This window comes from Jatropha curcas, chromosome 3 (assembly GCF_041381405.1).
Source record: "Jatropha curcas cultivar XTBG-Jc1 chromosome 3, XTBG_Jcur_1.0, whole genome shotgun sequence".
Taxonomy (NCBI): Eukaryota; Viridiplantae; Streptophyta; class Magnoliopsida; order Malpighiales; family Euphorbiaceae; genus Jatropha; species Jatropha curcas.
In genome coordinates, this window is record NC_143153.1 from 6,737,791 (window position 1) to 6,807,501 (window position 69,711).

General features: G+C 32.9%; 7 protein-coding genes, 2 long non-coding RNA genes and 1 other non-coding gene across 14 annotated transcripts in view; 3 read left to right on the forward strand and 7 right to left on the reverse strand.

Annotated features, from left to right (window-relative positions):
* The first annotated feature begins 6,418 nt into the window (after positions 1-6,418).
* Positions 6,419-6,524, forward strand: LOC149497432 (small nucleolar RNA R71). Its single transcript, XR_016320276.1, has one exon. It is a non-coding gene; the product is annotated as a small nucleolar RNA R71 (small nucleolar RNA).
* A 6,374-nt stretch (positions 6,525-12,898) lies between these two features.
* Positions 12,899-15,381, reverse strand: LOC105640870 (triacylglycerol lipase 2). Its single transcript, XM_089718732.1, has 9 exons — positions 15,119-15,381; positions 14,924-15,034; positions 14,704-14,844; positions 14,515-14,625; positions 14,279-14,422; positions 14,162-14,202; positions 13,897-13,979; positions 13,707-13,802; positions 12,899-13,376 (listed from the first exon to the last, which is right to left on the reverse strand). Exons 1-9 carry the CDS (start codon positions 15,296-15,298, stop codon positions 13,057-13,059), a joined length of 1,227 nt encoding a protein of 408 aa, XP_089574858.1. The 5' UTR covers positions 15,299-15,381; the 3' UTR covers positions 12,899-13,056.
* A 978-nt stretch (positions 15,382-16,359) lies between these two features.
* On the reverse strand, positions 16,360-18,971 carry LOC105640868 (triacylglycerol lipase 2). Its single transcript, XM_089718905.1, has 10 exons — positions 18,966-18,971; positions 18,654-18,797; positions 18,456-18,566; positions 18,237-18,377; positions 18,038-18,148; positions 17,809-17,952; positions 17,650-17,690; positions 17,220-17,299; positions 17,036-17,131; positions 16,360-16,814 (listed from the first exon to the last, which is right to left on the reverse strand). Exons 1-10 carry the CDS (start codon positions 18,969-18,971, stop codon positions 16,495-16,497), a joined length of 1,194 nt encoding a protein of 397 aa, XP_089575031.1. The 3' UTR covers positions 16,360-16,494.
* A 2,379-nt stretch (positions 18,972-21,350) lies between these two features.
* Positions 21,351-23,764, reverse strand: LOC149497433 (triacylglycerol lipase 2-like). The gene is made up of 9 exons (XM_089719077.1): positions 23,563-23,764; positions 23,368-23,478; positions 23,148-23,288; positions 22,959-23,069; positions 22,723-22,866; positions 22,606-22,646; positions 22,345-22,424; positions 22,155-22,250; positions 21,351-21,824 (listed from the first exon to the last, which is right to left on the reverse strand). Exons 1-9 carry the CDS (start codon positions 23,740-23,742, stop codon positions 21,505-21,507), a joined length of 1,224 nt encoding a protein of 407 aa, XP_089575203.1. The 5' UTR covers positions 23,743-23,764; the 3' UTR covers positions 21,351-21,504.
* Positions 23,765-24,735: 971 nt separating this feature from the next.
* Positions 24,736-27,589, reverse strand: LOC149497434 (triacylglycerol lipase 2-like). Its single transcript, XM_089719078.1, has 9 exons — positions 27,036-27,589; positions 26,838-26,948; positions 26,619-26,759; positions 26,420-26,530; positions 26,191-26,334; positions 26,032-26,072; positions 25,602-25,681; positions 25,418-25,513; positions 24,736-25,196 (listed from the first exon to the last, which is right to left on the reverse strand). Exons 1-9 carry the CDS (start codon positions 27,210-27,212, stop codon positions 24,877-24,879), a joined length of 1,221 nt encoding a protein of 406 aa, XP_089575204.1. The 5' UTR covers positions 27,213-27,589; the 3' UTR covers positions 24,736-24,876.
* Positions 27,590-27,729: 140 nt separating this feature from the next.
* On the reverse strand, positions 27,730-33,345 carry LOC149497435 (triacylglycerol lipase-like protein). Of its 2 annotated transcripts, XM_089719079.1 has the most exons (6): positions 32,962-33,345; positions 32,612-32,684; positions 31,830-31,894; positions 31,040-31,149; positions 28,406-28,465; positions 27,730-28,216 (listed from the first exon to the last, which is right to left on the reverse strand). In XM_089719079.1, the coding sequence occupies exons 1-6, from the start codon at positions 33,076-33,078 to the stop codon at positions 27,958-27,960; spliced, it is 684 nt and encodes a 227-aa protein (XP_089575205.1). In that variant the 5' UTR covers positions 33,079-33,345; the 3' UTR covers positions 27,730-27,957. The 2 variants fall into 2 exon arrangements, with proteins under 2 accessions (XP_089575205.1, XP_089575206.1); XM_089719080.1 differs by lacking the exon at positions 28,406-28,465 and having other exon boundaries at positions 32,962-33,340.
* Positions 33,346-36,491: 3,146 nt separating this feature from the next.
* Positions 36,492-37,337, forward strand: LOC110010216 (uncharacterized). The gene is made up of 2 exons (XR_002285188.3): positions 36,492-36,880; positions 36,973-37,337. It is a non-coding gene; the product is annotated as an uncharacterized LOC110010216 (long non-coding RNA).
* A 142-nt stretch (positions 37,338-37,479) lies between these two features.
* On the reverse strand, positions 37,480-41,478 carry LOC149497436 (uncharacterized). The gene is made up of 2 exons (XR_016320026.1): positions 41,153-41,478; positions 37,480-37,994 (listed from the first exon to the last, which is right to left on the reverse strand). It is a non-coding gene; the product is annotated as an uncharacterized LOC149497436 (long non-coding RNA).
* Positions 41,479-42,716: 1,238 nt separating this feature from the next.
* Positions 42,717-51,278, reverse strand: AGO6 (Argonaute family protein). Of its 2 annotated transcripts, XM_089719021.1 has the most exons (24): positions 51,120-51,278; positions 49,777-49,997; positions 49,495-49,700; positions 49,189-49,407; positions 48,951-49,087; positions 48,689-48,786; positions 48,515-48,612; positions 48,244-48,415; positions 48,042-48,158; positions 47,854-47,961; positions 47,651-47,713; positions 47,392-47,505; positions 47,101-47,266; positions 46,881-46,993; positions 46,638-46,775; positions 46,408-46,538; positions 45,516-45,581; positions 44,505-44,568; positions 44,006-44,117; positions 43,854-43,927; positions 43,497-43,591; positions 43,377-43,408; positions 43,085-43,281; positions 42,717-43,010 (listed from the first exon to the last, which is right to left on the reverse strand). In XM_089719021.1, the coding sequence occupies exons 2-23, from the start codon at positions 49,966-49,968 to the stop codon at positions 43,106-43,108; spliced, it is 2,691 nt and encodes an 896-aa protein (XP_089575147.1). In that variant the 5' UTR covers positions 49,969-49,997; positions 51,120-51,278; the 3' UTR covers positions 42,717-43,010; positions 43,085-43,105. The 2 variants fall into 2 exon arrangements, with proteins under 2 accessions (XP_089575147.1, XP_012080654.1); XM_012225264.4 differs by having other exon boundaries at positions 42,717-43,281.
* Positions 51,279-60,374: 9,096 nt separating this feature from the next.
* The window catches only part of COP1 (Transducin/WD40 repeat-like superfamily protein), a 10,121-nt gene continuing 784 nt past the window's right edge, over positions 60,375-69,711 (forward strand). The window contains exons 1-11 of one of the 3 annotated variants that reach the window (XM_089719319.1): positions 60,375-61,842; positions 62,039-62,116; positions 62,704-62,859; positions 63,093-63,443; positions 63,760-63,917; positions 64,031-64,096; positions 64,768-64,846; positions 65,397-65,552; positions 65,672-65,770; positions 66,591-66,695; positions 67,190-67,369. In XM_089719319.1, the coding sequence (XP_089575445.1) occupies positions 61,507-61,842; positions 62,039-62,116; positions 62,704-62,859; positions 63,093-63,443; positions 63,760-63,917; positions 64,031-64,096; positions 64,768-64,846; positions 65,397-65,552; positions 65,672-65,770; positions 66,591-66,695; positions 67,190-67,369 (1,764 nt within the window). In that variant the 5' untranslated portion in view covers positions 60,375-61,506. Of the gene's footprint in view, positions 61,843-62,001; positions 62,117-62,699; positions 62,860-63,092; positions 63,444-63,759; positions 63,918-64,030; positions 64,097-64,767; positions 64,847-65,396; positions 65,553-65,671; positions 65,771-66,590; positions 66,696-67,189; positions 67,370-69,711 lie in introns of all 3 variants that reach the window. The other 2 variants (XM_089719321.1, XM_089719320.1) reach the window with 2 other exon arrangements.

Here is a 69,711-nt window from a genome sequence, read left to right on the forward strand (position 1 = left end):
TTGGTGCAAATTTTGCTTAATCAAAAGAAAGGATAAAAGGGTAGTCAAAGAGTACAAAAGACTGTATAATTTTCAAGATTCTATTTTAATCACATTTTTTTACTAGTTCTAGGGAGTGTCTGTTTTGAAGCTTTCTTACTAGCTAGAGGCATCTTGTGCAAGGTCTTTTCTTAATATTTTGGTACTTTTCTTCCTTGCTTTTCCATTCTTCTTTCATTCTTTTGATTGCTTTTCACGTGCCCCTTTCTTGATTCTTTCTTCTTTTCTTTATTTGCTAGTATTGATTGATGAATTCTCCCTCTTTGTTGCTATATTCTAATTAAAAATCGAATCTTTTAATCATACAATCCTTTGTACTTAGGGTAAGAGATTTGAATTTGGCTTTAATGGCCTGGTTTATTTATGGTGAAGAAGAAAATTGAACGGTTTAAAGCTTCAAAGTGGGTTTCAAAGGTCATATATTTTTGTTTAGGTAGTTTAGGCTATATAGGTGTCAACAAAAATTGCCTAAATCATCTCTTTCAAGATGTAAACATTTAAATTTCTCGCCTCGAAGGAAGTTCTAATTTTTGTTCTAGGAATGCCAAGGTTTAAAATACTTTAGAGTAAAACACACCTTTATATCATAACTTTCATAAAAATCAGTGTTTTAAAAGTCTAGAAACAAATAGTTTAGATCAATGAACATGATTGAGTCAAAAATTCAATTTCAAAACTTAAATATGCTAGAATTTAGAATCGACTATATTTAACACTCATTACTAGACATGAGAACTTTCAAGCTTACTTGTAATCATTCCAAAAATGTTAAACAAAAACAAAAATTTTTGCCAAAATTCCCTTCCCCCAATTCAATTAATCACATTGTCCGCAATGTGCATAACTTCCCCAAACTCATTGCATTACTAGAAGGAAAGCAGTAAGAGAGAAGAAGAAGTCTTACCAACATTGTATTGAACAATATAATAGAACGGGTGTGGGAAGAGTCTTAGCTAAAAGAGCAACTAAACATTAAGAACAAAACAAACTACTAAAAAGTTATAAGAATTCAAATAACAAATAAACTAAAGTGAAAGCAACCAAGACAATGTATTAGAACAAATAGACAAAAATAAAACAAAGAAAAGTGAAAAATCCGTCAATGCTCTGGTGGTGGAGGTGGTTGCAGAAGCTGGAGGATGGTCTGATCGTGGCACGGCCGTGCTCTCTTCTGACCTGCAAAACAACAAAAGTGGCGTACCTGGCACGGGCGTGCTATATAGCACGGCTTGGGCGTGCTCTTCTCTGCCTCTCAAGTTCTTTTCGCGCTCGCGCATATGAAAGTCGCGCTCGCGTATTTTGCTGGCAAACTTTCTGCCTCTCAAAGGTGCTTTCTCGTGCCCGCGCATATGAATATCGCGCTCGCGTCTTCTCGCGTCTTCTGGTCCAATTGCTTCTGACACTCAGATCTGCTTGTCGCGCCCGCGTATATGAATGTCGCGCTCGCGACTTTAGCTCGCGCCCGCGTATATGAATGTCGCGCTCGCAACTTCAGCTCGCGCCCGTGCATATGAATATCGCGCTCGCGAGTTTTTCTTGCAAATCTTCTGACTCTCTTTTCTAATTGTCGCGCTCGCGCTTGTGAATGTCGCGCTCGCGACTTGGGCGTTTTTCTTTGTTGAGACTTGCTTCGTAGCGCGACTTGGGCATGCCACTTAGCATGGCTAGGGCGTGCTTAGTTCTTGAGTTCCACTTTTTCCTACAAAAACTCTTAACTAAACAGAAGAACACTTATGGAGAAAATTTGGGATTTTGACAAATAAAATAGGGAATAAAAATAAATAAATGGACGAAAATTTAATAAAAATATATAGGTTGTCTCCCATGAGCACTTTTGTTTAACGTCGTTAAGTTCGACGCACTTATCTGAATTTAGGCTAGGCAAGACCAATTGTAGTCTTGATGGGTTCAAAGGTTTCATTATAATAGCTTCTCAAACGTTGAGCATTTACCTTGAAACTTCGATTCGACTTACCATCCACTATTTCAATCGCGCCATGAGGAAAGATTTCCTTGATTGTGAATGGTCCAGACCATCTAGAGCGCAACTTACTAGGAAATAACTGAAGTCTAGAGTTATAGAGCAACACCTGCTGGCCTACCTTTAGATCCCTCATGATAATGCGCTTATCGTGCCATTGTTTAGTGCGATCTTTATATATTTTAGCACTTTCATAAGCATGGAGGCGCAATTCATCCATCATGTTTAGCTGTAACAAGCGTTTTTGTCCCACTTCCTTGGCATTAAAGTTGAGAAATTGAATGGCCCAAAATGCCTTATGTTCTAACTCTACAGGAAGATGACAAGCCTTACCATACACCATGCGATATGGAGACATACCTATAGGTGTTTTGAATGCAGTTCTGTAGGCCCATAGAGCATCGTCGAGCTTTTTGGACCAATCCTTTCGTGATTGTCCAACAGTGGTTTCGAGGATCTTTTTGATTTCTCTGTTAGTGACCTCTACTTGTCCACTGGTTTGAGGATGATATGGAGTACCTACACGATGAGTGACACCATATTTTGCAAGAAGGGAGTCTAAATATCGATTACAAAAATGCTTACCTCCGTCCGTGATTATCGCCCTGGGAGTACCATGCCTTGTAAAAATGTTTTTCTTGACGAAGCTCATCACACTTTTGGCATCGTTATTTGGAAGAGCAACAGCTTCTACCCACTTTGACACATAATCCACCGCCACTAGAATGTATTGATTTGAATAAGATGGTGGAAAAGGTCCCATAAAGTCCAGACCCCATACATTAAAGATTTCGACTTCAAGGATGCTGTTCAGGGGCATTTCATGTCTCTTCGAAATGTTACCTAACCTTTGACAACGATCACAAAGACGAACATAATTATAAGCATCTTTAAAAAGATTAGGCCAATATAAACCACTTTCTAGTATACGCGCAGCTGTCTTGTTTGCTCCAAAGTGGCCTCCACATTCCATTGAATGGCAGAATTTAAGGACACTTTCTATTTCAGTTTCCGGTATACATCTCCTGAAGAGCTGATCACTACAATACTTGAATAAAAATGGCTCCTCCCAATAGTAGAATTTGATATCATGAAAAAATTTTTTTCTTTGTTGGTAAGAAAAATTGGGAGGAGGAATTTTGCAAACAAGATAATTAACTATGTCAGCGTACCAGGGGGTTTGAGCATTTGCTACTAGAAGAAGTTGCTCATGAGGAAAGCTTTCATTGATTTGTAGCTTGCTTGTATCTTCCTCCCCCAATTCAAGCCTGGAAAGATGGTCAGCAACGAGGTTCTCGGTCCCCTTTTTGTCGCGAATTTCTAGGTCAAACTCTTGCAATAGAAGTACCCAACGAATGACTCTCGGCTTTGCATCTTTCTTCTCCAGCAAGTATTTAATGGCGGAGTGATCTGTGTAGACTATTGTTTTAGCTCCAATTAGATATGCCCTGAATTTGTCAAAAGCAAAAACAATAGCTAGCAGTTCCTTTTCCGTAGTTGCATAATTTAATTGTGCATCATTCAATGTGCGACTTGCATAATAGATAACATGCAACTTCCTGTCTTTTCTTTGTCCAAGAACAGCTCCTACAGCATGATCACTAGCATCACACATGAGTTCAAAGGGTAAAGTCCAATCTGGTGTGGTGATGATCGGGGCTGAGATTAACTCCTTCTTTAACCTGTTAAAAGCATCTAAACAATCTTTGTCAAATTCAAAAGGAACATCTTTAACTAGTAGATTGCAAAGAGGTTTAGTGATTTTTGAGAAATCCCTTATGAATCTCCTGTAAAATCCGGCATGCCCAAGAAAACTTCTTATGCCCTTCACTGTGTTAGGGGGAGGTAGTTTTTCAATTACCTCAATTTTTGCCTTGTCTACTTCAATCCCCCTTTGAGAGATTTTATGCCCTAGGACAATACCTTCACTAACCATGAAGTGACATTTTTCCCAATTTAACACAAGATTAGTATCTTCACATCGTTGCATTACTAAAGATAAATTATGAAGGCATGCATCGAAGGAAGAACCAAACACAGAAAAATCATCCATGAATATTTCAATAAATTTTTCCACCATATCAGAAAAGATGGACATCATGCACCTTTGAAAGGTTGCAGGGGCATTGCGTAGCCCAAAAGGCATTCTCCTATAGGCAAAAGTGCCATAAGGACAAGTGAAAGTAGTTTTCTCTTGGTCTTCAGGGGCTATAGGTATTTGGAAGTACCCTGAATAGCCATCTAAGAAACAATAAAAAGGATATCCTGCAAGCCTTTCAAGCATTTGATCAATAAAGGGAAGGGGAAAGTGATCTTTGCATGTTGCCTTATTTAATTTTCTATAATCTATACACACACGCCAACCTGTGACTGTTCTTGTGGGGATTAATTCATTGTTTTCATTAGAAATAACAGTCATACCTCCCTTCTTTGGAACAACTTGGACAGGACTCACCCAATTACTGTCTGAAATTGGATAAATGATGCCGGCATCTAAGAGTTTAATAATTTCAGCCTTGACTACCTCTTTCATGTTCGAGTTCAATCGCCTTTGATGTTCGATTGAAGGTTTGTAGTCTTCTTCCATCAAGATTTTATGCATACACACACTTGGGCTTATTCCTTGTAAATCCGAAATAGACCACCCTAATGCTTTCTTGTGCCTACGTAGAACCTGCAACAACCTTTCCTCTTGATCAAGCGTTAAGTGAGAAGAAATAATAACAGGAAAAGAGTGGTCCTCACCTAAGAATGCATGTTTTAAATGAGGTGGAAGTTGTTTCAGTTCATGCTTAGGTGATTCCTTTTCTTTTTCATTCAAGATGCTTGATTCATTAATGTTATTTTCAACATGCAAAGTGGTCTCCACACATTCATCAACAACATCAATTCTGAAACAGTCTCCATGATCCATAGGAAGTTTACAAGATTTAAGTACATCAAACACAATCTCTTCCTGTCCAACTCTTAGAGTCAACTTACCCTCATAAACATCAATTAATGCTCTTGCAGTTGCAAGAAAGGGTCGTCCCAAGATTAGAGATCCTTCCCTGTCTTCATCAATGTCAAGGATAACAAAATCAACAGGAAAGATGAATGTACCTACCTTTACAAGCACGTCTTCTACAATCCCTGTAGGATATTTAATTGACCGATCTGCTAATTGCAAAGACATCCTTGTTGGTTTGAGCTCTCCCATACCTAGCATCTTAAAAACTTCATAAGACATAAGATTAATACTAGCACCTAAATCTGCCAAAGCCTTTTCAAAGTCAAGATTACCAATGTTACAAGGGATAGAAAAACTTCCTGGATCTTTTAATTTTGGAGGCAGTTTGTTTTGGATAATTGCACTGCACTCCTCGGTTAACGTTACCGTTCCTTGATCATCAATTTTTCGTTTCTTGCTCAGGATATCTTTTAGGAATTTAGCATAGCTTGGCATTTGAGCAAGAGCTTCAGCAAAAGGAATATTAATTTGAAGCTTCTTAAACACATCCAGAAATTTGAGGAAGCTCTTGTCATCTTGTGCTTTCTTTAATCTTTGTGGAAAGGGGACAGGGGGAACATATGGTTTCACCTTTTCTTTCTCCTCTAAGTCAATGATAGGCACCTTTGGTTGTTCTTTTACTTCCTTTTCTTTCTTTGGTGGTTCATCTAATTGTTTACCACTTCTCAAAGTGATAGCCTGCACTTGTTCTTTTGGATTCTTTTCAGTATTGCTAGGTAACGTACCTTGAGGTCGAGATGCCATCATGTTTGCAAATTGCCCTAGCTGAATCTCCAAATTCCTGATTGCAGCTTGCTGGATTTTATGGTTCTCCCTGGTTTCATTCATGAATTCCATGTGTGATTTGGAGAGGGCAGTGAGGAGGTCATCATGGGATTTCTTTTCTGGAGGGTGGAAACCTGGTGGTGCATTCAAGGCATTGTTAGGATTACCATAGGATAGATTAGGATGATTCCTTAACCTGTTATCATATGAATTTGAATAAGGGTAATTCTTTCTTCCTTGATTCATCACATAGTTCACTTGCTCCAAAGTTTGTGGATTTAAAGAGTCCATGATGCATTCCCCAATTCCATGTTGTCCATTGCACCTATCACAAATTTGTATAATAGCATTCACAGGGTTAGTAGTTAACATGTCCAATTTCCTTACCATGTTATCTACCTTGGCATTAAGCGCTGTAATGGCGTCTATTTCATAGACTCCTGCAGTTCTTCTTCTTTCAGTATTGTTTTGGTAGTGGCTGTTGCTTGCCATCTCCTCTATCAACTCATATGCTTCATCAATACCTTTCTTTTCAAAAGATCCACCTGCAGCTGCATCTAAAGTGATTTTAATATTAGGAGATAGAGCATTATAGAAAGTTTGTACCTGTAACCACTTGGGCAAACTGTGATGCGGGCACTTTCTTAGCAAGTCCTTAAATCTTTCCCAAGCTTCATACAAGCTCTCTTGATCATGATGAGCAAACGTCATTATCTCATTGCGCAACTTGGTGGTTTTTGAGGATGGAAAGAATTTAGCTAGAAATTTTTGAGCTAATTCATCCCATGTGGTAAAACTTCCAGCGGGACACGATTGCAACCATGCTCTAGCTTTATCCCTAAGAGTAAAAGGAAAAAGCCTCAACTTGATTGCATCTTCAGAAACACCATTTTGTTTGAATGTGTCACAAATTTCCAAAAAATTGGTGATGTGAGCATTAGGATCTTCGCTAGGCAAACCTCCATATTGGATCGAGGTAGAGAGCATTTGGATAATTGCAGGTTTAATCTCAAAGTTATTAGCTTCTACCCTAGGTCTTGTAATACTTGAGGTTGTCCCATTCAGATTAGGTGTTGTATAATCCCTTAAGGTACAGACCGGATGTTGAAGTGGTGGTCCAACTACATTTTCGTTTCTGTTTTCGTTTTCGTTGGCCATGTCTGCTTGATGTTCGAGTTTTATTTCTCTTGCTTTTCTTGCAGCGTTGTTTCTACGAAAGGTTCTTTCAATTTCTGGGTCAAAGACTAGAGGTTCAGTCGTCCTTGATCTTCTTTGCATAAAACACCTGGAACAGCACTTAAAAGAAAATTAAATAAAAACGAAAGAGTGTCTAAATTAATAACGGGTAATTCGTATTGATATTGATACGCCAATCCCCGGCAACGGCGCCAAAAACTTGACAACGCGGTCTTCGCAAGTGTACGAAATCACAACAAGTAATATAGAGTAAGAAAGTATCGTATCCACAGGGATTGTTTATCAATTACCAAAATTATGTTAACCTATTATTATTTAGATGATGATAAAAGGAATTCGCTGTAAAATTCAAAGTAAAAGAGATCAAACACAAAATTTAGGTGAAAAGAAATCAGGGGATTAAGTTACTAGGGAATTTGATTTCATTTAATTCTATCCAGCTTATTCTATTAGTTCATTAATCAAGTTTAATTGTTCAAGTAGGAGAAAACAACCCTAAGGTTACTAACAAGCTCTCCCGATTTATTGTTAGCTATTCTAATCCAATTTAATCACCTATCTTAATAGTGAAATTAAACATGAATCAGATCATTAGGTTTTATGGTTGTTTTATGAATTCACAACTTAATACTTTATTAACTTATGAAAGCCCCCCTTGAGTCAAACCATATAGTTTCCACATCAAGTTATTATTCTCAAGTAAATTATTACCTTGTTCATATCAATAACCCTTCTCCCGAATGCGATTATTGAAATAATTCAATCCAGGGGAATTTTTCTGCCTGGAAGCCTTAAGCACAATAATAAGTTATAACAAGAACAAAGAAAAATAAATCTAATATTATAAGCTGGAATCGAATTAAATTGCATCAAATCCCTAGTATAAAAGTTTAGCTAGACATAGTAATTAAATTAAACTCAATCACACTTGAATCATTCATCATATTTAAAGACAATAATAAAGAAAGAAACAAGATGAAGAGTTTAGAATAAAAACTGTATCACAACTATGTTGATGGCTTCCTTGAATCTCAGCACAATTATTTGAAGCTTGAAATCTTTGAGAAGAAGAGAATTATGTAAAGAATTGTACAAAGAAAACGAGATATTCTACTATGAGAAGTTCCTCCCTTTATATAGAGATCCTGAAGGCAAGTCGGACTCCTTTTAGGAAAATAGAATCCTTATTTAGCTCAAAATCCTTTATAGGAGATCATAACTGTTTAGGCTCTTGATTTCTTCTTGATTAGGACTCCTTTTTCTTCAAGAATAGGTCCAGGTCTTGTTTAGTGTGTTTAGGAAACTCCTTGAAGTCGGCCCATGTGAGAAAGGCTTGATGTGCGTGTTAAATTCACGCTGGTTCCGCCTGGGCAGCACGGGCGTGCTTCATGGCACGGGCTGGGCGTGCTGTAGTCTGGAGGTCTGGCTAATGAAGCACGGGGCATCTCATGTGAGACTCGCGCTCGCGTAGTGTAGATTCGCGCTCGCGAGTGTTGGTCGCGCTCGCGCATGTGAGGCTCGCGCTCGCGAGTTGCGCGGCCTAACTCTCTGCCTCTCGTTTGCGCAACTCGCGCGTGCTTCGGGGCACGCCTTAGGCGTGCTGGCTTCTCTCCTCATGTTTACTTGGCTTCTAGCACGGGCGTGCCTTCCAGCACGGGCTGGGTGTGCTAGAAGCTGAGTGTCTTGCATTCTAAAGTTCTTTTCTGCGCCAAATTTCTGCAATTTTCTCTTAGATCAAGCGGATTAAAGACCAAGAAAGCTTTTAAACACAATTATACTAAAAGTGATTTAAAATTAAATTAAAGAAGTAAAAACTTACTAAAATTCTAATAAAAACTATATTAAAAACACTATAAAATTTACACTTATCAGAATTAAATGAAGACAAAATTTGACGACACACTTTAACAGCAGGATGACCTAATCGCTGATGCCAGAGCAACGAAGAATCACGAACACAAACATTGGCAACAATTGAAGATGAACGACCACTTGATAACGAAGACAGACGATACAAGCAACTTTTAATTTGCCCCCTTGTGATGATCTCCCCCGTGTTGAGATCCTTGATAATGAAATAATCAAAGAAAAACTCAATAGAGACATTGTTAGCTAAACAAAATTCAAAAACAGAAATAAGGTTTTCCTTAGACCTAGGAACACAATAAACATTCTGTAAAGAACAACTTTTTAATGGAAAGGAAAGAACTCGAGAGCCAACATGAGTTATGCGCAAACCTGAACCATCGATGAGGTGAAGTTCATCTAATCCTTTATATGGAGCATGCAAAGACAAGTTCTGTAAATCATTGGTGACATGATTCGTAGCTCCAGTGTCCAACACCCAGCTCGAAGAATCAGAAGCTGCTACATGATTAGCCCGCGGTGGTGGTCTAGGAAAATTATTCTTGAAGAAGTCCTTTGCACCGTAACACTGTTTGGCATTATGACCCGGCTTATCACAAATCTGACATTGAACTTTGGAACCTCCATTATTCCTGCGCATAGGCTGGGATCGAGAGCCTAAGTTTCCTGAATACCCAGAATCTTCACGAGAACCAGAAGATGACTGCGGTCGAGAAGAATAAGAATTTTTTCAAACATGATTTGCCACAACAGGTGCTGGATCATAAGCCGAATCAATTTTCTTAACATATACTTCATGAGCGAGAAGCCGATCCTGAAGCTCCACAAAAGAAATAACAGTATCACGTGCGCGAATTGCAGCAGCAATATCGCGAAATTTAGGGCCAATTCCATTTAATGTATAAATCACTAGATCAATGTCAGAGATTGGACTTCCAGACAAAGCTAGATCGTCTGAAATTGCTTTAATAGACTGCAAGTACTCTGAAACTGGTTTAGAATCTCTTTTGCTATTAGCAAGCTTTTCTCGAAGAGACAGAATACGTGTTGCAGATTGGTTTGCACATGCAGTCTGTATCTTCGCCCACGCATCTGCTGAAGTTAGAGCAGTAGAAACAATATGCATAGAGGACACACTCGTGGAAGCAATCAATGCTGCCAACACTAGCTGATCCTGACAGACCCAATGATCATAGTCAGGGTTTGAAACTTCTTTATCATCCTTCCTCAAAACTGGTGGAGGACGGGGATAGGATCCATCAACATACCCTAGGAGTTTATGCCCACGTAGGACAGGAACAATCTGAGCTCTCCATGTCAAATAATTCTGTTGAGTCATTTTTAGAGGAAACTGAGAGCCATTAATTGAAATCAAAACCTTACCAGAAATATGTGTAAGGTTGGAGGTATTTGACGCATAAGCCATTTAAAGAACAATAGGTTTTAGGCAAACAAATAAACTGAGAGTAATGACCGAAGAAGAAAATGCAAAAACCAATAGGTTTTGGCTCTGATACCATAAAACGATTTGAGTGGAATTAATTTTCTATTATTTCTCAAATCTATAAATACAGCAATTTTCTATAACAACATAACAACTACAGCTGTACAAGATAAACACAATTTCGAAATATAAACAGTTATAAAAATAAGAGATAAAATATGTTGTTAGCTCAATAAGTACAGGCATGATACAATATGGCATCATCAAGCTAAAATATAATAATAAAAAAAGAAAGAAAAAGAAAAAGCTTGAGACGTCAGTATTGCAAATAGGCCTGAAAATCCAAGTTATTGAAAGTTGGCTTAAAAAAACAAAAAAAAAGAAGTTGAGGATGCACAGTACAGTCAAGAAGTTTAAAACCATGCACTGATTTATTGAACTGACATGCAAAGCAAAAAGTCAACGACATGATGGACAAGACTTGCACAGAATAGTTTCAACCAAAGTAATAAAATAAAGAAGAAGCACTTACTTGTTTAAATCTGACCGAAGCAATGGAGTTGGCGAGATTTGCACAAGAAATAATCTTAATTTCTTGACCGTTATTGAAGACGGAAAAGATTAAATTCTAATTGCTCAGAGATTTGAGGTGAAAAAAAAATCGAGGCAATGGTTTTTTTTATAGAAGATTTGTCCAGCTCCGAAATTAATAATGATTTAAATCTTCAACTTTAAATTCGAGAAAGATTTAAATTCTCAACTCTAAATTTGACAAGAATTTAAATTCTCAATTCCAAATTCGACAAAGATTTCAATTATCAATTTTAAAATCATATGATTTAATTTCTTGAAGGATAAAAAATTAAAAAAATAGAAAATTCTAATTATAAAAAATTTTAGAGTTTCACTGTTTGGGCTAAAAAATTTTATTAGCCTATTAAATTGGAGTTAATTTTTTGTTAACTTAAAATTTCAAGTTAAAAAAAAGGCTCATTAAATTAGGCCATGCAAAAAAAAAAAGGGGGCATGAGTTAAAATTTTAAAAAAAAAAATTAATCTTCTTCAAATTTTTGAGATCCGTCCAAACAAGTTCATGAACATGTCTCGAGGGATATCTGTAGACACTTAATTTTATTAAATTAATTTAATTATTAACTTAATTATTTAATTAGGTAATTAAATTACTGATTAATTAAATTAAATAACATATTTTAATAATCAATCAAAATATTTAAATGGTTATTAAAAAAAATTACTGGATAAATATTATTTACTGCATAAATAAATAATGTAGTAAAGTCTAATAAAAATTGGCCATGGACCAATTAAATTAAATCTTAACGAATAAGTCCGGCGTTTACATAAGCTAACTGATGGAACAATAGCTAATGAGAACTTACCAAGTGGACCAATCAAATTACATACTTGGCAAGAGGACTCTCTCAAATCTCTATAAATAGGAATCTCTCTTCACATACAGGATACACACACATATAGAGAGAAAGAAAGAAAAGAAGCCTAAAAGCTCCGTCAAACTCAAGACTACAAAGCTCTCTCTCAAGTCCAAAGAATCAAAATTCTTTCAATTTCAATTCAAGATCAAGTCTATCGACCCTTGAATCGTGCAGAGTTCATTCTACAAAGTTCGTTTTACATCAATTTAATGTCGAGTCCCTTCGACCATTGGATCGTACTCAAGATCAAGTCATTTCAACCCTTGAACTGTGTCCTTAACAACAAAGAGAAGAATCAGAGGATAATCTTCCTTGTAATAGGAGATTTTGCATTAGATATTGTATCCACTTATTATCATAAATTCAATTTGTATTTTTTGTTTTTTAATTTTCAGAAATAAATTTTACGCATACAATTATTATCTGTCTATTTTGTAGCTTCATTCCTTCATCCAAAAATTATAGTTCCAATTTTTTTTTTGTGTATCCTAAAATAATAGTCTTACCTATATTTTTATTATAATTTTTTTTTACACTTTTCCACGATACCCTTATATAATAATCCACATGAATAATTAATATTGATTGATTTGCTTGATATACCCTGGAAGAAAGTTGTTAAAATAATTAATTCTAAAACTTTAATATACTAACCATTCGTCTTGTTTTGAAACTCTCAAAGAAGCATTATTGCATGACATTTGGGATTTAAGGTTTCGATATTAAATCTGATTTTGGTGTGTCAAAATATAATTCTTAGAATTCTGCATTAATAAATATAGATATGTAATTCTAATGTGCACTAATACATTTAAATATATCACTTAATTAAATATTATTTCTTTGTGAAAGAGAGATAAAAAGAGAGATGCATTGTACATTAGTTGTTAATTTCCTTAATTTGATACTTAGTCAGGCTATTATGACTAAGCTGTTCGTAAACAATTCGAAACTTGATTCGATAAAAGTTAGCTCGATTCGAGTTTATTTTTAAACAAACTTGAATTAAAGAAACTCGGCTTATTAAAGCTGACGAGCTGGCTCAGTTTTTTAGGCCCATGAAACCATATTTTTTTATGAAATTACATGGTTTTGAATTGGATTTTTCATTAAAATTATTATACCATATAGCCAAATTTCACTAATATAAAATTGATTACTATATATATATATATATATTTGGTTTACAACCTTAATTAATCAACCAACTAGAAATTAAAAAAAAAAAAAAAAAATTATAGTTTCAAAAAGAAAAAAGGCATACAAATTTGCATCTGCTAACAACAAACAAAATACCTTCTCACTGGAGTTTGAAGAAAGCCATGAGAGGATCATATACGTCTTGCTTAGCATTTCCAGCCATAACATAATCTGCATGAGCATAATCTTCTCTATACTGAATTACAAGCTTATCTCCATCATGACCCTTCAGGCTATCCAGCAAATGCTGTACGTCTTTCACATCAGAAAGAGCATCTGCCCCTCCATAGCTGAGGAAGAGAGGAAGCTCATTTGGAATGCTTGTCATCTTGTACACTGGAGGTTTGGGCTGTCCATAATGTTTCCTATTCTCATTCTCATCATTGTAATCGTACATTGCTATCGTTCCTTCTCTAATCACTGTCCAGAAATTTGAAATCAAATTCCAAGTTCATTTTCAACTCGAAAGTTCTAAAATTTTTATATCTAGAAATTAGAATTTCAACTTCAATCTTAAATTTGTAATAGTAATTGAAACGAACTGAACATAATCGAGTTCAAGTATATCGAGTTTTCCAATAAAACATGCTTAGCATGAAAAACAGAACTTGATTGAGTTGAACCCGAGTAGAGCAATGTATCAACTTGACTCAGCCAGATTAACCCCCTGTTTACCATTTCCATCCGGTGGCAATATTATAATATGGTATTACTTGAGCACTTGTAATGCAAAATTTAGAAAGTGCATACTCTGAGACAGATGAATCATGTTCTTTGTTGCTGTTGACTGAGGCTCATGATCCAGGAATATATCTACAATGGTGGAATTCAGGCAGCAATTCTGTCCTGTATATACCAATAATGCAAAATATATATATTAGTAATGCAAAAAAATCAAGTCTTTTGTGCTAATAATTAATAATAGAATCCTGTATAATACCTGTAAAAGCAGTGAACAAGTTGGTGCAGTCAACACCTGGTTTTTTACAGACATCCTTAAGAAGAAACTTTACCACAGCTTCCCTGTTCAATGATTCACAAGTTTGCAATTTGCAAAGGTGAAAAAGATAAAGGGTCAATGAGTTTTTTCTCATTATGTTATAAAATTATTATCACCGCACAGTTTCCATAACTGAGATTAATATGCTATGCAGATGATCAATGATACAGTAGAGATAAGAGAGTGGAGTTGCATAGTTCAGTACCCTCGGGGATCAAATTCGTAGAGGCCTAACTGGTACAAAGTCTGTTAAAGAAGGATAATTAGATTATCAGAGAAATGCAATTTCAATTAGACATAGATTGAAGCAAACATTAGTCACCTCAGCAAAAAAATTGTCAGCGATAATTCTTGCAAGTGGAGAGGCAATCTGACCAACATAAGCAATTGGGCAAAGTAAGACAGCTGATCTCAACATGTTCAATAGCTCACTTCGTGAAAAAGCAGCCAACGCGATCAAAGTTCCCTATACAAGAATTCGAAAAGCTTTGAGTATGGAAATTAATTCTGTTGATGTTAAAAAATTATCTTTGAACCAGTAGAGACAGCAAAAAATACCAGTGAATGCCCAACATAGTGCAGCTTTTGTCCTGTTTGATCATGAACATACTTAAATGTAGCAGGAAGATCATAAGCTACTAATTCGTCCCACGACCAATCCCAGTAGGCCTAAAAAATGTCAATTTCATTAACTCTCCTATACAAATTTGATAAAAAGATGGAAATAAGATTAGGAGTGAAAATTACTGGATCAGTTGGAGCAAGTGATATATGGCCGCGGCTATATTTAGTTCCACGAGTGTTGGCAATCCATACGTCATAACCATTATCAGCTAAAAGAAATGCTAAAGATTGCTTTGGAGGTAATAGCAGCCAAGTTGCTCCATCCTACCATCAAAACGCAACTTATTACATCTAAAATGAAATTTTAAATAATAAACACTAACATCACAAATAAATTACTCACCAGTAATAGCCCGTGCTGCAACAGAATAGGCGGTCTTTTTTCCGGAGACTCACCAGACTGCCCAACTGGGATTCTCTGCATACTAAGAATAAAACCATCTTGTGTTGTAACCTGAAAAGCATAGAAACTTATCATAGTGCATTTTATAATGACTTTCAATACGGAAAATTTGTTGGCACAAGAGAAAGAAAGTACCATATGTTCTTGACAGACATAGTTATGTCTCTCAACCATTGATTTGCAAATGCCATCAGCGCCTTTTGGGACTAATGCTGCTATTCCTTGACTTTTAGCAGAAAACAGCTTTGCTCTATTTCCAGCTGCTGATCCACAGAAAAGTATATATATAATTATTGTTACAAAGTTTTTGGCCATGTATATACTATTTTGTTGTTGTTTTTCTTTGCAAAAAACTTTGAATGGTCTAAAAAATATTTATAGGGACAGAAATCACAAACAGGAACTTTGAATGGTCTAAAAAAAATTTATAGGGACAGAAATCACAGACAAATTTATAGGGACAGAAATCACAGACAGGAACAGAAAAGGTTATCCACATGAAATATTGAAAATAATTTTGTGGACAGCAAAGGATCTTGTGGGGCCAATCATATAGAATTCATCAAATATAATTATTCCTTATTATAACAAAGAATTCACAGGACAAAACATGTGGATAAAGAAAATGATATTTCTGTCAGTTACATTTGTCTTGATCAATAGTAGCTGAATAAATAAAGCCAAATAGATGCCTAGAGAATTAAAGCCTACCATCTTCTGTTCAAACACATTCTAATCATACTAGATAGTGTTCAAATAGGCAGGTTTCAAGGAAGAGGAAATATAGCAATTTATGTGTTAAAAGTCAATGAAATGAGACTGCATTGTGAAAATTACTATGAAGCACATGAGATTACAATAATATGCTGCGACGAGATGAGTCTACAATAAAACCATTAGTAAAGTCAAAATTCAGAACCTTTTGTACAGTTTCTTGGGTATGCCGTTTTGGAGAATCTTACAAGGAGAAAACAGAGGGAAGTAATTGCATTACAAGATTTGTTCATTTTTATCAATTCTAGTCTAATAAGCAGTGTAGCTGGGACTAAAACCAGGAGTTGCTGCCGTTTACCCTCTCTCTCTCTCTCATCTCCTTGCTTATTTTTTTTTTCCCTTTTTTTCGCTGGTTTAGTAACCCTTACAGGTTATCGGAGTCTGTATTAAATATCATCAATGCAATTAATTTACATCCCTCCTTATGTAGTACGTTTTCACTCGGTCAGCCAGGCGAGCTTCCAGGGAGTTCCTCAGATATATCAATCAGGTCAGACTGAGCAGTTTAGCTGGCTGGAAGACGCATCAAATGTATAACCACCACGTCTGTCATAGCCTCAGCCTTTAAAATAATTAGTATAACTCTAAAGTCAGTCTGAAAATGAAGAATTACCAAGTTTGGTAATCCATTTTATTTACATGAAAATCAGTTTATGAAATATCATACAAGCGTAGAACCCGCTGACAGCACAGGGGCCGGAAAGAAGAAAACAGCAATGAAGACTCGAGCAATTTCTTCAATGAAGCTTAAAGAATGCTATGAGAGGATCATACATGACTTCCTTGGCATTGGTAGCCAACAGAAAATCTACATGAGCATAATTTTCAGTGGTCTGAACCACTAGTTTATCTTTAACATGATCTTTTAGGCTATCCAGCAAGAGCTGCACATCTTTGGTATCAGAAAGAGCATCCTTCGCTCCACAACCAAGGAAGAGAGCAACATCATTTGGAATGTTTGTCATGTCATAAACCGGAGGAGTCAACTGGCCATAGTGTTTCTTGTTTTCATCTTCATTGTTGTAATCATACATTGCCAAGGTTCCTCTTTTAATCACTGTCCAAAAATCCAGAATCAAAGTCAAAAAGCCCATACATTAATGTATTCCTCAGACAGTTTTCATTTTAAATATTTAATTCATTTGTATGTAGCATTCTTGTAGATGAGAACATTCACCACTTTTTATAACATCAGGACAGGTATGTGCTCGAACACATTACTATTTCTTTAAACTAGTTAGCTAGTGGAGCTTGTTATGGAAATCCGGATGCACTTACTCTGAGATTGATGGATCAGGTTTTTTGTTGCTGTTGACTGAGGTCCATGGCTTAAGAAAGCACCAAATTTGGACCTGTCCAGACAGCAGTTGGGTCCTATAGATATGGCAAATTGTAAGTCAGAAATGAAGATAAACATGTCCAAATGGAAGTGCTAATTCAGAACTGAGAACATTTGTGGTACCTGTGAAAGCAGTCAACAAATCGCTGCAGTCCACACCTGGTGTGTTGCAGACATCTTGGATTAGTGTCCTACTGGCATCTCTGTTCCATAGGGAGCAAAAAGGACTCACTTTAAAATTATAAGTAACAAGAAATAGAATGAGATATCAAATTTATTCAATTTCTCTTGGATATAATAGAACTTCTGTTAAACTGAAAACTAAAATAATAAATTATATTCAAGTGTGCCCGTATTTTGGTCACATTAGTAATGCAAATATGGTCTTATTCTTGGAAACTTAACGAAACACAGAGAAAAGCCATGTTTAATGATCTTGGGCACTCCTTTGTTATCATTTTTATGTATGCAGCCATTCAACAAATGCCTCATATATAAAGTTTTTCAATGTGAATCAGTGTCTGGGGAAAAATAAGAAAGATTGAAATTTTACCCGATTGGATCAAATTTCGCAAGACCTAACCAGAATGATTCCTGCCAATGCCAAAATAAAGGTATATATTATACACACATAGACACACACAAAGAGTCGCTTGTCAGGGAGTGTCATCCAATTAGTTAATCAATAGAAACAGAAGAGTTTAGTATTCACATTGGCAGCTAAGATGTCAGAAGCAACTTTTGCAACTGGTGATATTATCTGACCCATATAGGCAACTGGTCCTAGTAAGGCAGCTGATCTCATCACGTCCACCAACTGCTTCTTGGAAAAGGCAGCTAGAGCAGTCAGAGTTCCCTAAGGAATAATTTTAAATTTAGCATCTTCACTATGAAAAAAGTGCTCTTACAGCAAAATGAGGCAGCAGAATGAGTAAAAATACCAGTGAATGGCCAACATAGTGTAGCTGCTGTCCTGTTTGATTGTGAACATATTGAAACATAGTAGGAAGATCAAAAGCAGCCAATTCATCCCATGACCAATTCCAGAAAGCCTGAAAAACAGACCAACCATAAAAAAAAGTTAAAAATAAAAATAAAAAGACTGAAGGAATAACATCATAAAGACAGAGGAAACGTAACTGGGTCCTCTGGACTAAGTGATGTATGCCCACTGCTAGATTGAGTTCCTCTTGCATTGGCAAGCCATACATCAAACCCGTTATCTGCCAGGAGGAAAGCCAAAGATTGCCCTGGAGGTAATAACAGCCACGCTGCTGCATCCTGTCACCCATTTTGTCACTTGTATATCCGATCTCTATAGTTTCTCAACACTAATTACTCAAAATCAAAATCACCTACCATTAGTATCCCATGCTGCAACAGAACTGGCGTCTTGTTTCCTGGAGTCCCACCAGATGAAGGCCCTAGAATTCTCTGTAAGCCGAGAATAAATCCATCTTGTGTAATCACCTAATTACAATCAAAGTTCCACAAACTATAATAAGCCAGCATTTATCAATAAGCTTCACAAACTGAATATTAATTTAAGCATATTACTGTGTGTTCTTCACGAGCATAGCCTTGCGTTTCCACCAGTGTTTTACAAATCCCATAACTGAGAGTAATGACCGAAGAAGAAAATGCAAAAACCAATAGGTTTTGGCTCTGATACCATAAAACGATTTGAGTGGAATTAATTTTCTATTATTTCTCAAACCTATAAATACAGCAGTTTCCTATAACAACATAACAACTGCAGCTGTACAAGATAAACACAATTTCCAAATATAAACAGTTACAAAAATAAGTGATAAAATACGTTGTTAGCTGTTAGCTCAATAAGGCACAGGTAATTCACGAGCTAAGTACAGGCATGATACAATATGGCACCATCAAGCTAAAATATAATAATAAAAAAAGAAAGAAAAAGAAAAAGCTTGAGACGTCAGTATTGCAAATAGGCTTGAAAATCCAAGTTATTGAAAGTTGGCTTGGAAAAAAAAAAAAAGGAAGTTGAGGATGCAGAGTACAGTCAAGAAGTTTAAAACCATGCACTGATTTATTGAACTGACATGCAAAGCAAAAAGTCAACGACATGATGGACAAGACTTGTACAGAATAGTTTCAACCAAAGTAATAAAATAAAGAAGAAGCACTTACTTGTTTAAGTCTGACCGAAGCAATGGAGTTGGCGAGATTTGCACAAGAAATAATCTTAATTTCTGACCGTTATTGAAGACGGAAAAGATTAAATTCTAATTGCTCAGAGATTTGAGGTGAAAAAAAAAATCGAGGCAATGGTTTTTTTTATAGAAGATTTGTCCAACTCCGAAATTAATAATGATTTAAATCTTCAACTTTAAATTCGAGAAAGATTTAAATTCTCAATTCTAAATTTGACAAGAATTTAAATTCTCAATTCCAAATTCGACAAAGATTTCAATTATCAATTTTAAAATCATCAATGATTTAATTTCTTGAAGGACAAAAAATTAAAAAAATAGAAAATTCTAATTATAAAAAATTTTAGAGTTTCACTGTTTGGGCTAAAAAATTTTATTAGCCTATTAAATTGGAGTTGCTAATTTTTTGTTAACTTAAAATTTCAAGTTAAAAAAAAGGCTCATTAAACTAGGCCATGCAAAAAAATAAAAAATAAAAAAAATAAAAAAAAAATTCATGCCATAAAAAAAGGGGCATGAGTTAAAATTAAAAAAAAAAATTAATCTTCTTCAAATTTTTGAGATCCGTCCAAACAAGTTCACGAACATGTCTCGAGGGGTATATGTAGACACTTAATTTTATTAAATTAATTTAATTATTTAATTAGGTAATTAAATTACTGATTAATTAAATTAAATAACTTATTTTAATAATCGATCAAAATATTTAAATGGTTATTAAAATAAAATTATTAGATAAATATTATTTACTGCATAAATAAATAATGTAGTAAAGTCTAATAAAAATTGGCCATGGACCAATTAAATTAAATCTTAACGAACAAGTCCGGCGTTTACATAAGCTAACTGATGGAACAATAGCTAATGAGAGCTTACCAAGTGGACCAATCAAATTACATATTTGGCAAGAGGACTCTCTCAAATCTCTATAAATAGGAATCTCTCTTCACATACAGGATACACACACATATAGAGAGAAAGAAAGAAAAGAAGCCTAAAAGCTCCGTCAAGCTCAAGCCTACAAAGCTCTCTCTCAAGTCCAAAGAATCAAAATTCTTTCAATTTCAATTCAAGATTAAGTCTATCGACCCTTGAATCGTCCAGAGTTCATTCTACAAAATTCGTTTTACATCAATTTAATGTCAAGTCCCTTCGACCGTTGAATCGTACTCAAGATCAAGTCATTTCGACCCTTGAACTGTGTCCTTAACAACAAAGAGAAGAATCAGATATTGTATCCACTTATTATCATAAATTCAATTTGTATTTTTTGTTTTTTAATTTTCAGAAATAAATTTTACGCATACAATTGCTATCTGTCTATTTTGTAGCTTCATTCCTTCATCCAAAAATTATAGTTCCAATTTTTTTTTGTGTATCCTAAAATAATAGTCTTACCTATATTTTTATTATAATTTTTTTTTTTCACTTTTCCACGATACTGTTACATAATAATCCACATGAATAATTAATATTGCTTAATTTGCTTGATATACCCTGGAAGAAAGTTTGTTAAAATAATTAATTCTAAAACTTTAATATACTAACCATTCGTCTTGTTTTGAAACTCTCAAAGAAGCATTATTGCATGACATTTGGGATTTAAGGTTTCGATATTAAATCTGATTTTGGTGTGTCAAAATATAATTCTTAGAATTCTGCATTAATAAATATAGATATGTATTTCTAATGCGCACTAATACATTTAAATATATCACTTAATTAAATATTATTTCTTTGTGAAAAAGAGATAAAAAGAGAGATGCATTGAACATTATTTCTTTTTGAAAGAGAGATAAAAAGAGAGATGCATTGTACATTAGTTGTTAATTTCCTTAATTTGATATTAACTCGAGGCTATTACGACTAAACAATTCGAGACTTGATTTGATAAAAGTTAACTCAATTCGAGTTTATTTTTAAACCAACTTGAACTAAAGAAATTCGGCTCATTAAAGCTGACGAGCTAGCTCAGTTTTTTAGGCCCATGAAACCATATTTTTTTATGAAATTACATGGTTTTGAATTGGATTTTTCATTAAAATTATTATACCATATAGCCAAATTTCACTAATATAAAATTGATTACTGTATATATATATATATTTGGTTTACAACCTTAATTAATCAACCTACTAGAAATTAACAAAAAAAAAAAAAAAGTATAGTTTCAAAAAGAAAAAAGGCGTACAAATTTGCATCTGCTAACAACAAACAAAATACCCTCATTGGAGTTTGAAGAAAGCCATGAGAGGATCATATACGTCTTGCTTAGCATTTCCAGCCATAACATAATCTGCATGAGCATAATCTTCTCTATACTGAATTACAAGCTTATCTCCATCATGACCCTTCAGGCTATCCAGCAAATGCTGTACGTCTTTCACATCAGAAAGAGCATCTGCCCCTCCATAGCTGAGGAAGAGAGGAAGCTCATTTGGAATGCTTGTCATCTTGTAAACTGGAGGTTTGGGCTGTCCATAATGTTTCCTATTCTCATTCTCATCATTGTAATCGTACATTGCTATCGTTCCTTCTCTAATCACTGTCCAGAAATTTGAAATCAAATTCCAAGTTCATTTTCAACTCGAAAGTTCTAAAATTTTCATATCTAGAAATTAGAATTTCAACTTCAATCTTAAATTTGTAATAGTAATTGAAACGAACTGAACATAATCGAGTTCAAGTATATCGAGTATTCCAATAAAACATGCTTAGCATGAAAAACAGAACTTGATTGAGTTGAACCCGAGTAGAGCAATGTATCAACTTGACTCAGCCAGATTAACCCCCCGTTTACCATTTCCGTTCTGTGGCAATATTATAATATGGTATTACTTGAGCACTTGTAATGCAAAATTTAGAAAGTGCATACTCTGAGACAGATGAATCATGTTCTTTGTTGCTGTTGACTGAGGCTCATGATCCAGGAATATATCTACAATGGTGGAATTCAGGCAGCAATTCTGTCCTGTATATACCAATAATGCAAAATATATATATTAGTAATGCAAAAAAATCAAGTCTTTTGTGCTAATAATTAATAATAGAAACCTGTATAATACCTGTAAAAGCAGTCAACAAGTTGGTGCAGTCAACACCTGGTTTTTTACAGACATCCTTAAGAAACTTTACCACAGCTTCCCTGTTCAATGATTCACAAGTTTGCAATTTGCAAAGGTGAAAAAGATAAAGGGTCAATGAGTTTTTTCTCATTATGTTATAAAATTATTATCACCGCACAATTTCCATAACTGAGATTATATGCTATGCAGATGATCAATGATACAGTAGAGATAAGAGAGTGGAGTTGCATAGTTTAGTACCCTCGGGGATCAAATTCGTAGAGGCCTAACCGGTATAAAGTCTGTTAAAGAAGGATAATTAGATTATCAGAGAAATGCAATTTCAATTAGACATAGATTGAAGCAAACATTAGTCACCTCAGCAAAAAAATTGTCAGCGGCATTTCTTGCAAGTGGAGAGGTCATCTGACCAACATAAGCAATTGGGCAAAGTAAGACAGCTGATCTCAACATGTTCAATAGCTCACTTCGTGAAAAAGCAGCCAACGCGATCAAAGTTCCCTATACAAGAATTCGAAAAGCTTTGAGTATGGAAATTAATTCTGTTGATGTTAAAAAATTATCTTTGCACCAGTAGAGACCGCAAAAAATACCAGTGAATGCCCAACATAGTGCAGCTTTTGTCCTGTTTGATCATGAACATACTTAAATGTAGCAGGAAGATCATAAGCTACTAATTCGTCCCACGACCAATCCCAGTAGGCCTAAAAAACGTCAATTTCATTAACTCTCCTATACAAATTTGATAAAAAGATGGAAATAAGATTAGGAGTGAAAATTACTGGATGAGTTGGAGCAAGTGATATATGGCCACGGCTATATTTAGTTCCACGAGTGTTAGCAATCCATACATCATAACCATTATCAGCTAAAAGAAATGCTAAAGATTGCTTTGGAGGTAATAGCAGCCAAGTTACTCCATCCTACCATCAAAACGCAACTTATTACATATAAAATGAAATTTTAAATAATAAACACTAACATCACAAATAAATTACTCACCATCAATAGCCCGTGCTGCAACAGAATAGGCGGTCTTTTTTCCGGAGACTCACCGGACTGCCCAACTGGGATTCTCTGCATACTAAGAATAAAACCATCTTGTGTCGTAACCTGAAAAGCATAGAAACTTATCATACTGCATTTTATAATGACTTTCAATACGAAAAATTTGTTGGCACAAGAGAAAGAAAGTACCGTATGTTCTTCACAGACATAGTTATGTCTCTCAACCATTGATTTGCAAATGCCATCAGTGCCTTTTGGGACTAATGCTGCTATTCCTTGACTTTTAGCAGAAAACAGCTTTGCTCTATTTCCAGCTGCTGACCCACAGAAAAGTATAAATATAATTATTGTTACAAAGTTTTTGGCCATGTATATACTATTTTGTTGTTGTTTTTCTTTGCAAAAAACTTTGAATGGTCTAAAAAAAATTTATAGGGACAGAAATCACAGACAGGAACAGAAAAGGGTATCCACATGAAATATTGAAAATAATTTTGTCAACAACTAAGGGTCTTGTGGGGCCAATCACATAGAATTCATCAAATATAATTATTCCTTATTATAACAAAGAATTCACAGGACAAAACATGTGGATAAAGAAAATGATATTTCTGTCAGTTACATTTGTCTTGATCAATAGTAGCTGAATAAATAAAGCCAAATAGATGCCTAGAGAATTAAAGCCTACCATCTTCTGTTCAAACACATTCTAATCATACTAGATAGTGTTCAAATAAGCAGGTTTCAAGGAAGAGGAAATATAGCAATTTATGTGTTAAAAGTCAATGAAATGAGACTGCATTGTGAAAATTACTATGAAGCACATGAGATTACAATAATATGCTGCGACGAGATGAGTCTACAATAAAACCATTAGTAAAGTCAAAATTCAGAACCTTTTGTACAGTTTCTTGGGTATGCCGTTTTGGAGAATCTTACAAGGAGAAAACAGAGGGAAGTAATTGCATTACAAGATTTGTTCATTTTTATCAATTCTAGTCTAATAAGCAGTGTAGCTGGGACTAAAGCCAGGAGTTGCTGCCGTTTACCCTCTCTCTCTCTCTCTCTCTCTCTCTCTCTCATCTCCTTGCTTATTTTTTTTTCCCTTTTTTTCGCTGGTTTAGTAACCCTTACAGGTTATCGGAGTCTGTATTAAATATCATCAATGCAATTAATTTACATCCCTCCTTATGTAGTACGTTTTCACTCGGTCAGCCAGGCGAGCTTCCAGGGAGTTCCTCAGATATATCAATCAGGTCAGACTGAGCAGTTTAGCTGGCTGGAAGACGCATCAAATGTATAACCACCACGTCTGTCATAGCCTCGGCCTTTAAAATAGTTAGTATAAATCTAAAGTCAGTCTGAAAATGAAGAATTACCAAGTTTGGTAATCCATTTTATTTACATGAAAATCAGTTTATGACATATCATACAAGCGTAGAACCCTCTGACAGCACAGGGGCTGGAAAGAAGAAAACGGCAATGAAGACTCGAGCAATTTCTTCAATGAAGCTTACAGAATGCTATGAGAGGATCATATATGACTTCCTTGGCATTGGTAGCCAACAGAAAATCTACATGAGCATAATTTTCAGTGGTCCGAACCACTAGTTTATCTTTAACGTGATCTTTTAGGCTATCCAGCAAGAGCTGCACATCTTTGGTATCAGAAAGAGCATCCTTCGCTCCACAACCAAGGAAGAGAGCAACATCATTTGGAATGTTTGTCATGTCATAAACCGGAGGAGTCAATTGGCCATAGTGTTTCTTGTTTTCATCTTCATTGTTGTAATCATACATCGCCAAGGTTCCTCTTTTAATCACTGTCCAAAAATCCAGAATCAAAGTTAAAAAGCCCATACATTAATGTATTCTTCAGGCAGTTTTCATTTTAAATATTTAATTCATTTGTATGTAGCATTCTTGTAGATGAGAACATTCACCACTTTTTATAACATCAGGACAGGTATGCGCTCGAACACATTACTATTTCTTTAAACTAGTTAGCTAGTGGAGCTTGTTATGGAAATCCGGATGCACTTACTCTGAGATTGATGGATCAGGTTTTTTGTTGCTGTTGACTGAGGTCCATGGCTTAAGAAAGCACCAAATTTGGACCTGTCCAGACAGCAGTTGGGTCCTATAGATATGGCAAATTGTAGGTCAGAAATGAAGATAAACATGTCCAAATGGAAGTGCTAATTCAGAACTGAGAACATTTGTGGTACCTGTGAAAGCAGTCAACAAATCGCTGCAGTCCACACCTGGTGTGTTGCAGACATCTTGGATTAGTGTCCTACTGGCATCTCTGTTCCATAGGGAGCAAAAAGGACTCACTTTAAAATTATATGTAACAAAAAATTGAATGAGATATCAAATTTATTCAATTTCTCTTGGATATAATAGAACTTCTGTTAAACTGAAAACTAAAATAATAAATTATATTCAAGTGCGCCCGTATTTTGGTCACATTAGTGATGCAAATATGGTCTTATTCTTGGAAACTTGATGAAACACAGAGAAAAGCCATGTTTAATGATCTTGGGCACTCCTTTATTATCATTTTTATGTATGCAGCCATTCAACAAATGCCTCATATATAAAGTTTTTCAATGTGAATCAGTGTCTGGGGAAAAATAAGAAAGATTGAAATTTTACCCAATTGGATCAAATTTCGCAAGACCTAACCAGAATGATTCCTGCCAATGCCAAAATAAAGGTATATATTATACACACATAGACACACACAAAGAGTCGCTTGTCAGGGAGTGTCATCCAATTAGTTAATCAATAGAAACAGAAGAGTTTAGTATTCACATTGGCAGCTAAGATGTCAGAAGCAACTTTTGCAACTGGTGATGTTATCTGACCCATATAGGCAACTGGTCCTAGTAAGGCAGCCGATCTCATCACGTCCACCAACTGCTTCTTGGAAAAGGCAGCTAGAGCAGTCAGAGTTCCCTAAGGAATAATTTTAAATTTAGCATCTTCACTATGAAAAAAGTGCTCTTACAGCAAAATGAGGCAGCAGAATGAGTAAAAATACCAGTGAATGGCCAACATAGTGTAGCTGCTGTCCTGTTTGATTGTGAACATATTGAAACATAGTAGGAAGATCAAAAGCAGCCAATTCATCCCATGACCAATTCCAGAAAGCCTGAAAAACAGACCAACCATAAAAAAAAGTTAAAAATAAAAATAAAAAGACTGAAGGAATAACATCATAAAGACAGAGGAAACGTAACTGGGTCCTCTGGACTAAGTGATGTATGCCCACTGCTAGATTGAGTTCCTCTTGCATTGGCAAGCCATACATCAAACCCGTTATCTGCCAGGAGGAAAGCCAAAGATTGCCCTGGAGGTAATAACAGCCATGCTGCTGCATCCTGTCACCCATTTTGTCACTTGTATATCCGATCTCTATAGTTTCTCAACACTAATTACTCAAAATCAAAATCACCTACCATTAGTATCCCATGCTGCAACAGAACTGGCGTCTTGTTTCCTGGAGTCCCACCAGATGAAGGCCCTAGAATTCTCTGTATGCCGAGAATAAATCCATCTTGTGTAATCACCTAATTACAATCAAAGTTCCACAAACTATAATAAGCCAGCATTTATCAATAAGCTTCACAAACTGAATATTAATTTAAGCATATTACTGTGTGTTCTTCACAAGCATAGCCTTGCGTTTCCACCAGCGTTTTACAAATCCCATAACTGGGAGATGGGGCCAATGCAGCCACAACAGCCTGAACTTCCAATAGCTTTGATCTCTTTCCATATGCTGATCCACAGAAAACAATTAGTAGAATCATATAGGTTATAGCATTAGCCATTTTCAAGTGCTACCTTTCTTGCTCCAACTCTCCCCCAGTGTTCCAGAATTTATTCAATTCTGGAACTTTGTCAACATGCTGTACAAGGCATCTAAGCGACGGCTGTATCACTTGTTACAAAATCAACTAATGACATTCTAACAAGAAAATTTTACATATCTTTTCATTGATCAATCCGACATGGAAAATATGTGAGAAATAAATTGAAGAAAACAACATTTTGTTACATCATTTCTTGGCATCATTACAAACTGAAGGTGCTGTTACAGCAGATGCATAGGAAATTCAGGCCAGCTGGTCCTCTTCCACAACTAACAAATTAACCACAAATGATTGACTTTTATGTCAATGCACTTAATTTTCTTCCGCCAAAATATCACATTAAGTCTATTATGTACTAAAAGCAAGTACCAATTTCGAGCTAACGTGCAGCAATCATTGAACTGAAGCGCCTCAACAACAAAAAGGCACTTTTAAAAGAAGACTTCCTAGTTTCTAGAAAATACAGAGATGTCAATAAATGGGGGAAAGGGCAAAATTCTCATTAAAAAATTTGTTTTAAAGGAGCAAGGCATTTATTTAGCAAAGCCCACTAAAACATGGATTATGAGAATGAATAACACAACATTACATCCAAAAATGCCAGTAAAGAAAACAATCTTCACTGTGTAAAGCTATATCAATGATCTGTTTTCCCATGATCTCGGAATATCTAAGCCAAAAATTTAGAGGAACTTTCATTGGTTTAACAAGACTGATGGAATTCTCCAGGATTACGTGCCTTAGGAGCATCCTTCAGCAGACTGTCAGATGCTTTAACTCCATTTCCAGGTGTTTTGTTTTTCAGTAATCTCCTTTTAATAAATTGGAATTTCCACTCCTCAGGTCTCATTCTCCCCAGCAACTGCCATCTTTTAGGTTTTAACTGCCCCAACAATTTTAGCTGTTCCTTTCTGAACTTCCTATTTCCATACCATCTTCCACCTCGCCAACCAAAGGCATACCTACATTTCAGGTAAAGCAGGTAAAGAAACAATTCAGAAATTCTACTCTTGCAATTGAGGAAGAAAAGGAAATGAAATGACCTATTATCAGTTGACAAACTTGATCAAGAACATAATTATTGTAATATCTTTCTGCTATCTAACTTTAATTGCTTTCAATCTAATTAGAAACCAAAGAGACTGACTTGCCTAGATCGTCTCCATGGAAATAGAAATTTTTGTTGAAATGAGAATATTTCTGACCATACACTGGGAAAAAAAAAGAATAAAATAAGAACAATTTGTAAAAACTTCATACTTTCATTGATTTGGTCTATAGGCAATGGATCAGGTCCAGGTAAGTATAATGCATTTTAGAAGTATACCATGCACAATATAAGCATTAGTTCATTAAAATTTTTTCTAGTAACAAGTTTATATAAAATACAAGTATTATTGAAAAAATAATTAATAACTATAACATAATAACGATTTAAATGCACTATGAAAAGTAAAAGTTAAAAAATTGGTCAAAACTAATCAATGAGATATTTTTATAATTAAGGGTAATATAACAATAACAACAACAACTAAGCCTTAGTCCCAAACTAATTGGGGTAGGCTATGAATCTTTATTTTCAATATCCCCTCCGATCAATATCAATGCAAGGCAAAGTTTAGTCAAAAAAAAAATATTTGAAATTACTTTTGGTAGAAAATATTTTTGAAGGAAAATTTTAAAATCATTTGATATGTTAATAAATAGAATAAAGCATAAAATAGACAACAACAACTAACTAGGGTCTACTACAAAAATCCTTTGTCTCCATTTTGTTCTAAGTATAGCTATATCCTTAATAATATCCAAAAATAGTAAATCCTTCGTGACTGCTTCCCTCCAAGCAGTTCTAGATCAACCTCTTCCCTTTTTAGTACCCTCCACTACTAAAATATTACATTTACAAACCGGGCATGTGGGTGTCTATGTAATACATGAGAGTGCAGTCTCAAGCATCCTTCTCTTCTTTTATCTCTAACTTCCAACTCGCACTTTTGTCTAATGTGATTATTTCTAATTTTGTTAAAACCTTGTGTGATAACGCATCCATCTCAATATTTGCATCTTCGCAACATTCATTTTGTAAACATCTTGCACATTAGGTGCCCGACATTCACTCCCATAGAGCATTGCAGGTCTCACCACCGTCCTATAGAATCTATCTTTCACCTTGTTAGGTATTTTCCTATCGCATAGTAGCACTCCTGCATTTCATCCATTCTACTTAAATTCTATGAGAAACATCTTCATCAATGAGACCCCTTTTGAAACACAGACCTAGATATTTGAATCGATTGCACTAGGGGGTGTAAATGAGTCGAACCGGCTCCGAAGCTGTTCGAGCTCAACTCAAAAAAAGTTCAAAAATGTTCGGTTGGAATCAAGCTCTAACCGGCTCGTTTGCGAGCTCGAGCTTAATGATGCTCAACTCGAAAGCTCTTCGAGCCTTATCGAGCTTTTATATAAATAAATGTAATATTTATTTTAAGCTTCCTCAAGCATCGAGCTTAAAATTTTTTGAATTGAACTCAAGCCTCAATTAATGGCTCGAGCTCGACTCGAGCTAAATACTATTGAGCCAAGCTTTGAGCTGACAGGTTCAATCTCAGCTCAGCTTGTTTATACCCCTAGATTGCGCTTGGGCACCATTGCATCATCTAATCTAACCTTACTTTCCTGTTCTTTCCTTAAACCAAACTCGTCGTGCATGTAATCCGTCTTGCTTCTGCTTAGCCTAAAACCTTTACCCTCAAGAGTTCTCCTCCATAGTTCGAACTTTTAGTTTAATCTCTCACCAGTTTTATCGATTAAGAAAAAATCATTTGCGAACAACATGCACCAAGGAACATCCTCTGGTATATGACTAGTTAGTTTATCCATCACTAAGATAAATAAGTATGAGAGAAAAGCAAAATTTAAGGGTAATAGCATCCTGAATTTTTTATACACAAAGGAAATGTAACTTTTTCCACCTCTTTAGGAGGAAATTATATCCATGAATCTAGTTTTCCCAATTATGTAAAGTTCATATGCCAACCAAACACCAAAATTTTACATTTCCAAGTCACTTTTCTGTCTGATTCCAGCAATCAAAATATCTCCTAAATTTAACCCATGTGTTGTATTTAGCAAGTACAACCCTCAACATTTTAGAGAACATTTTCTGATTTTCGCTACTAGATCCACAGAGCCACAAATGCAATTCACCTAAAAATTGGAATCACCTTAATATAGCTATAAGATGGCAAAACAGATAAACCAAGGTTTTAAACCCATACTAGAAGTTCTTCCCTATACTGCACCAAATGTTATGAGATTGGTTTATAATTGAAAGTGAAAGCAACCTTCTTTCCCATGCCAACATGCTCTCCAATTAAGGGTGATGAGAAAACCCATCAGAAGAAAAGATATTGTCATAAGATAGTCTCAATTCATAAGAAATGCATAAAACTAACTTGATCTCATTGAAATAACATTGAATTCAAAAGAAAAAATCGTCCTATTTAAAATTCCTTTTCCCCAAAATATATTGGTATTGCATTTAATTTCTGTAGAGTGGCCCTTTCATCTATCCATCACCTTTCCAGCTGAGAGGAATGTATTATCACAGCAGACAGCACTCATCTTTTATATCAATGAAGTGCAGTTAATCAGATTCAGTCCCACTGGACAAATTGTCAAATGATTTGGCTAGTGGCAGACTAATTAATGTTTGACAGGGAAAATTCCAAAAAAGCATGTGAAAACAAAGCATTAATGCAAGGGAAAAATGAGCTGGTACGAACCCAAGAACAAATGTTGTCCCAGCAGTAGCAATACAGGCAGCAACATTAGAACGTCCTGGATCCACAAGCTTCTTAAATTCTGCATGTTCGAGTTGATAATTGTTTTTCATCTGCACATGAAAAGAAGAAATACAATCAGATGTAAGAAACAACAACAAAAACATAGGACAGGAGATTAGGAAAGTTTTGCAAAGAAGTCATTCACAGACTGGAGCACAATGACATTCAGCCATATCTTGGAAAAATAAACCGCCACAAGTAATGAAAGGGTTAGTACTTGTAGCATCTTTGTTAAAGGTAGCCTTGCACATTTCCTTTGACTCTGATGATATTAAAGGATAAAAATCAAGATGGGATTGCATCTATGGAGACAGGTACAGATCACACAGCAATACCTGAGAGAAAAAGCAGTCGGAGAATTTTAAAATTTTAATTTTGAAAGGTGTAGATACTGCAGAGATGGCCCATCAGAGGGAAGAGAATCAAGACGCAACTACTAAAAGGATAAGGCATCTCACATCATTATTAGAGTAAGTCAACTGAATTCAATGAAGTATAAGTTCCAACTATCTAAGCCCTTCTTCTTCTCTTTTCCCCGCTTTTTTTTTTCGAGTGGGGGAAGGCACTCTATAACATATTTGACAGCCACACAAAACCCAACAGGCATCTTGAACCAGTCTATCCCATGAGCATATTACCAAATACACTCACTTGGAGACATAAAAAAATATTACCAGCAAAAAAAATATAAGCAGCAATGACCATCCAACATTATGCAACATAGACTCACAGCTTTTTCAATTGATTCAAGCCTTTGATCAACTTTTGATTCATAAAGATGGCGCAAACAATATCCTGCACATTCATTTGCAAATTTAATAAGAAGCTCTCCTCAAAAATAAATCCATACAAGAGCACAAATAAACAAAATGAACGATATACTTTGGTCATGCTTCAGATAACATGTATGATTTCTTTCCTTTCCTATTATTTTATACATTAATTATGAAAATCTTCAACATAAAATGAGCATCAAAATTCAAAACAAGTTCATGAACAAAATGTGGACTTTCGAAGTTCAAAGGTAAGGCATGCAAAGCAAAGTTTGATAATGGACTTTCACATCATGAGCACATGATCAAATCAGTTCACCAAGTGGAGACAGATTTCTTCAATGATATTTTACTACTGCCAGTAAAATTATACTCACCATATACCAGACTACTTACATCCATTTAAGTTATTTCTTTATAGTCATAGGAAATCTATTCCTAAATTAGCAGAGTGATTGAATGAGAGGTTTCATTCAAATAGGACCCCCTTGAAACTCATTGATCAAAGATAAATCTACCTAATTCTCAATTCTGCAGAAGACTCAAACTCAGCATTTTAAAGTTTGCATGATCAACATCCATGCTAACTGCCATTTAATTGTTATGAAGTTGAAATTACAGCAAGAATATATTGGTATACATAGCCAAGACCCATTTTACGGAATCACAAAAGCCACTAACACCAAGCATAAAAGGGAAGAACCAGATAAGAAACAATAAATATAAGTTTTCGACTTACCACCCCATGCTGTAGCAACTGATGCTACAGAAGTTCCAATTGTAAACACAACCCTATGCCTCTCAAATAAGTCCTGAACAGATCAAAAGCACGGAAGATCAAACAATAAATAAGTGGAAATAAGAAAACTCCATTGAACCAAATTCGATTTTCAAAAAAAAAAATAAAATTAAAATTAAAAAAAAAAAATCCCACAAAAATAATTTGGTCCCACCAACTCAAGCCAATCTTCAGCAGTAAATTCAGCTCATAAAAGAAAGTGAGCAGAATGTAATAGGCAATTCGTCAAAAAAAATGCAAAATGCAAAATAAATAACACCCATAAATTTAAATGGGAAAAAGAATTTTACCTTTGTAGAGAAATATGTGTCCTGAACAGCAGACCATGAGTTAAGAGCTTTCCTCCTCAATTGCGGGACGGGCAAGGAACCCAAAAGCGAGGCCCCTTTGCTTCTAAATCGATGCATCCTGCATTCTAACCTTAGCTCGGATGAGTTGATGAGTTTCTTTGAGCTCAAAGCAACACAATTTCTAGGGAACCAAACAGGAAACCCCTAGGAGGGAAAAGTAGATGTAAACTAGGCAAATATGCTAAAAGCTTTGGCTATATAGTTATGGCCGTCCGCTTTAGCTTCGAAGAAGAACGAACGATTTGGATTTGGTCCCTAACCCATAATAAAATTCAGGAATAAGAGATACAAATGCAATTTGCGCAAAATTAATCTTTCCTATAATGATTACCATAATCTTATACCAGTAAATAAAAAGGCATAATTATTTCGCTAAAAAGATAATATTTGATGTAAGTCAATTATAATTAATTTTTTTAAAAAAATAATAATAAATATATTTTAGATCGAATATACACAATCATTTGAGAACTTAATTTTAATGACTACTTTTAATTTCTCCTATCATTACTATTATTATTTTATTATTTTCTAGATAAAACCTACCCAATAATCATTAGACAAGCTTCTTCATAATTTCATAATATAAATGAAAAAAACTATGTTAACATTATGGTTTGGAGATATATATCTATATATACTCCAAATTTTAATGACTATTATGTATTTGAGTATTTTTTTTTTTATTATATTTTACGGCATAAATTCTTATTTTTCTTTATATTCAACTTTTATTTAAGAATTAAAAAAATTAATAGTTTGAAGAAAAAATATTTAATGATTAACAAAATTATCAAGCTTTTATCCTTTTTTATTCAAGTAATTTTATAATATGAGTAAAATAGATTGATTCAATTTACAAAAATAATAATTATGATTTCATTTTTATTTTGACTGAAAATGTCTATTGTTAATAAAATTATTAAGGTAGAGTGTGTTTATTGTTTTTCAATTTGTAGAAAAATTGGAGCGACATTATTCTATTAGTAGTAAAAGACCAAAAAGAAAAAAAAAATAGAAAATAGAAATATAATTTATTGCATTAGATTTATTTATTTACATTTTTAACTAAATTTAATTCATATCAAGTATCATATATATTTTTAGTTTTATTTATTTATTTTTACTATCCTTTATAAATCTTTTAATTTATATATCAAGAAATAATCATGTTACTAAACAAATTGATGTAATTGTTATTAGAAAATTATTAATATATTCAAGATGAGATTATAACAAATAACTGTATGAAATCTTAAAATAACTTAAAATATGAAAATAATATTGCTCTAACTTATAGTATACAATTTATATGTAACTAAACTCCCACAACATGTATTTGGTAAATTCATACAAATTTGTTAATCATTAAATGTTAATCTCATATCAACATCGATTCTGATCTTTATATCACTTTCTTGTTTGACGCTCCCTTTCTAGTAGTAGATTCTTTTCACAAAAATTAATAAGCTCACTTTGATATGAAAAGAAAAGGTTGTGGCTTTTCGCTTGCTCAATTTAATTCTCATGAGGTTTCGTGGGAAGATAATGAAATGTCAATAGCACCTTTTAGCAAAGAGGAATTTAAAATTGCTCTATTCCAAATGTATCTAGATAAGGCACCGGGTCCTGATGGTCTCAGCATTCCTTTAAAAGTTCTGGCATGTTGTAGGCAATGATGTGGTGCACAATTGTATTTCGTGGCTCTAATAAGGTATTTTCCCTTCTTCCCCACTGAATCTACTATTGTCTTAATCCCGAAAATTGAACATCCTGAATGTGTGAAGGATTTTAAGCCTATTGCCCTTTGCAATGTCTTATATAAAATTGTTTCTAAAGACTTAGGTAACAGATTTAAGAGAATCTTGCCCCATATTATTCCTAATAACCAGTCAGCATTTGTCCCAGGTAGATTGATAACAGATAATGTTATGGTTGCATTTGAAACTATTCATAGCATCAGTAGAAATAATAGAAGAGGTATGGGTTCCTGTAGCCTTGAAATTGATATTAACAAGGCTTATGACAGAGTGGACTGGGATTATTTGCGTGATATACTCAGGGGTCTAGGTTTTTGTGATAAATGAGTTCACTAGATGTCTTTGTGTTTTTCGAAAGTTTAGTATAAGGTGAATTTTAATGGCAATCATGTGGGACTAGTTATTCCAATTGGAGAGTTACAGTAGGAGGACCTTATTTCACCTTATATGTTCCTTATTTGTGCTGAAGGTTTGTCCTTTCTTTTTTTGGAGGTTGAGAGTCGACGATGGATTAATGGTTGTGTGGCTGGAGTTCGATGTCCTAGGGTATCTCATCTTTTATTTGCAGATGATTCCCTTTTCTTTTTTGAGGCTCACGCTACGGAGGCTAAAAGGGTAAAAGAAGTCTTTATTGAATATTAGAAGGCGTCTGAGCAATAAGCCAATTTCAAAAAATTCAGCATCATTTTTAGTCATAATGTGGGATGTGTTCTTAAAAATCATATTTCCTCTATTCTTGGGGTCTCTAATCCCTTAGGTGGCGGGTCTTATTTAGGGTTACCTTCTTTGGTAGGCTGCAACAAACGTCAGATTTTTGGTTTTATTGAGGATAGAGTTTGGAAAAAGCTTAATGGGTGGGGGAATTGATTTTTATCACGAGTTGTTAGGCAGATATTATTGAAATCTATAGCTCAGGCTATCCCTTCTTACTGTGTGGGTCTGTTTTTACTTCCTATGTCTATTTGTCATGAACTTCAAGTTATGATGAACAGGTAAAAGGGACGATTCGGGTGGGATAAACTGGATTTCTTAGGATCGGATGAGTAGAGACAAAAGGGATAAACTAGATGTTTTTTCTTTTCTTCTTGAGAATTTGCCTTACTCAATCTTAAATACCTACCAAGAGAGGGAAGAGAATGGAAGGAAAGATGAAAGAGCATATACAAAGAACAGAAACTTAGATTTTGGTCTATTTGTATTTTCTCTTGTGACGTGGATAATTTCGTATACTTGTATGTACAAATACGTTAACTGAATGTCCCTTGATCACTACCATTCATCAAGATCACAGCCATTGATATGATTCACTATGGAGATGGTTTATTTATTTCTTTATTTATTTGGATTTGGAGTAATACTGTGGTGACTATCCTCCTTCATTTTACTTTATAAATTCTTTTACTTTATATCTCCTTTCAATTTGAATTATCTTTTCCTCCTCTATTATTTTTGTAATGGTAATTAATCATTGTACCAATGATTTGTCCCAAATTACATGGTTAAGACATGATACCATATTTATTCAAGGGTTAAATTGTTTCACCATGAATTTTTTCCTCTGTTATAATTTAACTAAGATAAAGGCTAAATTGCCCCACATACTTGTTGTTTAGGGCCAAAAAGCTCCATTTTGAGCTTTTGGGCCATTTACTTTATAAACTTACTCAAAATCAGTTCAAATAGCACTATGCTCATGGTTTCTATCACGCATATAACTTACGCGGTCAAAGCTAAATAAAAATATTTAAATTAAAAAAAATGATACTGTCATGCGAGAAATAATGCATATTCAACATAAAAACAGGGAAAATTGAAGCACGAAATCCATAAATCTCCAAAATTAGTTCTTCAGCGTATTGAGCAAATAGAGGCTAAAGAGAGTAATCGCAGAGCAAAGATAGGCTAAAGAGACCGATCGCACCTGTTGATGGCATCCTTAGTCACTCGGTCATCAATCTCCATAAATAGTAATCAAATAACAAGCTCTAATTGATCTGATTATGATTATGAGGGCTCGATGAAGTTGTGTAATTTTCGAATAAAAGCATCGCGATGGGTCGCACCCTGGAAGATGATTTTATTCATGCGGGAATTTGAAGGTAAATATTTTTTTCTTTCTAATCTGTTTCTTCTTAGGCATCATTGAGAGGCTCTGAATTTTTTTGGTTATTTTGTCTTTCTTCAAATGCAGTTGTAACCCTTTCCCATATGAAATTAACGAAACCACATAATCAATAAAGCCAGTGATTATAACGGCTGTGCCTAGATCACATAAGTTGAAATTGGAAGAGGACCTTAAAAGCTTTTTAGTTAACCTCACAAGGCCAGCAGCTGTGAAGATTGAAGATATTTGTGTCTATTGTTTTGGTTGAGTTATTTTTGAATTTGGCATTGCTGATAATGTTGAAATTAAAGTAGTGAGGAGCATCAATGGGCTGGGATAATTAGGAACAATATATTTATTCCGACGAGGAAAAAGAAGGTAGTTAGGAATCGGGCATTACTATTTTGTATTTTGTTATATTGAATGAAATTGAGCAACCTTTTAACATTAAATTATTGTTTATTATTTTGAACAGCTAAACAATATAAGGAGAAGGAATTAGATATGTAACGAAATAAAATTTAGTATGAACTGTGATTTATTTTGCAAATCATAAATAAGATAACATAATTTTGGATAAAAGTAACATGTCTCTGATGCTTATATATGTGTTCCTTTGTTGCTTTTTATTGTTTGATATATAATTGTATCTCAAATTTAAGCTATATATACTTTTCAACTAAAACTCAAGATGAACACTGAAAGGCAACTGTTTTCCATCCTATGCAAGAAAAAAAAATACACTCCTATATTTCGTTACTATGCAACAAAAATGACCCAAAAAGTAGTTGGTTAGTTTTCCAAAAAATTCCAAAATGTCAAAAGCAAAAAATTTCTATATTGCCTTATTATTCATGGCCTCTATTCTGGTCTGTGAGGGGATGGCTTTTGCCTTATGTTGCCTTGCTTGTGATGTTGTAAATTGGTTGCTCCACCTTCTGCAATAGCATTAGTAACATTTTGCACATGTACTCCATTCATAACATTTGATGCCTCATTATGTTTATTGTGCTATGTTGAGAAGTGTTGAATTGATGGCTTCCATGATATTGTGCTGGTTTAAAGTGCCCCAAAGTCTGAGATTGAAAATTGGAAGCATTGATGGAGGACTGAGATTGTGTCAAATTATCAAAGTCAGAAACATTAAATAAAGAGAATTATTGGTTAGTCCCTGTTTAAAGGTGCATGAGGCACATAAATAAAAAACTCATTATGAGATGCAACTGAAGAAACACCATGAGAATACAAAATATAAGACTTAAAAAAATACAGACTTCAGAGTCAGGCGCAATATTGGTTGCTTAATGTTCTTACAGTCATTTTTGTTATGTCCTTTCATCTTACACAATGAGTAAGTTATCTGTACACCCTTTCTTAACATCTTCCCTCCCTTCCCTTCCTTCCCTGGCTCATCAGGATCCTTCCTCCTATTGTTCTTTTATCTCCCGAGCTTCTTTTTTTCTTCAGGTGGCAATATTGGGGCTCTACCAATGCAAGGCCACATGTTTCTTCCTTTCATTGGTTGCAAGTAATACTTATAGGTATATGCATCTTTAGAACAACATTTGTCCACATACTGCAAAAGATTACCCTTATTACCGCATGTGGCACAAATGGCATGGGGGCATGGAATTCTAGATAAGTCTCATGCCCTACAAGTGCATGACATGTTCTTTGTACCAACCGTGTGCTTACCTTGCCTTCAGATTTCATACCCTAAATGCCCATTGAATTCAAGATGACACTAACATGCTCTAACCATATGAAGTTCCAACTTTGTTATTGCAGCTGGGCTAACAGTACTTATCCATTTTAAAACATCTTTCTTCTTCTGCATATTTCTTCGCATTAAATCAACTCTAATATCTTCCAACATAGTCATAATATGTTTAACCCTACTCCCTAGAATGGTATTATTGAAGCTCTCGCTCTCAACACTGTCACATTTAGAACTTATTCTAAAATAGGCTCTACACCATGTGGAAAGGGGGTAATTTAATAAATCACTAACACATCCTGCAGCTAATGAGTCCATTACCTCAAGTTGATCATGGAAGTACTGCCGATAAATACTCTTTGAACATATCCAAAACTGTTTTCATAATTCTGACCCTTTACATTTTTTCTGCTAATGACTAAAAATGTGCACAGCACACCTTCTATGCTCGGCTAATTACAATTTCAACTTCACTGCCTCTATAAGACTCTATAGCATTAGGTTTAAAACAATCAAGCATAAATCGATTTAAAACAATCGAACAAAAATAAAAACAAATCAATTAAATGTAAGTGGCTTGCCTTTTGCATATCAACATGAGGACAAATTCCTTCATGCTTTCTATGCTCAAATCCATCTTCAGATTTGATAGAAACCACCTTCATGTTTTAGTATTCTCAACTCCTACAACATCCCAAAGCAATGGGATACTATTAGTTGTGGCATCCCTTCCAACAGCTGTAAGAATTTGACCCATGCATATTGTTTTCAAAAAACAGCCATTAACACCAATAATTGGTCTACAACCACCCATCCAGCCTCTTCGCAAGGCATCAAAACACACGTAAAAAGCCTCAAATTTATGTGTATCCCTATTCGCTTGAACTTCAATGGTGCTCCCCGAATTTGTAACCCTCGATTCCTCAAGGTAATCCTCTAGGCTAGCATATTCTGCTTATAGTCTCCTTCAAACTCAATTTTTAACAACTGCTTCACCCTTTGGGCCATAGTAAATGAAATATTAACTCTATGTTTCTCCTTTGCTTGTTCATTTATCTCTTTTACTTTTGTGAGTGGATATCGTCTAAATCTCTCGAAAATAGTCAACCAAATACTTCTTGGTCACCCTCTTATTATTGTAAACTCTATAACACTAGTGCTTATGTTTATATGTCCTAATCATGAAGTCATTTGACTTGCTTTCAATGCTAGCAAATAACATCCATGGACATCTTGGAAAAGTGCATTTAGTTTGAACCCTTTTCGAATCATTTTTTGTGAAATCAATCTCCATACCTCTACATACTGCATATTTAGTGCATGCCTCTCTAAAGTCACTTGTATTTTTAAAAATCATTCCAACTACAAAAGCTGGAAATTGAGACTTAGAATCATATATTACCTTCCTAGTCCTTTTCCTTCTAACCATCTTATGTTCATCATCACCTGAGATCTCTTCAATGCTGCCTAAGTCATCAGACTCATTCCCTCCTTGATTCACATCACGACCACAATCACCTTTATCATTCCAAACATCATCTTCAACAATCTTGCTTAAGTGCTCTCGACCCCCTTAGGTACAACAGTTTCACCATCATCTTCACTACCATGACCATTGTTTCCTCCATCCTCATCATCAGCAAAGTTTGTATATTATTGTCTTACCTTTGTTCTTGTTGAATTAGTTCATCACTGCCCGTGTCAGAGGCACACTCTTCATCTATCTCGACTTCCTCATATTGATCCCCAGTCTCTATCTCACATGCAATATTGAAGGCATTTACATTATTTTTGCTTTTCTTTGTGCCTTGCTCATTTGCTTTAACAAAACTTGTACCCAAATTTTCATAGCCTACCAGTGCCTCCACATTAATTGTCGATAAGCCATCAAATTGAAATTCCTCAATTGTAGGCAGTAGATGGGTATCAAAAATAATGTTTGGAGTGTCAATTAGATGCTCTAAATATATATGCATTTCCTCACCTTACTCATATCCAAGTAACAACATTTAATGAAGAATGTCTTCATCTCATAAAAGAACCAAACCATCTTTCAATGTTTGGCCTGTAGGCAACCAATGTATCCTGACATGCCCTTTTGATCATACTTGATTCACAATCTTAACAAGTGTACTGTAATTAAGATAGTCAATATCATTTATATTAAAGTTCTCAACATGACTCCCAACATACTTCAAACCCCTTCTATCCTTTACAAATATACCACCATAATGGACCAATATGTTTACCCAAATGACACCAGACATTGATTGTCCCTGTAAATAATCAGTTATTAACTTCAAGCATAATAAAATATGCTAAATAAGGACACAAGGGCCATAAACACCCACTATCTATAAACTATATTAAAACTAAAATACATGTCAGACTTATAAAAAACATAAAAAGAAAAATCTTTCTAACAGGTCTATTTTTTCGATTTATGTATCGATGAAAAGAGACAAAAAGCATTACAAATTAACTTTTCCTGGTCACCATCAACGTCAATAAACTCTGCACTATTTTTTCCCTAATTCCTATTTGATTTACCTTTTTGCAGTAAAACCCTGCTGTTACATGTCGATCTTTGAGCGGAACAAAAATATGCCTCTAAAATTCTACTTTCATATCTTCTTGGTTGATAATTTTCAAAGACACGGTCGCATAATAATATTGTGGCTTCAACGTGCTTTGACTGAAGGATACAAGTGTTGTTTGAACTGATTTTCAGGAAGTTTATGATGTGAATGGCCCAAAAGCTCAAAATTGGGCTTTTTGGCAATAAACAGCAAGTTTGGGGGCAATTTGGCCCTTATCTTTAATTTTACTCTATTTTGACCTTCGTATCAATCTCACCCTGAATTTTAATCTTTTATTACAATAACATCCCACATTGCAATTAAAACTTAAATTTAAAGAAAAAAAAAAAAAAACATTGCTATGAAATGTACTCTTGACTTTGAGTTAACTTAATCCAATTTTATTCACTCGCATAAATTTATTAAGTTTAATTATTACCTTAAACAATTTTTTTTTCATTCTACAATGATAAATTATAATTGATTAGAATTATATCTTATATTTTATTTTGATAAAAAAAAATTGTTACAATTTCTAATAGTTATGAGTCAAATAAATTCGTAGTATCTTTGCTTTAGATTTTTTATAATTATTTTAAAATTCATATTAAAATGAAACCACAATAATAATTATATTATAATTTAAAAAAAAACAGTCATGTATTCAATAATTAATTTTTAAATATTACTTATTATCAATTAAAGAAATAATTTTTAAATTATTAAAAATAATAATAGAAATTGTCTGAACTATTAATCCAAACTCAATTACTCACACAAATATATTAAGTTAACACAAACCCAAGATCAAAAGTGAACATTTTTTTTTATTTGCAATTTAAGTCCAAATTATAATTTATGGTTGCAATAAAAGGTCAAAATTCAAGGTAAAATTGATATAATGATCAAATTAGAGTGAAATTGCAACAAAAGCCCAAAGTGAAATTAGCATAGAGGTCAAATTAGAGTAAAATTACAACAAAATTTGAAATTCAGGTGAAACAATACATTAAGCATCCTAAAATTTACCTTATTGATAATTTATGAAGTGTTTTTTCTTAATGACAGTCCAATTAGTAATATCAAACACACCCTAACAATGAATACATTAAAGATCATTAAATTTGTTCTTATAAATCCGAGAATAAAAAAATTATGATCATAATTAGACTTTAAAATATCTGTTGAACCTAAATAGACCTTCTAATTCAGTCTAACAAGTAATAACTAAAACATTACATGTGAAACTGTGAATTATTTGTTCCATCATGTTTTCTAGATATAACATTTCATGCAGGTCTTTCTTTTCTATCCTTTTTAATATAAAAATCTTCCAAACATGTCAAAACAGTGAAATCTCATCACGCTTAAAATATGTAGAATTCATATTGCAAATAGAGATAAGATTATTTTTTTTGAAAGAGAGAGATAAGATTATTAGTTATCTGAAAAATATGTATCATTTCAACATAAAAATTTCAAGCTATTCAAATATAAGAGAAACATAAACATTTGCATTATTTCGACCCCAAAAAAAAAAAAACCCTCCAAAAATTGCATTCCATTTTAGAATTCACTGTTAGCCAAACATGGCATTGTATAAAAATGTATACATTCCGCTACCTAAAATCCTCGACTGCTGTGGACAAACTCTAGCCCTCTCTCAACCTTTTCTATCTCCATTTGAAAGATCAGGATAAGCTCTTAAAGGCAAATTGATCTTTCATGGTATTAAAAAAGTATTTAGTTGTGGAAAATGCAGAAGGCGACAGATTATCATCTAGTAATGGACTCAAAAATGCCAGAAAGACGTTAGCAGAAAGCCTAGGCTGCACAAGGAAACATTACCAAGAAATTTGATATAGGGTTTCCACTAGGTAACAGAACCAAAATTACTATTTACCAAGAATTGCAGAGCAGTAGCTCAGCAGAAGAACATAGAACCTGCAACATCTTCGTGCAACCTAGGGAGCTCTGGAATGGCAACAGGCCCTGCAGAACTCATGCTTCCCTGTCCTGAAGAGGTTTCAGACAAATCCTCAAACTTCATGAATTGACCCATCTGTTGTGCAGCCAGGTGAGCATAGCACACAGGAGCCACTGTAAGAATACAAGGAAAAAGTTAATTAAGGTATTCAAATGAAATTTATTTCCTTGTTAAAGATGAAATATTAACTGGTGTATTAACAAATTACCAACTGAGATAGCGGTTGTACTCCTTTGGTACCTGAAGCATAGATAAATTTTATCAATATTGAACTGTTTTTTATTGAAATGACAGATAGGCAGGTAACAATTGAAGCTGGAAAGCTTACACATATGAGAGAGAGTGGATAAGATTTTGCAGGTCATCGGCAGAGAAACCAATCTCATCAAGCAAAACATGATAGTGTGCAGGCCTTGAAGTTCCCTATCAAAAAAGGAGGAAAAGGATAATGGACATAGAAGCCCAAGTCATGAATAAGAAATCAAGATTGTGTGTCAAGGAAATAAATTCACTTGCTTAAACCACAGAGTTTTCCAAGTGGAAGAGGAAAACAGAAAGGTAATGTTCAGAAACTTCAACGAAAATGTCGATCAGATGGGTCAGCCCCAATTTTTTAATAAGCAATATTGCGATAGACTTTCTTTATATACTGCATTACTAAGTAACAGAGAGAGAGAGCTCTTACAATCATCCCTGCATGAGCACACATATAGAAATCATAGTTTCTAGGATGTACTATCTTGGTATCCACAACAGTCCCTGGAGGGAGAAACATGGGTCAACACCACTTGTATCATCTAAAACACAAAAGTGGGACAGTGATATAAACTAGCTAACCTGCTGGAACATTTTCAGGACCACTGTCTAGAAATAGCTTCGTGTGGTGATTTTTCTGAGCAACAATTACTGTGAACTTGGGAACATCAACCTCCCCAAGATGCAGATAGGCCTGTACAACAAGAACTTTATTGACTTGAAAATAACAATTATTGGGAAATAAATGTGTCCCCTCATCAGCCTATCCTAAGTGTACAAGCCATAAAATTTTGTGCAAAAAAGCACAAAAGCTGGATTGCGGTAGCTATGCATTCAAGAGGATGTGAAGTCCAAGACACATAATCAGGCTTCAACAGTGAAATGGGGACTCATGCTTCAAGGAGAAAATCCACTTGTCACAAGACATTTACAGTAGGAAACTGAAGCACTAATCATTTTTTGGGTCCAACGAGGTTAAAGTTAAACTATATGAAAACACCATGCGCTCAAAATTTAATTTAACCACATTAAGTTGAACTTAAATGAAAAAGGAAAAAAAAAAAAAAAAGCATATCAGAACCTTTATGATTTGCTCCACTTCAATGTTCAAAACCTGATTAAACTGTGACTCGCTCACCCCATCCCTGAAAGCAAAAACAATATTATCAAAGAATACTGGCACTTAAGAGCAAACCAATAATAGTAGTAGTAATGAAAGAAGCTCAAAACAAGATCCATAGCAGCATCTTATAACAGTATGCATGAACTTTGCATTTGATCCAGATATATGGTGGAACATGAATCATAACTTTTGCACATACAATAAGATTGCTTGTATCAAAATTCAAAAGTTACACATGTATTTTGACAATTCAAAGTTATAAATTTTGATAATTTAAGTATTATTCAAAACTTTCAATCTTACTTCAAAAATGTATCTTAACAGTTGGCAGACAGAAAGAAAAAGATATTTAACACATGCAAGAATGTCGATAACACAGTATTAATGATCATGTAAGGTGCAACATCAGAAAGCATATCGATAGCATTCTCATGAACAAAAGGTTAAGATTTCACACAGCCAAAACACAGAAGTCGTGAGGATCTCGTTTTCAAACCTAAATTATCCATATTTAATCAAAAGCAATAAAAATGAGTCTCTTATTTGCTTTTATCAGCTACTTTAAGAAAATTCTGAATGAAATGTGCCAATTTTTTAAAAATATTTTTCTGGATCTTGGTCTAAAATCAAAACACTGAGAAAAGTCAAATAAAATGACTGGTGCAAAGGACCTTCAAACAAACAAGTCTGGTCTTCCACAGCATTAAAAATAAAAAAATTAGGACAAGCATGATCATCAACGTCCCTAGGAATTCAATGTGAAGTACTCAGGTGTTTTTAATTATGGAACTCTGCCTTAGTGTTTCCTTAATATTAATATTAAAATATATGAAGATCCAAACAACTCCTGATGTATATATTTTAAAGAACTGTCCTAGGATGGAAAACCTGGAAAAGCCTTGAGCATTTATTTTCATGTGTTATATAAAGCAAATTGGAAAAAAAAAAATTCATATAATGCAATGATACCTGAACACAATGATCTGTTTGGGTTTGTGCCCATTGCTCGTACGGTAGAAGTCAACTAGCAGCTCCCTGTAACAAGGAACAATTCAAGAAATTTGAAGCTAAGAATTCTCATAATCCTTTTCTGTATCGGTAGTGATACCATCTGAGAAATTGTAACTTGTGTAGTTCAAACATATTCCTTGAACAGAGGATATATTAAGGTATCGAGACTAAAAAAATATATATATATATAAATATGAGAATCAGATATTTAACAATAAAAGTAAGGGATGGGGGCACAGCAAGCTTTAACTACTGCAAATTGCAAAGAAATTACAGGACTAAATGCAAGCAGAAAAGAGAAAATTATGGAGACATAATATAAAAAATTGGGAAAAATGTGCAAAGCCACGAGGCAAGAAAATGATATCTGGTAAACAAGTGTATACTTCTCTTTTGAATGACCTGAGGATAAAAATGACGCTTCAAAGGTTGACAACCTTACAAATGAATGGATAAACACTCAGGTTAGCATGCAATGGACAAGCAATAAATGATGAAGATAATTTACATTAAATAACAAAGCCAAGATTGGACTTGACATGTATAATAAGTAAATAGCGAAAATGTGCAAAACCAAAAGGCAAGAGAAGTAATTTGCTGATGCCAAAAATTTCATTTTGAATCTTATTTCACAAAATCCAGGTAAAAGAAGAGTATACTCCAATAACCTTACAAATGAATGGACAGACACTCAGGTTTGCATGCTGTAGCAAGCAATAAATGGTGAAGATAACTAACACATTCTATAACAATGCCAAGATTAAATGGGACTAATTGATGCATCCACATCCATGTAATCAACACACCAACAATGAGAAATAATAGAATGGAAATCATTTCACTAAAGTACCTCATAATGCCATCATCTGTCCCATCAGCCAAAGGCTTGAATAGAGCATCAATCATCTCCACCTTAGGAGATTGAGTTCTTACAGATGCTCTATACCTTGAAATCAGTGGCCAATATAGAGATCCAACAACCTGAAAAATCATCAGGCATGTCAAGGTAGCAACAGTGTAACTGTTGAGCAAGATATAAGCAATCTGACTGAATTCTAACTTCTGCAGAGGACAAATTACCGCGGCTACTGATGGAATATCTGCACGGCCAGGAGAACCATGAGACACATCCATGCCTAAAATCATTGTAGGAATATGCATTACGAGAGGAATATGCTTGGAATGCTCAATTGCCAACAAAGAATTTATTCCTCCAAGCTATAATAGAAGATCAACACAATAAACATCAATCCTATCTGAACAAAAATATATAACAAGGTAAAAATTTAAAGATACTTTAAGCTTCTGTTTTTCAAGATATACCTTAGAATTGATCTTAAGAAGTACGTTAGTAAGATATTGGTCATTAATCCTAGTTGGTGAAATGCACTGTGTTACAATACCAAAATCACTCAAACATTTCTTCTTCCATGGTCCTGGGAATTGTAAAAAAACATAAGTTGGTCAAATAATTCAAACGAGCTGCTGAGAGAGAGAGAGAGAGAGAGAGAGAGAGATCTAATAAAGAAGATAATTTCCATACCATAAATGTCAGAATTTTTCCTCTCTGGCAAGACACATAAAATAAATTGGGGAGAACCTGGAAGCTTATCTCTGATCTGCTCAAACATCCTTTCTACTCTAGCAAAAGGACTGGCTCTTCTAGTTTGTGGGTCCTCCTCAATTAAGGTATGTGGTCGTTCAATTTGCTTTATGGATGAAGTACACATGCATATAAGAGATGCAGATAGGTAGAGTACTAAATTTTAAAATCCAGAAATACCAGTGCAATTCAAAGTGATTTGGAGTGATAAAGCTTGATGCAGATACATACAATGCCCTTTTTCCTTCCACAGTTAATAAGATCACGAGATATTTGACTAGTATCACAGCGAGCAGAAAAATTAACAACAGCCCAGCGCTCAATGCTAGTGGTTTTCCAAAGTGTCTGCAATTGGAGAAAGCTAACTTTAGCCAAAAGAGAGAACTGACGATATTACAAGATCCAAGAGAGTTCAAGAAAATATATAGTTTCAAAGAGAGAGAGAGCAACTGCTAATTGTACATTGACAGACAATATAGTAAACCAGCACCTTGTTATTAAAGTTCCACCGTCCATTACGTGGCAAACAGTCCTCACTATTTCCAACCTTCAACTGCAAATTGCAGAAATGAATTTTATTGACCTAAATCCACCAAATAGTCCTATGGACCAAAAAACCCCACCACCAACACACTCACACCCAATCAAGAGAAGAAGAAACAAAATAAAAAGTGATGCAGAGCCAGTATTTACCTTTGGAGTCTCAAGTACTCGACCATCAACCTGTGTCAACTGTTTTTCTATTTTAACACCACATGCAGAAAGCACAGGATCATCATCATAATGGTAGTTTCTCATAGCCTGCCAAATTACCTAAATACTTCAGTTTCTCAAAACTACCAGGAAATAAAAGAGGAATATAAAGATAAAGGACAACTTACATCAGTCACTGTTTTTATTCTGTCCAGGGGCTTTTGTCGAGATTTTTCAACCAAAGATGCTCTTTGCATTGGGGATAGAGCTTTAGTATAACGCTGGAGTGAAACAAGTGAACAAAGCTGCAATAAAAGGGAAAATCCAAGGAAGAATGATAAGTTTGAGGAAAACAAACTAGAAAAAATGCTAATAAAGAATTTTGCAGACCTCTAGTGGCAGATAGTTTGGTCTTTTGGGTTTGCCAACATCAAGGCAAGGCAGGTATGCTGAATAAGTGAGTTCTATTCCACAGTGTCTGACAAAGTAATCATACACAGTTATCTCCTCAATCTGTGATTCATCCTTTGCACTGTCATTATCTTTCACTTTCATGGGAAAACTAGGAGTTAAGGCCAAAGTTAGAGATTGTCCAAGGGATATGTAATGGAGACTCAGAATTAAAAGACAGAAAAGGCACATATGGGAGAAAAGAACATACAATTGCTGATTGCAGGGCTTCTCACTCAAGCCTGTGATTTTAAATTCCATGTTCCGATGCCTTGTCTTAACCCTCAAATTCTTCAACATCCTTTTTGCCTGTGCATCAACACAAGATTGAATTCAACAAAAACCTATGCTAGATTTTCAGGATGGCAATTTTGCAATTTCGTACCTTTGCCCAATCAATATAACGAGGTTCCCTAACATTCTGATTTGCTATCAAAAAATCAATAACTGGTCCAGGGCTCAAGATCATTGTTGTAGACACATCTAAACCTCACCAAAAACAAGAAGAAAGGCAATAATACCAAGGAACAACAGGGAACCCAAGAATTTTAGAAAATACGATTAAAAAATATACTCCATTCAACTCAAGCCAAATCATGACCTCAAAATAAAAACTGAGGCAATGTGGACAGGAAAAAGGTTAATACCCATGTTGAGGGACAAGCCTCCCTGAGTGGTACGGAAACTGGAATGGAATCCCCGTAAACCAGTTACACCCCCGCCAATATCAGTAAAGTTCATTCGATCATCATGAAAGAATGACTGCCTTACTAAAAGGCACCCTCTGTAACATATTTCAAGCAATTCAATCAAACATCTGATATTCATAAAAACTTACATACACGCATATAGAGAGAGGGCATGGAGAGAGAAGAACTATAGGACCTGTTAGCTGCTTGCTGCCTCAAGATAATATCTAAAACCCTTAGAGCATCTTGAGTGCTATTATCTGCCTCAGTTCCTTTGAGAGCTTGAGCAATTGACTTCAAGGGGATTTTGGTAGCGTAGCTAATTTCTACTTTAAAAGTCTTTGAACGAAAAGAACGTTTTGACCTCTTAGCAGCTGCAGCAGGGCTCCCACCTCCACCAGGGCTCCCGTTTTGACTACCATGCAACAGCAATACAACATAAGGTTGCAGATAGAAAATATTCTAATGCACACTCAAAAAAGTGAATGTTGCAGTCACATACTGTTTTGCAAATGATTCTTCAAGCAACACAGTGAACTCAAATTTGTTTTGTGGCAGAGGGCCCACTGTGTAGAGGCTTTTCTCACCATCATAAGCAAACATTTTACCACCAAGTTCAGATGAGTATGTTTGGTAAAGCCTATCAATTAGTTTTCGCCCAATTCCTTTGCCCTCAACAACTTGCTTGTCTTCTGAAGTAATGGAAACCTGCAATTTTCGACATATTTAAACAAGCACATGATGAAGTACCAAAGACCAGAAGGAAAACACTAGGTAGACATACAGTGTACTGGTAAAACACAGCATCTGAAACCCTGACAGAAACTTTGAAGTGGTTGGTGAGTAAAGGAATTCGACGCCCACTAGTTCCAAATCCGTGTCGGCTGATGATAGAATGTTTAGGCATATCTGCCACCTCTGGCTTCACAGTGGTAGGCATTGGAGGTGGTGGGGATCCTCCAATTTCTTTCTCCATCTTTCAGTCAAACTAGGAACTCCTCAAGTCTTTAAGGCAACAGAACACAATATTTTAGTAAGACAACAACGAGTTAAAACCAAGATCAAAGTAAAAAAGTCTAAACGGCAAACGGGACAGATGTTAAAGAATGTGAAGTTTTAACCATTCTGCGGATCAAACTGAATGCACAATGCACACCAATGAAACAGCCAAACACATTATGTCACAAAACCAAAATTTCTAGAAATCAGATATTATGTGACATAGCTAAAAATGCCACCTAATATATTCACATAGCCAAATTAAACATTTATCTGAAGATTGTTAAAAACAAGAAAAACCCACGAGGTGGCAATTAATTACTGACTTCCTGCCATTTTGACCAATCTAAAACTCATAATATTTTATTTTCTAGTTTCAATTTTCAGCAAACAAAAACACATGTTAGCAATTAATCTCATTTGAAATAAGAAAACACGTGAAAAGCCTTAAGATCTAGCAGATCATAATCACAAAAATTGTAAATATAATAACGAAATCCCAAAAAGTTTTCAGAGGAACAAAAATTCCAAAAAAGGACCAAAATGTAAAGTACAAATAGAAGAGCACTAAAACCTCCAAACAGCAAATAAATAAAACAGCCATGTATAACCTCTATGATAGATAGTCACACAAGTTAATACCAAATAAATCACTAAACATCAAAATCCTCAAGTCTAGTTAGTAAGTAATGAGCAATTTAACCACAAAAAGAAAAAAAAAATTAAAGAAGTAAATGCGTAGAAATAGAATATAATTTTCAGCTTAGTTAACTCTACCCCAAATTTTCGAAGAAATGAAAAAATGAACAAAAGCCAAATAAACTTGAAAAAAAAAATAATAATAGGATAGATTTCAAGAGCAAAGACACAGTGTAGCTCAAATAAACGTATTAGAGAAACAAAAACACACATTAACACAATGCAGGGAAAATAGACTAGAATTGCAGAATACATGCAACAATAAAGCTTCGTTCAACCAAAAACTGAGCGAAAATAACAACAAACGGAGTTCAAATGAAAGTCACACAGCTAAGAAGCTTAAGCGTAGCTAATGAGCAAATAGTCGAAATAGAACCAGAAATAAGCTTGAAAAAGGAGATAGAGAAGCGATAATGAAGAGAATAGTACCTTAGATTTAGGGTTTTCTACTTCTTTGGGAGAATCGTAGCAGAGAGAATTTGCCTTGTTTTTTGTTCTTCAACGCTCACCAGTACAATGAAGAGAATGGAGGGAAAGACGAACGAGTGCGTATATAGACAGAGAAATAAAATATTAGATTTCAGGTATTTATATTTTCTGTGTGACGAAGAGTAATTTTCGTATGCTTGCTTATAGAAATAGGTCACCTTAGTGTCCTTTGATCACCACCGTTCGTCAAGATCACAACCATTTATGTGATTCACTATGAGGATGATTTTCTTTTGCTTTTTGTTTTCTTTGTTTTGGTAATGCTGTGGTGATTGTACACGTATGTATCGTTGTTAGATTATTTTACAAATCAATGGAGGGAATTTGATCTTTTACTTTAAAGTCCTTGATTTTGCGTCTGCTTTTGCGCTCGGATGGTCTTTTCCTCTTCAATTTTGTTTAGTTCCTATTAAATATAATTAAATTCTTTCTTTATTCCCTCCTCTCAGAAATATTTTGGCATATAACTCCGACAACTTTTGAATTAGTTGAACATTTTTTATTTATTTATCCAAATAATTTTTTTATTTGATTAGTGAATCCTTTAAGAGGTTATTCGTAACTTAAACGACTCAAATATGCTGATTCCATAAATTTATAAATTCTTTTATTTAGTTGAGAGAAAATACTGTAATTTAGCCTCAATGTTATCATTTAAAAAAAAAAAAAAAAAAAAGGAGAAACTTTATTAATCAACTAGATAAATTCAACAAAAGATTAGATACAATAAAGGCAAACATAGGAGCGAGCAGCTCCGGCTAAGGAATGAGCTGACTTGTTGGCTTGCCTTCAATTTTTAAGAGAAAATTTTAAGAGCAAGTATCCCAATGTTATCGTCTTAGAAAAGAAAAAAATCAATTTCATTATTTTTATTGGTAACTAGTTATTTATGACGGGTTTGCACTTTAACTTTATTCATTATATATTTATTTTAATTCATTTAATTTTTTATTTATATAATATTAAAGTATAACCTTTTATTTAGATTAAAATAAATACGATGATTATTTTATATTGTATGTTACTAATATAATTTTTTTTTTTTTCTGTTATATGTCTTGCACCCTAACATCCAATTGAAAACAAAAAAATATTTCTACTTCTCCCTTTAAAATAGTATTTTCTTTAAAAAAAAAACTCTAAAAAATAGCAATTTTTCATTTATATTCTTTTTACCGTCACTGATCCGATTAATAATTATTAACTAAATTAGGTTTGTGCTATTTTTTAAAGTTATCCAACTTAGTTAATGGAGTATAAATGCTGAAGAGATTTTAATTTTTTTTTAATTTATATTTACTTTTGAGTTTGATTTTATTTCAAATACCCACTTTAAATATAATAACTAATCTCATAATTTCAAGCATCGAACATGGGCATAAATATATTGTTAAATAAATTTTATTATTAAATTACATTATTATTTATTTTGATTAAAAATAATAAAAATTAATTTGTATTTTTACTTATTTAAAATTAACAATATAAAGTACTTTTCTCCCATATAATTAATATACTTTATAAAATAAAAAAAAAAAGGATTACTATTTCAAAAAAAAATAAAACTCATTGAAAAAAAAAAGACTATTATTAGTCATTAAATTAAAAAAAAAAAAGAATTAAAGGTAACTAAAAAGTTCAAGATTTTTTATTTGCTAAAAAAGCTTCAAAATGAAATAAATAAATGTTAATATGTAACTTAAAAATCAATACACAAACAATAATATTGGTAATGAGAGATCATCTCCTACGTTTATAGTATATATGAGATTAAATTCAAAATTTTCAAAGTCCTATATTTTTATTTAAAAAATTAAAATTTTAAAAGTATAATTAGCTTTATATCTATTTTAAAAATTATTTTTCAAAAAATACATCCAATGAAATCACAAAAAAATTAAATAAAATATCATAAATTCAAAAAATAGAATAAAATCTTGAATAAAAAGATAACTCTTGAATTTTTTTCATCATTCCGTCTTTAATATATAAAAATAAAAATGAAAATGATAGCAAATATACCCAAGTAGCCTTTTTTTTTATTAATCCAAACTTTTATAGTGTATTTTTTAATAAGATTTCATTAGATTAAAAAAGGAAAAACTTTTTTATATAATATTAGTCAAATACAACAATGTCTGATGAGTCCAAATAAGTGTATGCCATCATCTAAAATAAATTTCAAAGAGAATGAATATATTTAAAAAATTTTATTTTTATTTTATTCTATTTAACTAATAAAGTCTAATAGTATAATAGTAAAGTGTTTTCCCATATTTTAAAAAATGCAAAACATTATAAATTAAAAAATTTTAAATTTCATTTTTAATAGTTTAATTAAGGTTTTCAATTTACATTTTAGAAAATAATATCACATGAGAACTTATAATTAAGAATATCAAAATCTATTAATTATAAAATTATTGGACAATAATAATGCAAGATCAAATAGAGAAAATGCATATATTCAAAAAAAAAAAAAAAAGAGAAAATACATATAGATATTTTCTCCAATTAAAATGCTTAAAAACCTAACTAAAAGTATATTCAAAAGGATAAATGGAATCTATAATTGAAAGAATACAACTAAAAAGATAAATAGTTTTTCCAATTAAAATGGATAAAGAAATATCGTTAAAATGGATACATTAGGAATTCCAAATTAATCTAAGGGTATTATAAGAAATCTCATCATTTTCTCCATTATTCCCATGCTCATATATAGTATAGAAGTAAATTAGGTTATGTAAATTTTATTTTCAAATTATGTTTCAAATCTATAGATTTTTTTTTAAAGGAATACTCATACTTTTATTAAATTAACTGATAAACAGATAACAAATATAGAAAAATTATTATCCTATATACGGTACCTAGAATAATTGTAGGAAGCTGTAGCTAAAGAGTGAGCTCCCATCGCATAATCCATCTAATAGAAACACTAGATCTTTGCCCTAAGAGCATTCCACAGTCACCAATCACAACACATAACTCTGACAAATCTAATGAATATAACTAAATAAGATAAATCAAACACTGTGCATCAATAAACATATTATAATAGGTTACAAGTTATACGATCTAATGTTTAAATAAATTCTGTATATAAACTGATTTTTTTAATAATTTTTTAGCCCTTCAAAATTTGAAGAGTTTTCATTTTAATTTAATGTCAAAAATTATTTTTATAATAGCCAAAAATATGGAAATTTATAACTTATTTGTTCTAAAAACATGAACTTCTACTATGATTTTTTTTATATAATCACGATTTAATTAACATTAATTCAAACCTAATTCATTAAATAAAAAATATTGAACATTACAAACATACAATTTTAAATGCTACAAAATAATTTAGAAATAATATTTTAAATAGTTCGAGATTTAGATGTATTAAGAGTTATAAATAATATATTATTATAAATAAGATTTTAAGTACTAAACGATGGGCCATTAAGTAGTCAGGGAGTTGCAAATTATATTCTCTGTATTGTTTTATTTTAGTGATTATAATTATAATTTAAAGAAAATCACATAAACAAAATTATAAATTAAAATCTATATGATTATTTTATTTGAATAAGACTTTAAATTATATAAATTTTAAATGAATTCATTTCTGTAAACTACAAAATTATTCCTATTATTAAAATGAGTAAATTGCTTTTTAAAATTTTAATAACCAAAAAGAAAGTTTTTCTTTATTCTAAAAAATCTAAAAATAAAATATTAATATAAATATTTGATCCGACACAATTTTTTCATAAAAGATATTAATAATATACACTATATAAAACATAGCTCAATAATAATATTCAATTTTTCATGTAGAAAATAATTATTTGAAAATTAAAATGACAATGATTTTGGATTTTAACATTTGATATTTGATTAGAAAATTTGTTTTAATAAAACCACTTTGTCTCCAAATTTAAATAAATGATTGCATAAATATTAAATGTTTCATATATTATTTCATTTAATGGTCAATTTTTAAACAACATAATTTAATGACTACTAATTATTCTCTCTTATTGTAGAATTAATAGTAATCTACGTCAGCACTCAAAAAAAAAAAAAAAAGGTAATCTACGTCAATGAAAACACGGATTTGAAAAGGCACGGCATATATTGCACAAAGGGGTACTTCGGACTTCTGATTCCTGAATGCCCTCTAACCTCTCAGCCAATAGCTTGTAAACTGTAAAGGCTTTTTCAGTTTTTTTTGGCAATGCTGTTTTGTCGTCTTGCATGAAACGACGAACGAGTGCAAGCTGAACATTTGGCTTGTTTGTTGTAACTGACGCCTCAGTACAAAGTAGACGGCTCAACAATGATGCGCTCTCTCTCTCTCTCTCTCTGTATGCATATTCTTCTTATTTTGGAGGTGAGGGAAAAAGAAAAGGAAGGTAAACCATTGAAAAGACTAATTTTTTTATTTATTTAAATTACACAGTTAGGGATAGGGGTGAGTATTTGTTTCGATTTTTTCGAACAAATCAGTTTTTTCTGTTCCTTCAGTTAATTTTGTATTTTTTTTCGACTGTTTACTATGATTAGTCTGATTAATAAACAAAATTTATTTCAGTTTAACAAGATTCAGTTTAAACAACCCGAATAAATTTAGAGGGACAATGCTATGTTTCGAAAATTAGGGCCCTATAATAAATAGCTAAGTAAATTTTTCCATATGTATGAAATTAGATTGCATTTTTTAATTTAGTTCTATAGAGATTATATAATTACCAGTTTTGTTTATATATAAATAATAGTAATAATAATAATAATAAAGTATACTCTAAAAAAATAATAAATAAAGTATAATTGATTCGGTTTTTGATTTGTTGGGATAAATTCATTTGGTTCGGTTTAATAATTGGCTTCAAATTAAGTGGACTAATTAAATGCTCACCCCTAATTAAGAAGGGTTTGGTTTGACTTGAAGAAATTTTTACAAGCTCAAATTTGTCATTTGTTGTATAAATATAAATCATTGATTAGAACAAATGAATTTCATAAAATTTTGAAGAATTAATTTTAAAATTTAAATTTTTGTATTTGTAATGAAAAAATATAGATTTTAATTCGATGAATTCAATTTTATAGATTTAGGCACTATTATACCAAATTCCATAAATATATATGAAATTTCCTAATGAATTTTATTGACAAATCTACCCTCTTCCTATTTTCCTATTATCTCTTTTCTCATTTTGCTATTTTCACTTTGGATCTCGCTCATTTCAAAAATCATCACCATGACTACAACCACAACCACAACCACCTCTATTTCTGATTGCCACCACCGTTAGATGCCCCTTTAAATTCCTCTTTAGCTCTCTCTTCCAACCCATATCTACCACCTCATGGCTGATCATAATAACAGAAAATGCATATAATTTCACATATATTTTTTATATAGTTTTCTGATTTAATGTATATGAACTTAATGCTTGTATATACATTAGTACTTATATTTGCATTATTTTAGACTAATTCGTATAATTGAAAAATTGACAAGTTAGTCAGATCTCCCATGTTAAACCTAGAAAAATAGACCTAAGAAAAAAAAAAAAAAAAAAAACTAGATTTCTTTGAGGATCAAATGATTGACACTTGCTCGTTAGGTTTCAATCAACATAATACCATGAAAATATATATCATTTTGATTCTAACATATCAATTTAGTCCTGAGAAATGAATTTGGATATTTTCGATTAATCCTCTTTCAGGAATTGACATGTCCATTAAATCGACTATTCACGATTTGCATTAAGCCAATAGATATCCTATGCTTAGATTACCCTTTGCTTATTGATGACTTACATTTTTTACTTGCTAGCTTTTATTTATTAATTGTTTTATTTATAAATTTATTTATTATTCAATTAAGATATCATGAAATTCTAGATAATTGAAATTATAATAGTTTAGTAATCAACAGCCAATTGGAGATGATAACTTTTCTATACTACTTATACAACTCATACAGCTGCGAGCACGCATCAGTGGCCATTAGCTTACAAACTAAAAAAATTATCGTTAATTATGGACATTTACAGGCTCAACAGTTTTCCTATTATCAATTAACCTCAACTACTCATTTTTTTTATTGAATTAAATTTATTTATATTTTATTTTATTTTTTATCAAAAGCATTGAAATAATAGTGAATTTAAAAAAGGAGAAAAGTAATAAAAATATATTATTCTAACAATGGTTTTTTTTGTATATATTTTAAGTTTGATAATACATTGTTTCCTTTTTTTTTTTTTTTTGACAATTTTCTTTTTATATTTTTTGAATTTCGATTTATTTTTAAGCCACAATTTTTTTATTTTAATAAAAATCAGAAAAAGAAAAGTTTTATTTTGCAAGATAACTGATGTTTATTATTTTTTTATTAAATTATTATATGGATGGTATTTTAGAAAATAAAGATAAAATTATTTTCTTTTAAAAATTTATTCCAAAAATAATTTATAGAATTCAATTGAATTTCTTATTTTATATTATGGCATACTAAACAGGAGAATACATTTACAAATGAAATGAATTCTATTTAGAATTTATTAATTTATAAATAAATTCTACACTTATAATTCATCTGTTAAACATAATGTAAATGAATCCTAAAATTCTCAATCAAATTATATTATTGTGGTTGAGTTGGGCTTAGAATGTAGTACGGTCTTTTTATTGAGTCGAAGTCAAAGGGTTTAAACTAAAAATTCAATAAATACTTTCACTTAAAATCGAAAATAAGTTAAATCACTTATAAATTGCTCGTGGTTTAATTTAAAGAAGAAAAAAAAAAAATTCAAACTCATTTAATATTTTAGTGATTCAAATTCAAATCTTCTTAAACTCGTTTAACAAATAATTCAGTCTTGAACTTAAGTTTACATGTGTAAATAAGAGATTTAACAAATGTCATATATGAGATTTCAATTTACCCACGACGATAACAACCGATGATGCAACTGATGATAGACGACGGTGAAAACAGTGACGATAAATACAATATATATGGTGTGTATATATATATATACACATGATTTATATTTATATGTCATGTATCAATATTAATTCAAATAGAATTGAGAGATCTATCTTATTATTTTAGAGCATAAACAATATCCATAAGGGTGACAATTTTCCAACAAAAATTAATCCACTATATGCTTACCCAAAAAACAAAAGGAAATCGTAGAAGAACATTACAAAATCATAGAATCGCAATCAATACTAATGGATAAGAAACAATAAAAATAGAAACGAAGTATTAAAATAATAGAAATGAAATCTCTTTTCCGGTGAGGATTTTCACACCGATCCTACATGCGACGGCAATAGAGACAGAGTTCACGAAAAAGAAGAGAAAAAAAAAAAAAAAAGCAAATCACTCTATTAATGGAAACACTAAAAAATAAGAAAAAGAAAACACTAGAAAAGGAAACACTATAAAAGAAAACAATGAAATATTAAAATATGTGGCGTCCTAAAAAAAAGGTACAATAATAAATATATATCATAAATAACAACAAATTAAATTTGAAAGTCAAACTTACATTTTATAAATATAAGTTTCAAAGAATTGATATTTAGTATAATATCTTCTTTTAATTATAATTTATAAATAAATCGAGCTCGCGTACACCTTTATTCAAATTGAACTTAACTCAACAAAGCTTTCTTTTTTTTTTTTTTTTTTTTTTTTTTTTTTTGAAGGAACTCGACAAAGCTATGTAGTATTATTTTCTATCATAATAATAATAATAATAATAATAATAATAATAATAATAATAATAATAGTAATAATAATAATAATAATATATTAATAATATAATAATAATAATAATAATAATAATAATAATAATAATTATTATTAGTATTTTACTTTTTAAATGCTCCACAATATTTAGAAGGGTGTATTGGAATAAGACTCTATTAGATTTTAAAAGATTTTAAATTTTCAATCGTATTCAATTTTAGATGTTTTTGGAGTCATTTTGTGGTATTCAATTGAAACTCTTATAAAATTCACAAAAATCTGATAATATTCTATTGTGGTTTTTTAGAAGTCTATACAAATTTGATGGTATTCAAAAAATTACTGATTTGGAATGATTTATAAAATATTGATTTCATTCTATTTTAGAGTACTACGTATGAATAAAAGAGTCATTCATAAATTCATCATTCAACTCAAAGATTTTATAAATCTAACAGAGTCTTAATCCAATACACTCCTTACTAAGGATGGAAGCAGTGCGGGTATCTGTGAATTTTAAAATAGGTATCCGTTTAAAATTTTACTAATCATATCTATTCTAAACTCGTTTAAATATCCATTTAAGTACTCATATTCGAATTTGTTTAAATTTTTACTACATATATCTATCCAAAACTCGTTTAAAATACCTCTTAAACGGATAGAGTATCCGTGAATCTTAAATTATTCAAATTCGAACTTATTTATAATACATTTTTTACTATTAATGGACAAAATACCCACAGGCACCCACTACTGAACCTATTTAATAAAATTTTAGAGGAGATGATACATTTTACTTTTTACTTGTTCATTATTTTTGATTTTTCAATTGAGCTCCAAAACCTTTTAACCTATTTAATTAGGTCCTGAAATTAATTTTTATTGGATATATAAAAAATCATTTGTAATTTCATCAAAGTCCAAATTTGTAAAAGAAGTATTGTCAATTCTAAAAAACTCTATGTAGAATTCTATAAAACTCTATGTAGAATTCTGGTGAAATCTATGAAAATCTCATCAAATCCTTTAATTCTATTAAACTCAACAATTCTTTTAAAATTTTACACGATCCTAATCTAGTACACCATAGTTTGAATAAACCATCAAATATACTCCCAACGATACTAATCTGATACACCCCTAGTTAATAAACCATCAAATATACTCCCAACTCTGCGTGTTGTAACAATTTCACCTTAAAAACAAACTTAAAATAATATACCCTAATTTTAATTTGGTCAAAATTAAACAATAAAATAATATTATTGTGGAACCCATAGTAACTACTTGGGTTGAATTAACCATGCCATGGGTTAAGTGAACCGGGAGTGTTTCACTTAAGGCTGGCTCCCTCTCTCTCCTTGATCTTTCCTTTCTTGACCACCATCCTCCATTACCTCACATTTCCAACAAAACAATCAGTAGCATAGAAGATCAAAGCACACAACAAACTCTAATTTCTAAATCAAACCGTAACACCGATGAACACAAAATGGCAAACAAAACCCATTACCTCAAACTGTACAAAGCAATTTACAAGAAAATCCCAAAAGGCACAAAGTTTATAGTTTCAATTCAAAGCCATAGCAATCCAATTGCATTGGCTTCCTCTTTCTACCTCATAAGACATAAAAATATAGAAGAGAGAGAGAGAGAGAGATTATTATCAAGATAACTAGCAATCAAAACAAAGAGCAAAAAAATCATTTGCGTCAGCCTACGAAAGTTGTAATCTTGATCTTCCATGTCCTTCATTTTCTCTTTTTGGCTTCTGAATATCATCAATTTCTCAACATTTCGAAAAAATTTTACAATTTTATTGCATTTTGAGCTGTTACTTGAACTGGGTAGAAGAAAATCCATCTGGTAACAAGAAAATTTAGAATGATAGTGCAACTGGGTTTCAAATTGCCAACCAAGTCCAAAACGGGCTAGACTCAGGAAAAACTCAGAGATTAGATATGAGATAGATGAAGGAGAGGGAGAGAGACAAGTATCGATGAGAATCAACTTAAGCCCAAACTTTGGAGGTTTAATCGATGAGAAGATGGGGATTTGAGCGGGTTAGGGTTTCTTTTTTTTTTCCCTCAATCCAATGCACCGTTTATCTTAACCGTCCCTGGTTATGTGAACTAAACAATAGACAGCAGGTCCCACATATAATATTATTATATTGTCTAATTTTGATCAAAATTGAATTGGGGTACAATTTTGATAAAAGAAACCAAAATAGTATGGCTGAGGAGTTAAGTTTGATTTTAGGGTGTAATTGTGATGACCGGGAAAGTTTGGGTATAAATGATGGTTTATCCCCTAGTTTAGTGTAATCCCTGGCCAATGGAAACCATTGGCCGAGCTAGCAAATATCACGTGGACTATTGTCGCCCTCATATCCTACACTCTGGGCCCCACTCTCCTTCTCCTCTTTTTCTCTCTGCACTTCGCTCTCCCTTCATCCCTGAGACACCATATGCGCCTTTACGGAACCACCAAAAGAACACCCAAACAGCCGACTCGAACTAAAACGTACAACAATTAGACTCACATATGGAAGAGGTCTCGACGGGGGCCATAGTTCCGGCAGTAAAATTCGAGCCAAAACCATCTTCTTCCTCCGCCGCCGCAGAAACTTCCGCGGAGCCTTCCTTTCAGGCGGCGGCGGCGGCGGCTACGGTGGAGGATGAAACGGGATTAGCGGAGCTCGATAAGGATTTTCTTTGCCCGATTTGTATGCAAATTATTAAAGATGCGTTTCTTACTGCTTGTGGTCACAGTTTTTGCTATATGTGTATTATCACTCATCTTCGTAACAAGAACGATTGCCCTTGCTGTGGTCATTATCTCACTAGCAATCAGCTCTTCCCTAATTTCCTGCTCCAGAAGGTCTGTCAGTTTGTTGTGCTTTTTTTTTTAAGTTGTAGATTTTTTTTTTTTTTTTTTTTGTGATTTTGATCATGGAAATTAGTAATGGAAATGTTAAAGAAATTGAAAAACTGATGGCAGCATAATTTGTATTTTGAAATGATTTACTTGGAAATGCAGCTCACTGTTATACGGTTTCTCTGTACCACATTTGTAGCTATTGAAGAAGGCTTCTGCTCGTCAAACATCAAAAAATGCGTCTCCTGTTGAGCGTTTTCGCCAAGCATTACAACAGGTCAGTTGTTTACTTGTCTTTGAATTTTAGATATTCTTCTTGTTTGCCAATGAATTACAGTCTTCATTGATTATTTTGATTGTTTTCAGCACGTAGTGGAGGGTGGCGGTGACTTTAGTTAATTATTTCTATAGAGTTTGTTATTAGAAATGTATCAATTAGGTCCTCAGATTGAATGGTTATAGATGACGCTTTTATGGTTGACTGCAGTGACATTGTTGCATAATAAATGCTTGCAAGAAAGCTGCGTGAAACTTATGAACAAATTTAGACAAAAATCATTATAAATTCATAATACTCATACTGATTAGTGCCTAAAGCTGTTTTTCCTTCTTTCAATATGGCATATTTTATATTTATTATTTAAATGAAGCAACAAACAAATAAGCTCTTGCTACTCATTATATTGATTTGTTTTAATCTGTTATACCTTTATCATGACACAATCTAGTGATAATTAGTCAGGGTTGCGAAATTTCAATTAAGGAGCTGGAGACCCTTATGTCACTTGCTATGCTATGTGTTAGATTGATTTTTTTTTATCTGTTATACCTTTATCGTGACACAATCTAGTGATAATTAGTCAGGGTTGCGAAATTTCAATTAAGGAGATGGACACCCTTATGTCACTGCTTTCAGAGAAGAAAAGAAAAATGGAACAAGAAGAAGCTGAGAGAAATATGCAAATATTGCTTGACTTCTTGCAACACTTACGAAAGCAAAAAGTTGATGAACTGAATGAGGTATTTTGCTATGTGTTTGCTTCCACTCAATCCTTCTCTTCCTTCAGAAAAAAAGCATTTGGTGCTATCCATTAAATCTTCTGGCCAGACCAATAAAGTGATAGCTTCTGGGTTATGTGTTTTTGTGTCTGTATTATTACCTTCATATTCTTGTTAGTAGCTATACTCATTAAAATGCTATATTAATTGATGATATTAATGAATAAATTAATGTATCTTGTTTTCCTTTGTAGGTACGAACAGATCTCCAGTATATTAAGGAGGACATTGAGGCTGTAGAGAGACATAGAATTGAATTGTATCATGCTAGAGACACATATTCTATGAAATTGAGAATGCTTGGAGATGATCTCAATCTGAGAAAACCATGGTCTTCGAAAATAGATAAGAACAGTGGTGGTATGATAAGCAGTTCTTTTAATGCTAGAGGAGGGATGACTGCCGGGAATCTTCCGATGAAGAAAATGGATGGTAAGGCTCAAGGCTCTCATGGCCTTCAGAGAAAGGATACTTTAAGTGGGTCTGACTCACAATATAACCAGTCAGGGCTATCTGTTGTAAGGAAAAAGCGAATCCATGCACAGGTTAGTAATCTTACAAATTTTCATTTGCAGAGTGAGGTTCATAAATGTCAATCTGAGAGATTCAAGCTTTTAATTTACTTATCTAATGGATGGATAATGAGGGGGACAAAAACTAACACCTAAGGCCTTATTGATCGACTTCATTGGACATGAATACCAGCCGTGTACTTGCTCAATTTGATACTTTAATACCCAATCCTAACTATATTGGTTTATCATATGTATTTTTCTATTATTAGAGCAAATTTCAGGCTTTGTATTGATGAATCATTCTCAGTTTGTTGGATTAATTTTCATTTTCTTTCTCTTGTGGCAGTTTAATGATCTACAAGATTGTTACCTGCAAAAGCGTCGTCAGTTGGCAAACCAACCACATAATCAACAAGAAAGGGATAAAAATGTCATTCATAGAGAGGGCTACAGTGCCGGTCTGGCAGATTTTCAGTCCGTGTTGAGTACCTTCACACAGTACAGGTATAAATATCAGTATTGATTCCCTCTGAAATATTTTGAGAGTTTGTCTATCTTGTTTTGGTTTTCAATCAGTTGTGATTTATGTGAATTTTCCTTTGATGCTCTTTGAACAGTCGCTTAAGGGTCGTTGCTGAACTCAGGCATGGGGATCTATTCCACTCAGCCAATATAGTATCAAGGTACCTTAACTGTTTTTTTCACATGATAGAAGATTGTACTTTTTGAGTAAATCTTGGTGACATTTTCTTTATTTTATTGTGAAAATACTTGAAACCTTTTGCACTGTTTCAAATGCTAAACTATAGAAGAGCAAATATGATTAATAAATAATTTGCAAGAACTAAGAAGGTAAGACAACCTTTCTCGTAAAGGAAAGTAGCATTTAACCTCACTAGTGTTTTCATCTAATGCATTGGCAAGTAGGATAACATGCAAATCCATGCAAAAACTGAAGAAGCTTTGTTTTCTCTGTCAAGTTAATTAGTTCCATCCTTTTCTAACATCTTCTCTTTACATGTGGCTGGCCATATTATATAAACATATCGTGAAACAGTGCTAAAGACTGAAATTCCCTGGGAAATCCCGGCTTCAAGTTTGCTTTTGTTAATTTCATCCGGCTGTTTGGTCACTCAAATAGGTTGTGTCCCTGATGACTTGTATATTATGGAGATAGGGAGAAGATTTTAAACTGGCCCTTGTTTCTCTCTTTCTCTGAGATGAATGAAAGAACGAAAAATTAGAAAGTGTCACCTGCTTTTTTTTTTTTTAATGGAAAAATGAGCTTTACTGAGTAGACTAATTCTGCAGTTGCATCTGCTTAAACTCATTGATTGAAATTGCTGGGTTGCAGCATTGAATTTGACCGCGATGATGAACTGTTTGCTACTGCTGGAGTTTCAAGGCGAATCAAAGTGTTTGACTTTTCCACGGTTAGTTTTTGATTCTAGTTTCCTTTTTTATTTCCTCTTCCCATTGTGGCCATAATGGTTGATACACGAAATAGAAATTATGTTGAATAAATAATTTATGACCAGTTGTTGGATCATTATTTTTCTCAGTTTCTGTTGCAGTATTTGAATTTTAATTCCTCAGTGCATATATATATATATATATATAGTTGGAAGAGTTACCAAACAGGAATTGGTCTCTTTCCTGCCAATCTCTTGAAAATCTTTGGTTTCTTTGATTCTGTGGAAGACTCTTCTATAATTTTAACTGGAGATTCTTATATCCATAACATATCGAGACAATGAGAATAGTATTTCCATTCAGTAAGTTCTTTTCTGCTCTGTGAAGATCAATTCATTTTACTGCAAATAGATATGGTGTCTGCATGTTGTCAGTGCAGTGAGAGGAGAATGTAACATGTAATCCCCCCATGGAACTTTTTGTGCAGAAATTAATATATTTTATTCATAATTGCTTCTGTTCTTTTCTTTGTTGGTTTCTTTTAATTTTGGCAAGACTATTGCTTGTCAGGTTCTGAATGACCCAGCAGATGTTCACTGCCCTGTTGTGGAAATGTCGGCACATTCTAAACTTAGCTGCTTGAGTTGGAACAAGTATGCAAAAAATCAGATAGCTAGTAGTGATTATGAGGGAGTGGTAAATGTTTGGGATGTGACAACTAGGCAGGTATTTTTTTTTTCTAATGTTATGTCAGTCTGTATGATGTTTATATGCATACACCTTTCAATAGTATATTCTCTTTGAGATTGTTATCACATTTTATGTTGCAATAAAATTCCCTGCAGAGTGTGATGGAATATGAAGAGCATGAAAAACGTGCATGGAGTGTTGATTTTTCTCGTACAGAACCCTCAATGCTTGTATCTGGTAGTGATGATTGCAAGGTAAAAACTCTTTTTTAACCCAAAGTAGGTATTGTTATTTGCTAAGGGATGCATAATGTATAATCTAATTGCATTTCAAGGGGACAAAGCAAAGAGATGGTTTTATATGCACATTATTTGTATCATTTAATGCTGAAATTCTCCTGTAGTTTTGGCCAGGTTGGGCTTGTTATGCGTGGACTTTAGGCTATTATAGTCGCATTGTTTACTGTACTATTACAAAAGCTGTTTCTTTGTAAATTGTATGCAAACTTTTGCTTAGTTTTTTTGACTATGCAAATGTCTAGGCAAGCATGGCAGTGGATTTGAAAGCACTTTCCTTGCTTGGTTGCATATATATTAGTGCAGCCCTTGCTTCTTCCATGTGAAAATATCAAGTTTCAGTTTTTTCTTTTTTCATTTAGGAAGAGAAATTTCTTTTGTGTAAAAGCTTTGGCGGGTTTTTAGTTATTATGGAAAATCCACTCATTCAAGTTTGCAACTCTGGTGTCATCATCAGCATTGAGCATTTAGGGATCTGTATTGACGTTGTTTTTGAATTCATCAAATGGTTTTGGTACGCTGTTGACTGCATAAAAGAAGTAATTATACTTTGTGCATAGTTCAAGATAAATAAGCAAAGCCATTATAATAGTGGAAACTCGTGCTTTATGAAAGTGATTTTATGAGGGAAAAGCTCTTGTGTTAAGAAGAATGCATTGATGGGATGAACAAAACCTGAAGTGAAATAGTAAATATTTTGTTAGTTCATGTTTCTTCACAGCATGAGGACTTACCCATTTTCAACTATGTATGCATCTCTGCTCTGTGAAACAATCAGGTCAAAGTTTGGTGCACAAATCAGGAAGCTAGTGTTCTCAATATTGACATGACAGCGAATATTTGTTGTGTCAAGTACAATCCTGGATCTAGCAATTACATTGCGGTAAGGCTCTATCAGTGATATATGTGGAGATTAACGAATGTTAGTAGTTTGTATTGTGGTTCATGTGGTGCTAGTTTAGTCCCTTGCCTAGTATTGCTGACAAAACACATTGCATGATCTACTGTGCCTAAGAATTCATAACTTTGATCTGCTGTTCTAAATGCATGTCAAGTGTATATACTTTATATCTGCTATTTTACATCTGCTTTTAGTTTGTTGGGTTTGAGAATGCATATCTTGGATTTTCCCTGGACCTTACTACAAGTGCTAAAGGAGTGAGATGGATTGGCATTGGCACAAAAAAAGTGTATGCTGGATGTCACAAGGTTGATTTGATCAGCTAGCTTTATATAATGCAGATTTGATTAGGCTAGGCTTTTCTGTTGTCATTATTAAATTAAACCAAGAATCAGTCTCACCAATGGCATGGACAAGCCTTACGAGTTATGATGCAGATGTGGTCTTACAGTAGAAATTCTTGTGCTTTTATGCAGGTTGGTTCGGCAGATCACCACATTCACTACTATGACTTAAGAAACATCAGCCATCCACTCCATGTGTTCAGTGGGCACCGCAAAGCTGTTTCATATGTGAAATTCTTGTCTAACAATGAGCTTGCTTCAGCTTCTACAGACAGCACATTACGGTTATGGGATGTGAAGGAGAATGTGCCAGTAAGTGATATGTTTGTGCCTTTCTAACTATAACATATATAAATGTGGTTGGAGGGGGAGGGGGATAATAAGATTTCTTAATTTATCCTTAGTGACATTAAAGATATCCTAAAATATCTTTGGTTATTACCAATTAAAAAAAAAGAATTGAATTGAAAATGATAAGTGATAGCCAATGAACATATTTTAATTAAAACATATATAATATTTTAATTAAAAAATATAATATTATAAAAATTTTAGAGATTGGTTAAGATTTTATTAAAAATCCTAAACCATATATATATATATATATATAGGTAATCAATGTGATTTAGAAAAAAAAAACATCTTCTTTTGGGGTATATATCAATAATGCTATACGACTCTTAAATTTAGTTGAGTTAATAATAATAATAATAATAATAATAATTGATACTATAATATAAAATCTATATGTATACAATATATAAATGTGGGAATGAGGGCGGAATAATGAGATTTCCTTCAATGAAATTTGAGATGCGCTAAAATATTCTTAGGCATGACCGATTAAAGAATTTTAATTTTAAAAGAATGCATAATAGTTGATTGTAATATTTGATTAAAAGATTTAATTGGGAGAAAGATAAGGAAAAGGAAAAAAAATTTAAAAAATTAAATTTAAAAATATATAAATTATTTAATTGTAATTTAAAAGATTTTTAAATCTCCAATTAAAAAATTTTAAACTAATATATATATATATATATACATACTACTTGATAATAATAAATGATGTTATTAGGAGAGTGTTAAGAAAATGGAAAATATTAAAAATATATGATATTTTCCTAGAGTTAAGATTTTAACTGCCAGTAAAATAATTTTAGTTTTAAAAAAATGCATATAATATTTATTTATAATTTAAATATTTTAAATAGAAGAGAGATAAGAAAATGAAAAAATTTTAAAAATTATATTTGATTGTGATTTGAAAGATTTTAAATGGTCAATTAAAGATATGAATTTATATATCTATTAAACAATATTTAATATTTGATTTTAGTATTTGATAGTAATTTAAAGATGTTTAATTGGGAGAGAGATAAGGAAAATAAAAATATTTTTGAAAATTTAAAATTTAAAAAATATATATAATATGTGATTGTAATTTAAAAGATTTTAAATGGTCAATTAAAAATTTTAATTTTATTATTAAAGTTATATATATTTGATATTTAATTGAATATTTGATTATAATTTAAAGATTTTGATTAGAAAAGAAATAAGGAAAATGAAAAATATATATAATTTTAATTTAAAAATATAAGTAATATTTGATTGTAATATATATATATATATATATATATATATATATATATATATATTTATAGTAATATTAATTTCTATATTTATGTTTATTTTGATTTATATGATGCTCTCAAACTTCCACTTAGCAATCTCCTTTCTAAATATTCTATTCTTTTTACAAATTTGGAAATTAATTACTTTATGTTTTAGAAAATTTTGATGAAATGATTCATTTATCCATTATAAAATCATTAATTGATTAATATATATTTTACAAATATTGATATTTGTTAGATTATTAAAAAATATATTTCGTATTATGTTCATTATCTTTTTCCTTTTAAAGATAATTTTTTTGCTTTTTTTATTTTTTTAAGGGGTACAAGGTGAATTTATTATTGATTCTTAATTGCATATTTGAATTTTTTAGTGGAAATTTTTATACTTGTATGTATAAATTGTGAAAAGAATAAATGGCTATTTATAAATTGAATTAAAGTGTGTATATACCATAATCTTGATTAATTAGCTGTAAATTTTATGTTAATCTCAATGTAAAGTCATGTTTTAATATTATAAAAATCTAAGAAAATTATAAAATGAGTATAAATAATGAGTAATGATAATATGCGGCGCAAGTTATAAAAAGACTAGTATATAGTAAATTCTTCAATGATAGATGCTATGTGATAACCCAAAAGATTGACATTATACATTCTTGAACTTTCCATAACTGAACAGTATTGAAGTAACTGAAATTTTGGAATTATGATGGTTAGTGCTTAGGACTTCATAGACAAGAAAATGCAATGCAGTAGCTCTGATAGCATGGTTGTTTAAAGTGTTGGTTTTTGTTTTTTTGGCGGGAACTGATTAGAATTTGAGTTACTCAGGGGTTATTTTACTGCTTTCCCAGCAGGTTGACTTTTAAGAACTCAGATATTGACTATTTTTGAAATTATTTTGGCTGTTATTTTTTGTTTTTAATCATATTAGTTCTGTTTTTTGGCCATTTTCAAAAAAAAAAAATTAAAACAGTTACTTTTTATTTTCTGGTTCAACCCTAGACT

Excerpts from the sequence above, each read along its gene's own strand:
- LOC105640870 (XM_089718732.1), bottom strand. The coding sequence starts at position 15,298 with ATGGCCAAAAACTTTGTAACAATAATTATATATATACTTTTCTGTGGA. Across the intron at positions 14,845-14,923 it reads TGCAGCACGGGCTATTACTG|GATGGAGCAACTTGGCTGCT; the intron begins GTGAGTAATTTA and ends TTTTGATGGTAG. Across the intron at positions 13,803-13,896 it reads CTTGTTCACTGCTTTTACAG|GACAGAATTGCTGCCTGAAT; the intron begins GTATTATACAGG and ends TGGTATATACAG.
- LOC105640868 (XM_089718905.1), bottom strand. Across the intron at positions 18,149-18,236 it reads CACTTAGTCCAGAGGACCCA|GCTTTCTGGAATTGGTCATG; the intron begins GTTACGTTTCCT and ends TCTGTTTTTCAG. Across the intron at positions 17,953-18,037 it reads ACTATGTTGGCCATTCACTG|GGAACTCTGACTGCTCTAGC; the intron begins GTATTTTTACTC and ends ATTATTCCTTAG.
- LOC149497433 (XM_089719077.1), bottom strand. The coding sequence starts at position 23,742 with ATGGCCAAAAACTTTGTAACAATAATTATATTTATACTTTTCTGTGGG. Across the intron at positions 23,289-23,367 it reads TGCAGCACGGGCTATTGATG|GATGGAGTAACTTGGCTGCT; the intron begins GTGAGTAATTTA and ends TTTTGATGGTAG. Across the intron at positions 22,251-22,344 it reads CTTGTTGACTGCTTTTACAG|GACAGAATTGCTGCCTGAAT; the intron begins GTATTATACAGG and ends TGGTATATACAG.
- LOC149497434 (XM_089719078.1), bottom strand. The coding sequence starts at position 27,212 with ATGGCTAATGCTATAACCTATATGATTCTACTAATTGTTTTCTGTGGA. Across the intron at positions 26,531-26,618 it reads CACTTAGTCCAGAGGACCCA|GCTTTCTGGAATTGGTCATG; the intron begins GTTACGTTTCCT and ends TCTGTTTTTCAG. Across the intron at positions 25,197-25,417 it reads CCTGATCCATCAATCTCAGA|TGATTAAAAGAGGAACCTTG; the intron begins GTAAGTGCATCC and ends ATTTTTGGACAG.
- LOC149497435 (XM_089719079.1), bottom strand. The coding sequence starts at position 33,078 with ATGCATCGATTTAGAAGCAAAGGGGCCTCGCTTTTGGGTTCCTTGCCC. Across the intron at positions 31,150-31,829 it reads TTGAATCAATTGAAAAAGCT|ATGAAAAACAATTATCAACT; the intron begins GTGAGTCTATGT and ends TTTCATGTGCAG. Across the intron at positions 28,466-31,039 it reads GGGACAACATTTGTTCTTGG|TGTATGGTCAGAAATATTCT; the intron begins GTTCGTACCAGC and ends TTTTTTTCCCAG.
- AGO6 (XM_089719021.1), bottom strand. The coding sequence starts at position 49,968 with ATGGAGAAAGAAATTGGAGGATCCCCACCACCTCCAATGCCTACCACT. Across the intron at positions 46,539-46,637 it reads ATATTCCATCAGTAGCCGCG|GTTGTTGGATCTCTATATTG; the intron begins GTAATTTGTCCT and ends ATGATTTTTCAG. Across the intron at positions 45,582-46,407 it reads ACAGATGATGGCATTATGAG|GGAGCTGCTAGTTGACTTCT; the intron begins GTACTTTAGTGA and ends TCCTTGTTACAG.